Source organism: Grampus griseus (assembly GCF_964374135.1).
Source record: "Grampus griseus genome assembly, chromosome: 17".
NCBI classification, from domain to species: Eukaryota; Metazoa; Chordata; class Mammalia; order Artiodactyla; family Delphinidae; genus Grampus; species Grampus griseus.
In genome coordinates this window covers 56,093,404-56,165,492 of record NC_139011.1, presented here as the reverse complement: position 1 = coordinate 56,165,492, position 72,089 = coordinate 56,093,404, and positions in this window count along the sequence as shown.

Below are 72,089 nucleotides of genomic sequence, written 5' to 3'. Positions count from 1 at the left end.
GGGTAGTATGAACTCAAGATTTAGATTAGGGGCATGGATGGGGCTAAGCCATAAAATATAACACATTTTTTCAGAGATCTAATTTGACAGTTGCAAGAATATTAGATTTTAACAAAGATTCTATGAAATGGTATTGATATTTGCTTCTGAGTAAGTGAATATATCTTGTGTTTACTATCTGAAGAAATGTCATAGTGGAAAGGAGGCGGTTGATGTGGCAGGATTCAGGCATATGTAGATTCCTCAGGCAAACCCCATAAAAGTGCTAGAAAAACGCTATCCTTAACATTTGGATCTGCCCTTGCACCCGGCAGTAGCTTGTGAAAAGGAAACTGAGACTTTCCCTAGGTCTCTGAATGTCGGTGGTAACTGAATAACCGGATATAGCTGATGTCTTTGAAGCCTTAGTCTTTTTACATGACTGTATGTTTCTGTTTGGGTACTATGATGGACAGTATAGGTGGGCATAATTCAAGATGGGAAATGGAATCAAGAGTGAAACTTGGAAAGAATAAAATAATTTTTGTAAATTTATTTGTTTCACACAAACCAGTTTCACATATTTCTAGGATCAATATTATATCAACAAGTGTAAGGGTGTCTTTCAATTGTCTACCTTAAAACTTTTTTAAAAGATGGATTGACCTAAAAATGATTTTCTCATCTCCAACAGAAATGAACCCAAACCCAATCTAATGGCTAGCCATAGCTTAACTACATGCAAGCCATATTAACAATTTAATCATAAAATCTTTTTTTGGCATATGTTTATTTTATTAATTCATGTGTACACTACTTTGAAACCACTTTCTTAGCCCTACTTGGTAAGAAGAGATACTAGAAGTATTTAATTTATAACTCTTTCTACTATATGCATGGAATGAATACAGGCATAACTGAGATATTGTGGGTTTAGTTCCAGAACACTTCAATAAAGGACATATCAAACAATATTTTGCATTTCCCAATGCATATGAAAGTTATGTTTGCAGTATACTGTAGCCTACTACGTGTGCAATAACATTATGCCTAAAACACAATGTACATACCTTAATTAAAAAAATACTTCATTGCTAAAAAACATTAACTTTCATCTGAGTCTTAAGCAAGTTTTAGTATCACACACTACTGTAAAAAATATGGTTAATGAAAAAGTTGAAATATTGCAAGAATTACCAAAATGTGGTATAGAAACAGAAAGTGAGCAAATGCTGTTCGAAAAATGGCACCCATAGATTTGGTCCATGCAAGGTTACCACCAAACCTTCAATTTGTAAAAAGCTCAGTATCAGTGAAGAGCAATAAAGTGAAGCTCAATGAAGCAAGGTATGCCAATACTTTTTTGTAAAATCATAGGGAAAATAGAAAAACATAATGCTGAAAATTAAAGCCCACATATGTTTTGTATATTCAGTTTAAATAAGTATAGTTGTTTTCCTTATTTTAACAAAATTATTATGGTATGCAGAATATCTTGCTTTGTTGTTTGAGTGTCATATTGTTGCCATAATGTCTCATATTATTATAGTATTGGAACACATGATTTTAATGATTACATAAATGTTTATAACATAAAATATTGTAATATATTTTATCATTTCTCTGATGTGGGATATTTGTTAGTCTTTAAATTTTTCATATTATAAATAATTCCCTGAAGAACAGCTTTGTATATGAATTTTGCTGTTTTTTTCTGTAATTTCCTTCATTTATTATCTTTTCCTTAATATAAGCATATGATCTAGTGCTTCTAAATTTCAACTGATCTTGGTTTAGTTTTATTTATGACTATGAGAATGTACAGTTGAATCTTGTTTTTTATACAGTCTGAAAATTTTTTCTTTCAATCAAATTGTATAATTTATTTACATTTAATGTAATGAATGGTATGGTTGGAAGTCTACCATCTTGGCATTTGTTTTCTTTTTTTTTCCATTTCTTTTTTTTTTTTAACATCTGTATTAGAGTATAATTGCTTTACAATGGTGTGTTAGTTCTTTTCTGTATAACAAAGTGAATCAGCTATACATATACATATATCCCCATATCTCCTCCCTGTTTTGTCTTCCTCCCAGCCTCCCTATCCCACCTCTCTAGGTGTACACAAAGCACCAAGTTGATCTCCCTGTGCTATGCGGCTGCTTCCCACTACCTGTCTATTTTACATTTGGTATTATATATATGTCCATGCCACTCTCTCAATTTGTCGCAGCTTACCCTTCCCCATCCCTGTGTCCTCATTGGCATTTGTTTTCTATTTGTATATTATCTGCTTTTTTTAGTTGTTTTGTTGTTGCTGTCTTATATCCTCCCCTTTTCACTTTCTTTTGGTGCATCAATTTTTTAAATATTTGATTTTAACTATTTCATCGAAATTTTAGATATATCCCTTTGTACAATTTTTAGAGGTTTCTCAAAAGTTTAAAATATGAATCCTTTAACATATCACATTATAATTTGATAATACTATACTACTTCAGACACAAAAAATATAAGAATCTTATAATAGTGAAACTTTATTTAGTCTCCATGACAGCTCAAATTAATAAATTTGCATGTCCACATATCAACCACCCCTCGGGACCCTTGCACCGAAGAATATATAAATTGTATATTTACCTTAATACTAGTTGAGATATAGTGTCACTCCTTTCTCAGTGTAACATATGTTTACCAACATCTAAAATGTTATATAATGATGACTGTGTTAAAGATGGCAATAGTTATAATTCTAGAGAGGGAAGAAGAGGGCCAGAAAAACATTAGATGTTATATTACATTCATGTAATGTAGCTTGATGTAGTTTGGTTCACCTTTTCGTCTCTGAACCAAATGTCATGACCAGAGAGATTCAGAAATATGATTCCTGAGGCCTGTGTCATTGGCCCACCTTCACTAAAGACATAGATAGATTTGGTCCTGCCTGAATTCCATGGAATGATTTTCCCTTGAGAGAGCAGCTTTCTGTTGCTGAAAGAACATAGCAGAGAGGCAATGAGCAGGTGAATTTCACAGATAAGTTTCATCACTGATAAGCATAAAATTGGCAAAGGGAAGTAATAATTTTGAGGGCTATTTCTACCTTTATAGAGGCAGATTGAGGAACTTAATCTTTTTTCTCTACTCTTCTCACTCTGTTGAAGTCATTTAATCCATCTTTTTAGTTTTAAATGAACACTAATATTTTACCCACAATTGTGTACCACCACCACATACCTCTTTTCAGATCTCTAGATACATAGGTCCACTGAAATTTTCCACTTGTTACATTCTATAGGCACCTCAAACCCAGATCTTTTAAAACAAAACTCATTATAAACCTCTACTCTATCCTCTCATCTTGGAATGTTGTCACAACACTTAATAAGTTTCTATATCCAGCAGCTTCCAAAGTCATGATGATTATTAAAACCATCTACTTCACATCCATATCATGTATCAGTTCATACCTGTATTAATATAATAGGCATCTAAGTTATTTCCCTTTTCCTAATATAGCTCACCTTTAATATACTGCTCTTAAAATACTTTTTGTAAAACATAAATAAGAGTAAATATTTCTTGTTGTTTTGGAATAAAGTACAAAGATATAAGAATCTTTTAGGTTCTTTTCTATCCCCTCAGACTTACCTGTGCCTCTTCTTAATCACGTGTTATCACCATGTCCATCTCCTCGCAGTTTTCCCACCAAAACATCCTTTGACACATTCACTCTTCTCTTAATCTTGCTCTTGCTTCTTTGCTTAAAATCCCTTTCTCCAAACTTGTCAGTGAATCATCCCTGTTTTCCCATTTGCAATATAATTCTGAATATCCTTTTCACCTGGATGACTTTATTTGCCTTCAAATCCAAAATCTAGAATATCATACAATTATGAATGTTACATGAATAAAACAAGTGAAAGTTGTGTGTTTATATCTACCTGTATTAGAAAAAAAAGTTTAAACACATCTAATCTGGCAACAGGGTTATTATCTTTCTAGGCATGGATTCTTTCATTTGATTTGAAGTCAGATTTAAAAAATTATATTAGTAAGTATACAGATATACTCAAATATGGCAAAAATATAAAGTATGGACTTATTAATAATTGATATCAGGAATCACACTCTGGCTCTGGTGTATGTGATCAGGTGATACACTGTGTATCTGGTGTATGTATCTGGTGATACACTACCAAATGAGTATTACTCTAATGTAATTATTCTCCAATAAGCTGTAGATTCCTTAAAGTACATACAGAACCTTGTTCATTGTTTGTATTCACAATTCCTACCATAACAGAGGCTCATAATAGTGTTCATTGAATAACTGAATGAATATGGATACATTAATGAAGAAACTCAGACCAAAGGTTAACTCAGTGCAATTGCCACTTTATATCTTTCTGTAGATTATATTATTTAAGATGAACTTTCACAGCTTCTTGTTGTTGATGTTGCTGTTGTTTTTAATCACTGTAAATTCAGCCATGCTTTTGATTGCCAGAGGGTTTTCAATATTGGCTGGTATAGTATGAGAACAGCTGTATAACTGCCTTCAAATATGAAAAAAGAGAGTGTTTCTTGGGCAGAAATGATAGAATATGTCAAAACAATCTCTTACACTAATACTTATTCATTAGAAATCCTGGTTGTTTTCTCCACTAAACTAATGCTTGGATAAGTTTATAGTTTTGGTAATAAGGTCAGTACTTTTGTTTTCAACTTTGTCAACTTCTGTATCTATCATTTCATACAGGTTATGTTTGTTCAACTAATCCAACTGCTGTCAGATTACTTTAACACACCAGAGCGTTTTTCTTACTGGAATTAAGTATCTCATATAATTATTCTCCCTGTATTCGAAAAGTGGTGTTATATTTTACGTATGTATAATAATATATGATAGGTTTCCAAACTCCTGCAGGAAACCTGCCTTCATACACTCTCATTAAAAAGATGTTGTCTAAGAAACAGACTCACAGACATGGAAAACAGACTTGTGGTTGCTGGGGGGGTGGGGGGTAGGGGAGGGATGAATTGGGAGTTTGGAACTAGCAGATGTAAGATATTATATATAAAATAGACAGACAATAATGTCCTATTGTATAGCACAGGGAACTATATTCAATATCTTGTAATAATCCATAAAGGAAAAGAATATGAAAAATAATATATTCATATATGTATATATTCAGTTATATAATGATATATAACTGAATCATTTTTTTGTACACCAGAAACTAACATAAAATTGTAAATCAACTATGCTTCAATTTAAAACAATTTAAAAAATAATACCCATAAAAATAAACAACAACAAAACAAAGAAATTTACCTTGTCTATATTAGTACATGAATTTGCTCCTCAACACTGTATTCATCAATATAAAAAAACATATTTTCCTTACTAAGGTAACTGCCACCCTCTCCACTATACACTACATAATCTTTATTCCATTGTATATTAGGTAATTGCAACCCTGAAGTTTTACCCAAGCAGATATGTGCAAAGCAATCTACACTCCAACCGTGTTACAACCTTCTCACTCTTCTTCCTATAGTGAAGATTTGACATAAATATAAAATGCAGATTTAAAATGTTTTTTCTTTTAGTTTATCTGAATCAAATTGTACCAAGAAAAGTCCATTCTATGAGGAAAATATTTAACTAAATAACTTCAGTGGTTTAGCAGTTCAATTAACTGTTGGTTATTTTCCATTTTTTTAATAAAAGAAAATGAAATTACTTATATGTAACTTTATTATCTCTTTCAACCCATTAAATATTCATTATTTTAAGTATTACTAATATGAGCCAAAATCTAATAGATTTCTTATGGTAATTAGTGGATATATAATTAATAAATAAGAAAATTATGTTATTTAACTTATAAAATTATTAATATTATTTTATATGAAATATATAAATGTGTATTTTAAATATATACATATATAGTATTTTATATTAATTTTTATATGAACTGTATAAGGTCATAACACATTTAGCTAGTAATTATTATACATCTATTTAGAAGAGAAGAAAAGTAAAATTTAAGTATCTGTTTGGTTATTCATATAAAAAATCCTATATACTCACAGCCTTAATGGGTTTGTCTTTTTCATTGTTTTGGTTTTGCAGTACTTAACACCCTTCCTATACTGGGGACATTTCCTATCCTTGTTGGGGAGGGGAGTTCACCTACTAAATATAGCTGATGAAATTGCCATTTATTTGATTTCCCATCTCCTCTTGCATCCAGAGTGAAGACAATTAACCTGGTTCCAGCCTACAGAACACATCCACAATATTAGCAGTTGGTAATACAAAGAAGAATATAGGAATATCCACTCTGAGAAAAGACAGTAACAGTTACACAACAACATCTGGAGTGCAGACACCAGAAAAAGTAGAAGCAGTTTACAGCACCTTCTATTTGTTGTGTTGGCAGCCATAATGGTAAATAGAGTTCTGCAAAGACAGCAGAAATGATTCCAAGAGACAAATTTTGGGGTGCCATTTTGGTTGAGACTCTAGCAGTCCTGCACCTGACATTAGTTCTTTAATTCGGACACACCTAAATTCCTTTTCCATTTCATTAGCCAGAATTTCCTTCTTTTAGTTGCAGACTAAGAACCAGAGTCTATAGTCAACAGGACTACATTTTTTCAATGGACAAAGTCTTTGATTTCATATGAATATGGAGATTCTACTTTATGTTGGTTTACAGTTGAGACAGAGTGTACTTCAACTATTTTCACATACTTTTGTTTTTTTCCTAAAGTTCTTTCTTTATGGCAAAGTTGCATCAAATGCTTTCTTTCATATTACATTGTAAAAATGTACATACACATAAAAATGTATACATATGTATCGTGTGTATCTCTTTTAACTTTTGAACTGTCTATAATCTAAATTCAAGTAAATAATGAACTAAAAAGAAATCAATTATACATTTTTATATTATAGTTTCTCCTCAAAATACTTCATACAATTCACTTTGTAATAATTCATTTTCTTTTGTAGTAATTTTATTATTTTTTTTAACTGAAGAGATATTGTATCCTGCCACTGGCAAGTTGAAATGGAAAAGACAATTACCAAACCAAATAGTGTTGATTCAAAGAAGTAGAATGTAGCTTTTAAAGTAATGTACAACATGATAAATATAATTAGCACTGCTGTATGTTATCTATGAAAGTTGTTAAGAGAGTAAGTCTTAGGAGTTCTCATAACAAGGAAAGAATATTTTTCTCTATTTCCTTAATTTTGTGTCTATATGAGATGATGGATTTCACTAAACTTATTGTGATAATCATTTCATGATGTATGTAAGTCAAATCATTATGCTGTACACCTTAAACTTATACAGTCCTTTATCTCAAATATATCTCAATAAAACTGGAAGAAAAAATTTAAAGCAATTAATAAAGTAAGCATACTTTAAAAATATTTTGTTTTATTTAGCTGTTAAATCAATATCCTTGTTTTCATTTTAAAAGGTAGTAACCTTTTAAAGACCTAATATTAGACATTTATATGAAGCTAAAGTGTTAAAAAAATATAGAATCAACAAAAAAATTGAAGCGGTTTTGATAAATTAAAATTATTTTAAAATTATAGTTTTATTCAAATAGAAAACAGAATGTTAGTTAAAAAATTCATTTGAAATAAGTATATATTTGGTAAAATATGGGGAAGAGGAAGTAGTTTAAATGGATTAAGGGAAAGAAATATGTTTCCTAATTCAACATAAAAATTTACCTTGGAAACATGAAACTACCTTGTCAAGATTTCTATCAGTGTATACGCTGTAGTCATTCTCATCTTCCTCTGTGTTCACTTAACAGTTAGCTGCTTGTTTTAGAAATGTTATATTTTCCTTTCTAGTCACCTGCCTACCTTCTTCACCCTGCTCTTCATCTGGAGAGGCTGACTTTTAAGGATTACATAAACAGAGTCCTTTGCCCTTTTTCTTCTGATTGGTTTGGCCAAGGGGAAAACGCCAGCAATAGATGAACTGAGCAAGAAGAGAATGAGGTTGTGGTATTTCTTTCTTTTTTTTTTTAATTTAAATAATAGATTTTATTTAACCCAGTTATCTACAATCTTGCCATTTCAATATGTAATCACTCTAAAAGTTATCAATGAGATATTTACATCCTTATTTTCATGCTAAATCATCAAAGTCTGGTGTGCACTTTATGCTTACAGCACACCTCAGTTTGGATGCACCACATTCCCAGTGCCCAACAGCCACTTGTGGCTGTTGGCTACTATATTGGATCACGATGATAGAGCAATCACTGGAAAGCAGCTGTGTTCTCAGGGACTTTATTCCCTGGCTACTTGGCATCTAGGAAGGGCCAGGTGACTAGGTATTGCCAACAGTTTGGGATTAGAAGTTATGTATGTCACTTCTAAACCAAGGTGGTTAAGAAGCAGGTGTGGCTTCTTCACTCTCTGTCCCCTTTCACCAGCTTGATGCAAATGGACGTGCAGCCTGTTAAAGATAGCACAAAAAGGAAGGAGTATGGGTCTTTGAATCATCACTTTGAGGAAAGCCTGCCATCAATCAAAAATATTTGCTTTGGATATTACATAAATAAGAAATACACTACTTTTTTTGTTTGAACAGCTGTAAATATTGGGGTTTATTTGTTTAGCCATTAGCTTACCCTATCTAATATGCCCATATTTTCCTGTACTGGTGTTAATTGCATTTTCTATTTCTTTTTTAATTTTTATTGGAGTATAGTTGATTTACAATATTGTGTTAGTTTCTGCTGTACAGCAAAGTGAATCAGTTATACATATGCATATATCCATTTTTTAAAAATTATTTTCCCATATAGGTCATTACAGAGTATTGAGAAGACTTCCCTGTGCTATACAGTAGGTCCTTGGTATTGATTTCTGAGCTCCCTCCTTGGGCATTCATGTTGGGTGGCTACATCCTTTTAACAAAGGCCACAGCTCTTACCAGGTTGTTGACTCAATACGTTACCCTGTTGGGCTATGCTGACTTCTCTCTCTTCTTGCTTTTTGAGATCTACAGTGAAAACAGTTTCTAGCTACTGCTAGCTCTGAGGTCCTACACTTTCATTTGCTGGTTGCCCTGAACTCTGCTTACAACTTTGTAAATAGTCCCTCAAATTACCAGTTTGAATGTGCTTTATACTTTATTATCAAGACCCTGACTGATGTAACACTGTTGTTTCCAAGGGAAATGTATCATCATTAATGTATATTGAGAAAGAAGAACAGTTGAGGTTCATTACTATAAAGGCTCAGGTAATTGAATCCAATGCACTTTATATGGCATTATTATTTTCATCATTGTCTTACCATTATTGAGAAATTAGCAAACTTTTACTTTTTATTGAGGTATAGTTGTACGATATTACATAAGTTTCAAGTGTACAACATAGTGATTCACAAATTTTAAAGGTTACACTTCATTTATAGCTATTATAAAATATTGGCTATATTCTCTGCATTGTACAATATATCCTTGTAGCTTTTGTTCTTTTTAATCCCCTTCCCCTATCTTGCCTCTCCCTCCTTCTCTCTCCTCACTGGTAACCACTAGTTTCTTCTCTATAACTGTGAGTCTGTTTCTTTTTTTGTTATATTTACTAGCTTGTTGTATTTTTTAGATTCCACATGTAAGTGATATAATACAGTATGTGTCTTTCTTTGTCTGACTTATTTCACAAAGTATAATACGCTTCAAGTCCATCCATGCTGTTGCAAATGGCAAAATTTCATTTTTTATGGCTGAATAGCATTCCATTGTTCATATACACCATATCTTCATCCATTCACATGTTGATGGATGCTTAAGTTACTTCTATATCTTGGCTATTGTAAATAATGCTGCTATGAACATTGGGATGCATGTATCTTTTCAAATTAGTATTTTTGTTTTCTTTGGATATATACCTAGGAGTGGAATTGCTGGATCATATGGTAGTTTTATATTTAGTTTTTTGAGGAATCTCCATACTGTTTTCCACAGTGGTTGCACCAATTTACATTCCCACCAAAAGTGTACAAAAATAAACTATAACTCTTTAATTGCACTAAGAATTATAATACCAAATTTGTTGATTCCCATACAGTGCACACTGTCTCTGTGTATAAAGATCTACATGAAAACTCAAATTATCATCCTGTCAAATTACTCAACAGGGAATAAGAATGGAAGGCATTAATAACAATAATGTGTGACTAGTAATAATAAACACACTTCAGAATTGATAGTCTGAAGTGAACTTAAATTTATGAATATTTCCAAATGATTAAATAAACATAATGAAGTTCATAGGTAGGATAATAGAGGATTTTGTAAAGAAAAGAGAGAAATATTTCTCTCTTATTTTCTAATCCTGCCACACTCTTCTCCCTCATTCTCTCTCCTTATTTGATGATTTATAACCTTCCTAGTTTTAGAAATAATTAATAAGAAAAATCTAGCAGTGCTAACTATGAATATATCAGCTCTATGTTTCAGCAATGTAGCTTGAGTTTCTGAGGCAAAATATTTTCTTTTAGGAGGGGAAAATTGTTTTACCCTTATATATACTCTTATCTACATTAGATTATATTCTTAAAAATTGTGTCTTTGGCCAAGAAATCATAAAAGGTTGGGCAAAGTTTCTATAAATGAATCTTTTGGATATCTTTTGTAACTGACACTGATTAATTGAAGCAGGTAAATTAATTTACAGGAATGGTCCTGAAGAGCTCACCAGTCACAGTGGGAAATGAAAAATAGGGCCTCCAGAACAACAGGAATAAGGAAATCTCCAGAGATCTAAGAAATGGCAACTTGAAGACATTTTCTCAAGGACACTGGCATCAAAAAATCCCCTGATAGAGCTGATGCAAACTCCAACCACCTCCATGCTAAAGTGATTTAACTCATGAAAATAATTCCAGTAGAGATTACATGCTCACCATCATCCTGCTTATGGTGGAAAGAGACTATGCTTTTCCAGGGGTGGTAATTTTACCATAATTATAAGGATGAGTAAGGGACAGTTTTTGAAGAGAGGGCAAAAATAACAGGTTTTCAGGAAAATAAATATTAATGCCAGAGGAAAATGCCTCTTTTTTCGAGCAGTAATCATTTCACAAGAAAATTCTTACATTTTCTGTGTTAATTTCCCTACACATAACAATTGACTTTTTTAAAAAAGTACTTCACATAATTATAAAGGTCATATTTTTATTACTACTATGTTTGATTTTTATCATATTGGCAGCTAATGCTAATACTAAATTTTATAGTGGGTTAAAGTAGATGAAAGATAAGTAATAAAATCTTTCTTGATAGAGTTTTCAAAATGATCTTTTAATAAATTTTGGATGCTGAGTAATTTTATCAAATTTATTGAAGACACCATAAAATAAAAGATACATTAGTGGAGACCACATGTAAATTTCCTAAAGCTTATAATGATAATAATTTGGTTAATTACCTGCACTAGTCACTTTCTCAAGAACTTTACATATGTTGAGGAATGAAAATTAATTGTAAAAATAATCTTATGAAGAAAGTGCTACTATTATCTTCTTCACTATATGAGGAAACTCAGGCATGGAGATAGTATACACATTCCCCAGGATCCTACAGATTCCTAAGCCTGCATTCTTAGATACCATCACCTGTACATCCTTTCTCTTGGATAAAATATTTCCAATATAAATGTCTAAATACTAAATGCAAAAAAAAAAATTTAGGCTGAAACTTAGAAAAATGGAGAAAAATATTACTATTTTACTCAAATATATAAAAATATAAATATATATTATTTGATGCTCATATTTTATATAATTATATTTATTAGTGATATTGGTAGTAGTAGTGTGGTCGTAGTGGGACTATTAAGAGTAATCATGAGAGGAGTAGTAGTAGCAATAGAAATAATGGTACTGGTAGTATTAAGAGTAGTAGCAGTGATAATTCATAGACGGAATCCAGTTGATGTTGTACTGAGTACTTACATATGTTAAGCTGTAAGAATTCAACCTTCTTTGATTAGCAGACTCCTATGACAGTTTTGCCTGGGCTCTCTCACATATCTGGGACTGGTATTGTACTACCATGCTAACTCTGTCCCTGATTTTCTCTCATCACTGCACAAACCAGTAATTTTTTGTTCACTTGATAGATGGGCAGATTCCAAGAGAGGGAGGCTAGATATGGCACTGGAAAGTACTGCTGCCACATTTGGCAAAGGATGGTCACAAGTCCATTCCAAATATAAAAGGAGAAGAGGATTTCAATTATTGATGGTAATTAGTCAAAAGTCAGGCATATACAGTGGGTCCTTGGCATCTGCATATTCACCCAGCCATGTTGAATCCGCAAGTGCTGAGCTCAGATACAGAGGGACAACTGTACTATGCCATTTTGTATAAAGGGCTTGCATGGATTTTTGAGCATGAGCAGATTTTGGTGTGGTGGGGAGCCCTAGAATCAATCCCCTCATTGGATACTGAAGGATGACTGTAATAGAGCTAAGCTGCGACCAGAATTGCCCAGCTAAACCCAACCCAAATGCAAACTGTAGTGAAATTTAAAGGTGGTTGTTATTTTAAGCCACAAAGTTTTAAGGTTGTTTATTATGCAGCAAAAACTGTTCTCATGCCTGAACTTAATTTCAGTAGAGGTTGGGAAGTACAATCCAGCTGTGTGATCCAAGAAGGAAAATAAATTAATTTTGGATGAACAGTTTTCAGTCTACTGTCTTAGGATAGGCACTAAAGTAGTCAGTTGTGTTATTCATGAAGTTTTTATCCTAATCCTTACAAATATGCTATAATTTAGACACAATTATCTTCTTTTTATGACTGGAAAAGTATGATTCAGAAGTTTAAACTCAGACTTCCCTGGTGGCGCAGTGGTTGAGGGTACGCCCGCTGATGCAGGGGACATGGGTTCGTGCCCCGGTCTGGGAAGATCCCACATGACGTGGAGCGGCTGGGCCCGTGAGCCATGGCCGCTGAGCCTGCGCGTCCGGTTTAAACTCACTGAAAAATGTTAATTTGGGGGGCAAATTTTCACAATAGGCCATGGGCAGACCCAGCTTCAAATTCTGGCTGTGTTACCTGTTTTCCCAGCATCCTGCCTTCACCCTTCACAGTTTACTTATATTTTATTGCTCTGTTTTCCATATAAAAGTAATTTCGGAAAATAAAACCCCTAAAATAAGCTCATACCCACATCATGCAGAGAAAATTGTGGTTAACGTTTTGACATGCTCCCTTATAGTAATTTCTCTAGATATGTGTATTTATCTCACATAGTTTGATCGTACAATGAGTAAAGTTTTGTGCTCTGTTGTTGTTTTTTCCAGTTAAGTCTGGCTAATAGTATTTTTATTACATCACTAAAATACTTATTTAAAAAAGAATGCTGTTAATTCCTTTCATCATTGCCTTAATTTTGACCTAACATAATGTTTTACATTTTATTATTATATATATTTTTACCATATTAATCTGAATTTATTTTTCATGTGTATATCAATTCCTTTTATTTTTTTAAATTAACTAATTATTTAATTTTATTTTTGGCTGCATTGGGTTTTCATTGTTGCATGCGAGCTTTCTCTAGTTGCAGTGAGGGGGGGCTCCTCTTCCCTGCGGTGTGCCGGCTTCTCATGGCGGTGGCTTCTCTTTGTTGCGGAACACGGGCTCTAGGCACGAGGGCTTCCGTAATTGTGGCTCGTGGGCTCTAGAGCGTAGGCTCAGTAGTGGTGGCGCATGGACTTAGTTGCTCTGCGGCATGTGGGTTCTCCTGGACCAGGGCTCGAACCCATGTCGCCTGCCTTGGCAGGCAGATTCCTAAGCACTGCACCACCAAGGAAACCCTCAACCTGAATTTAGAGTTGTTATTGCATATTGATTACTTCCTGTATGACAAACCTATATGATAAATATTCCCTATACATTATTTCAATTAATCTTGAACAAAATCTTGAAAAAAATCTTGAAAAAATCTTGAAAAAAAATCTTGAAAAAAACCACCCTGTGCAGTAGGAATTATAATTCTTACTCATAAAAGAGATAAAATCTCTGTGGAGCATCCAAGTCCCTTTATTCTAAAACTCAAGTGATTCTTGTTTCTTTCTTGGAGCAGACATTTCTAAATAATGTATTTAATATTTATTCTCAGATATGACATTTCTGGATCAGATTTCTATAAAATTTTAAGGCTTAGATAATATTATTTAAATATTTATGAGAAGTTACTATAAAATTTCTGGCCTCCCATGGATCCAAAACATTTATTATAAAATTTACTTTAAAATTTCTGAATAAAATATGGCCTGACCATGTTAAGTAGCTGATAAGTTAGGCTTCCCATAATGACCTAGGACTATGTGAAATTTTTAGTAATCACAAATGTCCTGGGAATTTACCATATATTGAAGAAAGTAACCAATATACTATAGCTTGTTGGTTCAACACTTTTATTTCCTATTTCTTTAGGTCTATTGTGTATTTAATATTATTGAACTCTTTTTTTTTTAACTTCAGAATATTTAACTTTAGTTCATGGAAATATATGCATTTGAATAACCTTTTAATTTTAATTTATTTCCTAGGTTCACCACAGATCATTTAATACTTTATTGATTTATTTTTTTTACATTTTTATTACAGTATAATTGTTTTACAATGATGTGTCAGTTTCTGCTTTATAACAAAGTGAATCAGTTATACATATATCTATGTCCCCATATCTCTTCCCTCTTGCGTCTCCCTCCCTCCCACCCTCCCTAACCCACCCCTCAAGGTGGTCACAAAGCACTGAGCTGATCTCCCTGTGCTATGTGGCTGCTTCCCACTAGCTATCCATTTTATATTTGGTAGTGTATACATGTCCATGCCAGTCTCTCACTTTGTCCCAGCTTACTGCTCCCCCTCCCCGTATCCCCAAGTCCATTCTTCAGTAGGTCTGCGTCTTTATTCCCATCTCGCCCCTAGGTTCTTCTGACCATTTTCTTTTTTTTTTTCTTTTTTTTTAGATTCTATATATATGTGTTAGCATACAGTATTTGTTTTTCTCTTTCTGACTTACTTCACTCTGTACGACATACTCTAGATCGATCCACCTCACTACAAATAACTCAATTTCGTTCCATTTTATGGCTGAGTAATATTCCATTGTATATATGGGCCACATCTTCTTTATCTATTCATCTGTTGATGGACACTTAGTTTGCTTCCATGTCCTGGCTATTGTAAATAGAGATGCAATGAACATTTTGGTACATGACTCTTTTTGAATTATGGTTTTTCTCAGGATATATGCCCAGTAGTGGGATTGCTGGGTCATATGGTAGTTCTATGTTTAGTTTTTTAAGGAACCTCCATAATGGCTGTATCTCCATAGTGGCTGTATCAATCTACACTATCACTAACAGTGCAAGAGGGTTCCCTTTTCTCCACACACTCTCCAGCATTTATTGTTTGTAGATTTTTTGATGATGGCTATTCTGACTGGTGTGAGATGATATCTCATTGTAGTTTTGATTTGCATTTCTCAAATTACTAATGATGTTGAGCATTCTTTCATGTGTTTGTTGGCAATCTGTGTATCTTCTATGGAGAAATGTCTATTTAGGCCTTCTGCCCATTTTTGGATTAGGTTTTTTGTTTTTTTGATATTGAGCTGCATGAGCTGACTGAATGTTTTGGAGATTAATCCTTTGTCAGTTGCTTCATTTGCAAATATTTTCTCCCATTCTGAGGGTTGTGTTTTCGTCTTGTTTAGGGTTTCCTTTGCTCTGCAAAAGATTTTAAGTTTCATTAGATCTCATTTGTTTATTTTTGTTTTTAGTTCCATTTCCCTAGGAGGTGGGTCAAAAAGGATCTTGCTGTGTTTTATGTCATAGAGGGTTCTGCCTATGTTTTCCTCTAAGAGTTTGATGGTGTCTGGTCTTACATTTAGGTCTTTAATCCATTTTGAGTTTATTTTTGTGTATGGTGTTAGGGAGTGTTCTAATTTCATTCTTTTACATATAGCTGTCCAGTTTTCCCAGAACCACATATTGAAAACACTGTCTTTTCTCCATTGTATATTCTTGCCTCCTTTATCAAAGAAGAGGTGACCATATGTGTGTGGGTTTATCTCTGGGCTTTCTATCCTGTTCCATTGATCTTTAGTTCTGTTTTTGTGCCAGTACCATACTGTCTTGATTACTGTAGCTGTGTACTATAGTCTGAAGTCAGGGAGCCTGATTCCTCCAGCTCCATTTTTCTTTCTCAAGATTGCTTTGGCTATTCGGAGTCTTTGTGTTTCCATGCAAATTGTGAAATTTTTTGTTATAGTTCTGTGAAAAAGGCCAGTGATAGTTTGAGAGGGATTGCATTGAATCTATAGACTGCTTTAGGTAGTAGTGTCATTTTCACAGTGGTGCTTCTTCCAATCCAAGAACATGGTATATCTCTCCATCTATTTGTATCATCTTTAAGGTCTTTCATCAGTGTCTTATAATCTTCTGCATACACGTCTTTTGTCTCCTTAGGTAGGTTTATTCCTAGGTATTTTGAACTTTTTCTTGCAATGGTAAATGGGAGTGTTTTCTTAATTTCACTTTCAGATTTTTCATCATTAGTGTATAGGAATGCAAGAGATTTCTGTACATTAATTTTGTATCCTGCTACTTTACCAAATTCGTTGATTAGCTCTAGTAGTTTTCTGGTAGCATCTTTAGGATTCTCTATGTATAGTAACATGTCATCTGCAAACAATGACAGCTTTACTTCTTTTCTGATTTGGATTCCTTTATTTCTTTTTATTCTCTGATTGCTGTGTCTAAAACTTCCAAAACTATGTTGAATAATAGTGGTGAGAGTAGGCACCCTTGTCTTGTTCCTGATCGTAGTGGAAATGGTTTCAATTTTCACCATTGAGGATGATGTTGGCTGTGGGTTTCTCATAAATGGCCTTATGTTGAGGAAAGTCCCCTCTATGCCACTTTCTGCAGGGTTTTTATCATAAAATGGTGTTGAATTTTGTCAAAAGCTTTCTCTGCATCTATTGAGATGATCATATGTTTTTTCTAGTTCAATTTGTTAATATGGTGTATCATGTTGATTGATTTGCGTATATTGAAGAATCCTTGCATTCCTGGGATAAACCCCACTTGATCATAGTGTATGATCCTTTAATTGTGCTGTTGGATTCTGTTTGCTAGTATTTTGTTGAGGATTTTTGCATCTATGTTCATCAGTGATGTTGACCTGTAGTTTTTTTTCTTTGTGACACCTTTGTCTGGTTTTGGTATCAGAGTGATGGAGACCTTGTAGAATGAGTTTGGGAGTGTTCCTCCCTCTATTATATTTTGGAAGAGTTTGAGAAAGATAGGTGTTAGCTCTTCTCTAAATATTTGATGGAATTCGCCTGTGAAGCCATCTGGCCCTGGGCTTTTGTTTGTTGGAAGATTTTTTTTTTTTTCTTGTACGTGGGCCTCTCACTGTTGTGGCCAATCCCATTGCAGAGCAAAGGCTCCAGATGTGCAGGCTCAGCAGACATGGCTCACGGGCCCAGCTGCCCTGTGGCACGTGGGATCTTCCCAGACTGGGGCACGAACCCACATCCCCTGCATCGGCAGGTGAACTCTCAACCACTGCACCACCAGGGAAGATCTGCTGGAAAATTTTTAATCACAGTTTCAATTTCAGTACTTGTGATTGGTCTGTTCATATTTTCTATTTCTTCCTGGTTCAGTTTTGGCAGGTTGTACATTTTGAAGAATTTGTCCATTTCTTCCAGGTTGTCCATTTTATTGGCATAGAGTTGCTTGTAGTAATCTCTCATGATCCTTTGTATTTTTGCAGCATCAGTTGTTACTTCTCTTTCATTTCTAATTCTATTGATTTGAGTCTTCCCCCTTTTGTTCTTGATGAGTCTGGCTAATGGTTTATCAATTTTGTTTATCTTCTCAAAAAAAACAGATTTTAGTTTTATTGAACTTTGTTATAATTTCCTTCATTTCTTTTTCCTTTAATTTGCACATGATCTTTATGATTTCTTTCCTTCTGCGAATTTGGGTTTTTTTGTTCTTCTTTCTCTAATTGCTTTAGGTGTAAGGTAAGGTTGTTTATTTGAGAATTTTCTTGTTTCTTAAGGTAGGCTTGTATAGCTATAAACTTCCCTCTTAGAACTGTCTTTGCTGTATCCCATAGGTTTTGAGTCATTGTGTTTTAATTGCCATTGTTTCTAGGTATTTTTTGATTTCCTCTTTGATTTCTTCAGCGATCTCTTGGTTATTAAGTAGTGTGTACTTTAGCCTCCATGTGTTTGTATTTCTTTCTGATTTTTTCCTGTAATTGATATCTAGTCTCATAGCGTTGTGGTTGGAAAAGATACTTGATACAATTTCAATTTTCTTAAATATACCAAGGCTTGATTCTTGACCCAAGATATGACCTATCCTGGAGAATGTTCCATGAGCACTGGAGAAGAAAGTGTATTCTGTTGTTTTTTGATGGAATGTTCTATAAATATCAATTAAGTCCATCTTGTTTAAAGTATCATTTAAAGCTTGTGTTTGCTTAATTATTTTCATTTTGGATGACCTGTCCATTGGTGAAGGTGGGGTGTTAAAGTCCCCTATATGATTGTGTTAGTGTCGATTTCCCCTTTTGTGGCTGTTAGTATTTGTCTTATGTGTTGATGTGCTCCTATGTTGGGTCCATAAATATTTACAATTCTTATATCAGCTTCTTGGATTGATCCCTTGACCATTATATAGTGTCCATCTTTGCTTCTTGTAATAGTTTCTGTTTTAAAGTCTATTTTGTCTGATATGAGAGCTGCTACTCCAGCTTTCTTTTGATTTCCATTTTCATGGAATATCTTTTTCCATCCCCTCACTTTCAGTCTGTATGTGTCCCTAGGTCTGAAGTGGGTCTCTTGTAGACAGCATATATATGGGTCTTGTTTTTGTATCCATTCAACCAGTTTATGTCTTTTGGTTGGAGAATTTAATCCATTTACATTTAAGGTAATTATCGATATGTATGTTCCTATTAGCATTTTCTTAATTGTTTTTGGCTTATTTTTGTTGGTCTTTTCCTTCTCTTGTGTTTCCTGCCTAGAGAAGTTCCTTGAGCATTTGATTTAAAGCTGGTTTGGTGGTGCTGAATTCTCTTAACTTTTGCTTGTCTGTAAAGCTTTTAATTTCTCCATCAAATCTGAATGAGACCCTTACTGTTTAGAGTAATCTTGGCTGTAGGGTTTTCTTTTTCGTCACTTTAAATATGTCCTGCCACTCTCTTTTGGCTTTCAGAGTTTCTGCTGAAAAATCAGCTGTTAACCTTATGGGGATTCCCTTATGTGTTACTTGTTGTTTTTCCCTTGCCACTTTTAATATTTGTTCTTTGTATTTAATTTTTGATAGTTTGATTAATATGTGACTTGGTATGTTTCTCCTTAGATTTATCCTGTATGGGACTCTCTGTGCTTCCTGGACTTGATTAACTATTTCCTTTCTTATAGTAGGGAAGTTTTCATCTATAATCTCTTCAAATATTTTCTCAGTCCCTTTCTTTTTCTTTTCTTCTTCTGGGACCCCTATAATTCAAATGTTGTTGGGCTTAATTTTGTCCCTGAAGTCTCTAAGACTGTCCTCAATTCTTTTCACTCTTGTTTCTTTATTCTGCTCTGCAGCAATTATTTCCACTATTTTATCTTCCAGGTCACTTATCTGTTCTGCCTCAGTTTTTCTGCTATTGATCCCTAATAGGGAATTTTTGATTTCAGTTATTGTGTTCATCTCTGTTGGTTTGCTCTTTAGTTCTTCTAGGTCCTTGTTTAACGTTCTTGTATTTTCTCCATTCTATTTCCAAGATTTTGGATTATCTTTACTATCATTATTCTGAAATCTTTTTCAAGTAGACTGCCTATTTCCTCCTCATTTGTTATGTCTGGTGGGTTTTTACCTTGCTCCTTCATCTGCTGTGTGTTTCTCTGTCTTCTCATTTTGCTTAACTTACTGTGTTTGGGGTCTCCTTTTCGTAGGCTGCACATTTGTAGTTTCTGTTGTTTTTGATGTCTGTCCCCAGTGGCTAAGTTTGGTTCAGTGGGTTGTGTAGGCTTGCTGGTGGAGGGGTCTAGTGCCTGTGTTCTGGTGGATGAGGCTGGATCTTGTCTTTCTGGTGGGCAGTTCCATGTCTGTTGGTGGGATTTTCATGCTTGTGGCCTTATTGTGATTTTGGGCAGCCTCTGTGCAAATGGATGGGTTTGTGTTCCTGTCTTGCTAGTTGTTTGGCGTAGGGTATCCTGCACTGTAACTTGCTGGTCGTTGAGTGGAACTGGGTCTTGAAGTTGAGATGCAGATCTCTGGGAGACTTTCACTGTTTGATATTACATAGAGCTGGGAGGTCTCTTGTGGACCAGTATCCTGAACTTGGCTCTCCCACCTCAGTGGCACAGCCGTGATGCCTGTCTGGACCACCAAGAGCCTGTCCTCTACATGGCTCAGAATAAATGGGAGAAAAAAAGAAGAAGATAAAATAAAATAAGTTTATTAAAATAAAAAATAAGTATTAAGAAAAAAATTATGTAATAAAAAATAAAGAACAGACAGAACTCTAGGACAAATGGTAAAAGCAAAGCTATATAGACAAAATCACACACAGAAGCATACAAATACACACTCACAAAAAGAGAAAAAGGTAAAATAACATATATATATCATTGCTCCCAAAGCCCACCTCCTCAATTTGGGATGATTCATGGTCTATTCAGATATTCCACAGAGGTAAGGTTCAAGTTGATTGTGAAGATTTAATCTGCTGCTCCTGAGACTGCCTGGAGAAGTTTCCATTTCTCTTCTTTGTTCGCACAGCTCCCAGGGTTCAGATTTGGATTTGGACCCTCCTCTGCGTGTAGGTCGCCTGAGGGTGTCTGTTCTTCACTCAGACAGGACAGGATTAAAGGAGCAGCTGATTTGGGGGCTCCGCCTCACTGAGGCCGGGGGGATGGAAAGGTACGGATGTGGGTCGAGCAGCAGAGGCCAGCGTGACGTTGCAGCAGCCTGAGGCGTGCTGTGCGTTCTCCTGGGGAAGTTGTCCCTGTATCATGGGACCCTTGCAGTGGCAGGTTGCACAGGCTCCTGGGAGGGGAGGTGTGGACAGGCCCATCTCTGGGGTCCGCACTGATAGCTGCGGCTCACGCCCGTCTCTGGAGCTCCTTTGAGTGGCACTCTTAATCTCCTCTCCTTGCACACCAGGAAACAAAGAGGCAAGAAAACGTCTCTTGTCTCTTTGGCAGCTCCAGACATTTTTCCAGACTCCCTCCCGGGAAGCTGTGGTGCACTAGCCCCCTTCAGGCTGTGTTCACGCAGCCAACTCCAGTCCTCTCTCTGAGATACGACCTTTGAAGCCCGAGCCTCAGCTCCCAGCCCCGCCCGCCCCGGTGGGTGAGCAGACAAGCCTCTTGGGCTGGTGAGTGCTGGTCGGCACCACTCCTAAGTGCGGGAATCTCTCCGCTCTGCCCTCCGCACCCTTGTTGCTGGGTTCTCCTCCATGGTTCTGAAGCTTTCCCCGCCTCCGTTACCGGCAGTCTCCGCCCGCGAAGGGGCTCCCTAGTGTGTGGGAACCGTTCCTCCTTCACAGCTCCCTCCCACTGGGGCAGGTCCCGTCCCTATCCTTTTGTCTCTGTTTATTCTTTTTTTTTTTTGCCCTACCCAGGTACGTGGGGGAGTTTATTGCCTTTTGGGAGGTCTGAGGTGTTCTGCCAGCATTCAGTAGGTGTTCTGCAGGAGTTGTTCCACGTGTAGATGTACTTCTGATGTATTTGTGGGGAGGGAGTTGATCTCCGCGTCTTACTCTCTGCCATCTTGAAGCTCTGCCTATTGAACTCTTTAACTTTTAAAAATCTAAGGATTTTTTTCCAGAATTCTTGTCACTTCCAATTACTCTAAATTGATATAAATAGATTGGTTTGTCTCTCAGATGAGCAATTTATTAGATATAATGCTATTGCAGGATAAGAATTCCAGAAGAATATGTATATGTATGTATATTTGCTTTTTCAATATTTCAGTATTTTGTGTTCCTGTATTAGGTTTTTTATCTGTTTCTGGGCTGAATTATATGCATTCTCCTTTTTTCAGCCAATGTGTAATGTTATCATACAACTATATTGCTTCTTTCCCTCTCATCTTTCTTCACCAGTATGTCTCTTACAGAGATTTCATCCCTAGGATAATAGAATTCCAGACAGGTTTATTATATCTTCTTAATGTAAAATGAAACTCCACTTTACCTAAAAGCTTGTTAGTGATTTTGAACAGGATTTCTTTTTCCACATAGTAAACAGAGGCATGAGAACGATATTGCCACATCTATGGATTCTTATCCTGTTAAAATAGCAAGGTGACTTTATTTTCCATTTTCATGTTTGCTGCTGAATCATTAAATAACCTTTATCATCTTTCTCTTTTTTGAATTAATACAAAACTTATGTATTAATCTAATTTCTATAGTAGAGGAAATGGCTTCTATAATATTAATTTGTACATTTTTACATGGATCTTTTTTCCTTTGGAATCAGTTTTACATGGGTTCTTCCAATTTCAGTTTCAGTTCTCTTTGATCAGGTCAGCAAACCTTCGACAAAAATTGTCCTTTCTTCTTTTTGTATGATGAATTCCATCCACACGTAGCATTTAATACATAAATATAAAATATGCTATTGATCATATCAGTATAATCAGTTACACATATATGCCTATCTTTTCCAAAGTAAAGTCTCGCAAATTGAAAAAAATAAAACTCTAATTTAACTTCAACTTCTGTGGTTTTAACTGTTTGTTTTGTTCATCCATGTATTCATTCCTGCATGTATGAATGAATGCATTTCAAATTCACTAATGCACTAGTTTAGTAACTCAATATTTTTCAACATGTTAAGTATCAATGTCTTGCTATGTGAAAAATTTCATCATGTTCTTTCTAACTTTTTTTTGCAGAATATTTCATTCACATATTAATTAGCATATTTATACATTATTTGTGGTATAATTTTTTAATTACAAATATTTTTAATTAAAAAAAACTAATTTTCTGTAATTGATTTTGACTCTCCATTCATAAATCGTCAGTTATTTTTTCCAATACTATAATTTTAAAAGAGTTGATGATGTTTAGAGAACAAGAGTCTGGGAATAGTTTAGCAGAATATGGGATCATGAGATTGAATTTTCTGGCTAAGAATTGTATGAATAATGGTAAAAGTTCACAACTTAAAGATTCTCTTTAGTATATATATATATATATATATATATATATATATATATATATATATATATATATATATATACACACACACACACATTCCCCATAAGCAGAGTTATATAGAAATACATGTCAAAAAGATAAAAAAAAGGAAGTGGGTTCTTGGGAAATATGCAATGAGCAGCATTCATTAGTAAAAGCACATGAAGAAAAATACTTAATAGTTCATTAAGGTTATTTATAGAATATGAAGTAATTACAAGTGATATTTTGAACATTTTTATAAAAATACCAAATATAAAATAAAACACATAGACATGTTAATGTTAACATTTTGCTTTATAGTAGTATGGGAATTAGATATCGACATCAATAATACAACCATATGGTTGATGAACTTTATATTATGGTAATTATGAAATGACAAAGATAAAATGAGAACCAAAATTTGTAGCAATATGTGTTGTCAAAAGAAAAGTATGATCTGTTTTGAAGCACTAAATCATAATAAATTTTGTTTTCTTTCACATTACCTTGTTGAACCTGATAGCAACAATTGTTTTCTTATGTCATTTTTTCAATTTTATTTGTTATAGCTATGAGTTTCAGCAGTCCTCCAATATGTGTATTGATTCTGAAGCTTTGCCAGTGCTTTTGGCTTTTGTTACTATGCAAAGAAGTACATGTTAACATTTCAGATTATTGATCATTTGAAGAAAGCAAGAGAGAAACATGTTTTTATTTAGTGTTAATGTAAGATTATCATAACATTTTTCTGACATTTGTTCACAGTTTAAAGTCAGTATACAAGCATCAGGCAAAATCATCAAAAATGTGGATATGTTAGGTTCCCATAAATGTATTTCCTCTATGTCTCTGTTACTCATGTGTTTACAAGACGTACTCATTTTTAGCAAATTCTATAGTAAATGAACACTGAGTTCTTCAAATATTCATATTGTAAATGTCATTCAATTGAATCAAACCAATAATTTATTGAGCACAAATATTTACCAGGCATTATGCTTAGAGATGATAAGAAAATCCTACCTAAATGCACATAGTCCTTGACTTAACAGACCTTAATAGTAATCCATTACTATAGATCTGTATACTTGTGTTTTTATGCTTAAAATCCTTCACAAAAGCATTGTCCTGAGAGTGCAAATGCAAGATGATTTTAAACAGGCATACAATAAGAAAAGATTAGAAAAATATTAAGAAATTATGTCAATTAAAACTCTGGTTGCAAATAATAGAAAGCTGTTGCAAGTTTGCTTCTGGAAAAAAGAAAATCTGGGTTAATAGATAGAACACCAGAACAATAACAGTTGATTCTTACTGGGACCATAAAGTACAAGGTAGAAACCATTAATAATCATGTCAGATATAATTTTCATCACATGATCTCTTGTGGCTACATTATTTTTCTGCATGTCTGCTTCATTTTCTTTCTCTGTAGCATGTCTTTTCCCCTCCTTACAGTTGGTTGTTTCAGAGCACTAGTGTTGCAATCTGGGCTGAATTCTCCTCTCCCTAAACTACCCTGAAGCATTGGCTTTCCCCTTGGACTTGTCATCATCTGTTATGATTGTGAATACTTAGGGTTGGGGGAAAGGATGTAAAGTAGAGGCAGGGAGTATTTGGAGGATGACCAATCAGCTTGCATTAGTTATTTCCTATCTAGGTCTCCTTAATTGCATGATACAATCAAGAAAGTGTTCATTAATATTGTCTTTATTTTACAGAATAATAAATTGATGTTTCCATAGATTAAGTGATTTTCAAAAACTGTGCCATTAGGAAGTGGCAGAGCCTAGTTGATCTGACTCCATTATTAACCACTGTATTCTGCCAGCTCCCTAGAAATAGAGACATGAAGTAAGTGCTAGAGCTTAATTCTGGAGGTGAAACCCTGGACAGTGAGGATGAAGAGGGCGAGCAAAGTCAGAGAGTTTGAGGAAAATGCAAGATACCAAGTTAGAGAGCTGGTCACTTCTTCACAATGAGCCAGAGAGGGGATGACTCAGCAGGTGCAATTTTACAAGTCTCTGGACAAATGCCATAGAGAATCTCTTCCTTGGAACACTTCAAGGAAAAAATGTAACTTCCTTTTCGGCTCTTTTCCATTTTCTGTCTCCTATAGGACAATGTTCCTTAACTCCAAACTTTTGGAAGATCCTTAGGAAGGCAGATATAAGACACTATGATATGGATTCTCCATGGAGTTGGGAAGTGGAAGGAGAATGTAAGAGATAAAATATGTTTTTGTATCATTTAATGTTGAGGGAACATGTGGGCCTGTCCAGAGGAGATCTGCTGTGGTAGTGACTGAGGTAAAGAAACAGACTTTAGTCTAATAAAGATACTAAATCAGTGTTCCAATAAAGAAAACTCTAGAACTCGATGGATGCACTGGTGAATTCTACCAGACATTTAAAGAAGAGTTAATATATATCCTTCTCAAACTCCTCCAAAAGACAGAATAGGAGGAAACACTTCTAAACTCATTTTACAAGCCTAGCAGTACACTGATATCAAAAAGTCAGACAAAGTTAAGTACAAGAAAAGAAAATTATGGACTGGTATCATGAAAAAAAGTGATATAAATACCCTCAAAAATACTAGCAAACTACACACATTACAACACAATAATCAATAGCACATTAAAAAGATCATACACCATGATTAAGTGGTATTCATTCCAGTTATGCAAGAATGACTGAAGATCCAGTAATCAAAATGGGACATATCACATATGTTAACATATCAATTAACATATCACATTAACAAAATGGGACATATCATCATAACAAAATCATATGATCACCTCAATAGATACAGGAAAATAATTTGCATATCCAGTCATGATAAAAATTCTCAACTAAGTAAGTGTAGAGAGATGTACCTCAACAAAATAAAAGCCACGTATGACAAGCCCATAGCTAACATCATACTCAATGGTAAAAAGCTGAAAGCTTTTCCTCTAAGATCAGAAAAAAGACAAGGGTGCCCATTCTCATCACTTTTATTCAATAGTGCTGAAAGTCCTAGCCAGAACATTTAGGCAAGAAAAATAAATAAAATTCATCCAAACTAGAAAGGAAGAAGTAAAATTAGTTCTATTTGCAGATAACACAAAAGCATAAATAAAAAATAAAATCTAATTATTCCACAAAAATACTGGTTAGAACTAAAAAACAAGATCAGTAAAGTTTCAGGATACAAATCAATATAGCAAAAATCAGTCATGTTTTTATGCACTAATAACTATCAGAAAAAGAAATTGAAGTGGAGAATGACAAATTGAGAATTTGGGAGTAACAGATATATACTATTATATATAAAATGGACAAGCAACAAGAGCCTACTGCATAGCACAGGGAACTATATTTAATATCTAGTAATAACCTATAATGGAAAAGAATCTGAAAAGAATATATATATATATATATATATCGATATAAATATCCATATCTATATATAACTGAATCACTTTGCTGTACACCTAAAACATTGTAAATCAACTATATTTCAATTTAAAAATAAATAAAATTTTAAAAAAGAGAAATTTAGAAAACATTCCCATTTACAATAGCAACAATAAGAATAAAATACTTAGGAATAAATTTAACTGAGGTGGTCAGAGATTTATACATTGAACACTATAAAACACTGATGCAAAATTGAAAACATGTAAAAAATGGAAAGATATTCTATGTTCACAGATTGGAAAAAATAATACTGCTGAAATGTCCATACTACCCAAAGTGATCTACGGGTTAAATGTAATCCCTATCAAAATCCCAGTGACATTTTTCACAGAAATGGAAAAATAATTCTAAAATTTATATGTATCCACAAAAGAATCTGAATTGCCAAAGCAATCTTGAGGAAGAAGAATAAAGCTGGAGGCATCACACTTCCTGTTTTCAAACTGTATCACAAAGCTAAAGCAATCAAAGCAATATGGTATTGGCATAAAAATAGACAAGTTATTCAATTAAAGAAAATAGGGAACCTAGAAATAAGCCCAGATATATAGGGTCAATTAATTTTCAACAAAGCAGCCAAGAATACACAACAGGGAAAGGATAGTCTCTTCAGTACATGGTGTTAGGAAAAGTGAATAGTCATATTTAAAAAATAAAACTGGACCCCTCTCTTTCACCATAACAAAGATCAACTCAAAATGTATTAGAATGAACATAAGATCTGAAACCATAAAAGTCCTAGAAGAAAATATAAAAGGGAAACTCCTTGACATTAGTCTTGGCAATGATTTTTTTTCAACTCAACACTAAAAGCAAAGGCAACAAAAGCAAAAATAAACAAGCGGAGATACATCAAACTAAAAATATACTGCTCATCAAATAAAACCATCAACAAAATGCAAGGACAAGCTCTGTAATGTGAGACGGTATTGGTAAACCACATATCTATAACAGGGTTAGTGTCCACAATATATAAGGTACTCATACACCATAAGAGCAAAAATAAAACAAACAAATAAGACAATTAAAAAACAAATGACCTGAATTGACATTTTCCACGAGAAGACACACACACATGACCAATAGGTATATGAAAAGTTGCTCAACATCAGTAATTATCAGGGAAATGCAAATCAAAACCACAATGAGATATCACCTGTTAGTATGGCTATTCTCAAAAAGACAAGAGATAACAAATCCTGGTGGGGATGTGGAAAAGGGAGCCCTTGTGCACTGTTTTGTGAGAATGTAAATTGGTATAAAACTATGGAAAACAGTATGGAAGTTCCTCAAGAAATTAAAAAAAAATAGAAATACTATATGATCCAGCAATCCCAATTTTGGTTATATATCCAAAAAAAATTAAACCATTATTTCAAAGAGATAGCCATGCTCCCATGTTCATTGACATATTAATCACAAATGCACAGATATGGAAACAACCTATATTTCTGTCAGCAGATGAATGGATCAAGAACTTGTGATATATAAATACAATGGCATATTATTCAGCCTTACAAAAAAGTAAAAAAGCAAACTCTGCCATTTGCTAATACATGGATGAATCTGGAAGGCATTATACTAAGTGAAATCAGCCAGAAGAGAAAGGCAAATACTGTATCACTTATATGTGGACCCTAAGACAAAACAAAACAAAAGAAATGTTGAACTCATAGAAACAGAGAATAGGAAAGTGGTTGCTTGGGGCTGGTGGTTGACAGAAATCGGGAGAGGTTGGTAAAGTGTATAAACTTTCAATCATAAGATGAATAAAATCTGAGAATCTAATGTATAACAGAGTGACTCTACATGATAACACTGTTTTATGTAATAGAAATTTGCTAAGAGTAGAACTTAAACAGTCTCACCAAAAAGAAAAAAGGTAAATATGTGAGGAGATGGCTTTGCTAATTAACTTTATGGAGGGAATCCTGTCACAATGAATACATATATCAAATAATCACATTGTACACTTTAAATATCTTACAATTTTATTTGACAAATAATACCTCAGCAAATAGGAAAGAAAGAAAGAAAGAAAAAGAAAGAAAGAAAGAAAGAAAGAAAGAAAGAAAGAAAGAAAGAAAGAAAGAAAGAAAGAAAGAAAGAAAGAAAGAAAGAAAGAAAGAAAGAAAGAAAGAAAGAAAGAAAGAAAGAAAGAAAAAGAAAAAGAAAGAAAGAAAGAGAGGAAGGAGGGAAGGGAGGAAGGAAGGGAGGGAGGAAGGAAGAAAGAAAATGTAAGGGAGGGCCAATTCATTTGAAGATTGAATGCTTGGCAAGGTTGAATGACTGAGAGTACATCTGATGTGTTCAAAACTAATTCAGAACATGGGAAAATACATTTTAAATTTAAAAAAGATGATTTTGATCTTTAAGATATTTGAGTGTGATATGTGTGCAGGGCATTTGCAGGAATATTTGAACTAACAATTTTTTAGAGATATGGAAATGGACTTTGGGGGAAATCCCAGATTCAAGAATTGGAATGAAAAGGAAAAAAAAACCCATAGAATAAATTTATGTAACAGACTCACTCCTTCCCTACTGACCAGGACATTAGAGAAGGGAATGAATCGCCTTGATCAGACCTCCTTGTGAATGTCCTAACTTTATTACTAATGGAAAATTAACTAAATGCCTTTCTAAAAAATACTTTTTATTAGTATATATTTAATCCACCTGGAATACCTGTTGTTATTAAAATTACGAATTTATGGGGCTTGGCTGGCTGAGGAAAAGGAATTTTCTCTATGAGTATTAAATTGGGGAGCTCAAAACCAAAACAATTTTCTTTGTGAAAAATGCAGTAGTCTCCCCTTATCTTCTGGATGGAGAGTGTATATCAATAAATTCTAAGAGCCTCAGTGGATGCCTGAAACCACAGAAAATAGCAAACCTTATACATACTATGTTTTTTCCTATACATACATACCTATGATGAAATATAATTTATAAATTAGACACAGTAAGGGGTTAACAATGATCTCTTGAATGCAATGCTTGAAGGCAAACACTGCAGTACTGCAAAAATTGACCTGATAACGAAGACAGCTACTAAGTGACTAAGAATGGGTAACACATATACAGCATGGATACACTGGACAAAGGGATGATTCATGTCCTAGAGAGGAAGGAACTTTATGGTGCAAGATTTCATCACACTACTTAGAATGGCTAGCAATTTAAAACTAATGAATTTTTTCTTTCAAACCATGGTTGACCACTGATAACTGAAATCATGAAAAGTAAAACCTTGGATAAAGGGGGCATCTACTGTAGTTTTGTACACATTGTTCAGAACTCTTCCATTGTTCTGAAACCAATCTGGAAGCTGTGCCTAATAGATATGAACCTCTACAGAAGGAAAATCTGCATTTGGAGTTTTACATTATTGATATAGTTTGATATTCAGTATTATCTATGATTTGCGTGATTCTGCCATGACAATCCAACACTTTTGGCAAAACTATAACATATTTAGGTCACTAGAGTTCCACTGAATATGAGGGAAGAGTGATAAAGATCTGAACATATTGATGAAGTGGAAGAAAGTTGGAGGATGGGCAGATCTTGGAGGAAAAAATTAAGGGTTAAAATGTCAATTGTCAAATTCTGGAGTGATTTCTGAGGAAGAAGACAGAGAAAAGTTTAAACATGGTAAAGATATTCTATATACTTATGCTAACTAACACAATTATTTGCCAGCCAATATATTTTATTTGGATTATCTCATTACATTGCTTTCACCAGCTTTATATAGTAACTACTGTAATTAATCCATTTTCAAAGTTCAAGAAATTGTTTCGAAAATCATATAACTGCCCAAGATTACAAACATTACATATTTTAGAGCTAGACTCAAAACCCAGACATTCTGTCTACAAAGTCTTCAGTCTCACACCTGATCCAATATAGGCAGAACACCACTGAAATTTTTTTTGTCATTTGGACTTACAAAGAAGGGAAGATAAATCAGAAGACTGCTTATCAACAGAGAAGATAGGTTGATAAAGTGCAAATAATCTGCTAGATGGGAGTTAGAAGTGAGAAAAATGAAAGTATACATGATTTTGATCAGAAAATAAATTTCACAACTCAAGTCACAGAATCTTTTGAAAAGTTTAAGCAATAACTAGGTTGGGTTGATTATTGAGGAGGAGTCAGTGCAAATTCATAAACCTTGCTTTAACCAGTTCAAATACTGCATACACTTGAGAAATATATCAACCAAGTGAGGCTAACTGTAGTAACAAGTGGTTGGGCATAGAAGTTTATATCCAATGGTTTTAAAGATTGTATAAAAAAGGAAAGGAAAATAATATTAAAATGGGTTTATCAGTTGGCTTCCTTATAAGTATGGATTTTGGAAATATTCTCTGGCACAACTGCACTGAAAGTCACTACTAAAGAAAGATTTGGATGCATTAGATTGGAGTTTGCCTTAGCTGTGAATTGCTATTAAAAAATACCACAGACTGGGTAGCTATTAAACTGGAGGAATTACTTCTCATGGTTTTGGAGGCTGGAAGTCCAGGATCATGGTACCAACATGGTTAGATGAGGACCCTCTTCCTGGTTCATTGCTGATACCTTGCTGTGCTCCACATGGTAGAAGTGGCTAGGGATCTATCTGGAACCTATTTTATATGGCACTAATCTCATTCATGAGAATCCAACCCTCATGGCTTAAGTACATTCCAAAGGCTCTACCTCCTACCATCTTTGGGAGTTAGAATTTCAACATAGGAATTTTGTAGGGACACAGTTAGACCCTCTCAGCAATTAAGAGTAATTCATACAGGCTGGGCTCTTTTGTCCCTGCATTTCCTGTAACTTGCCGTGATGTTGGTTATTAACCTCTTGTAGCATTATTTCCTTAAATATTAAACATTGGGATTAAAAAAAAAAACTATGACCAAAGACTTGTGAGTATTAAAAGAAAAATTATATACAACTTTATCTCACATTGCCTGATACATTCTATCTTTAGTACACTGTAGTATTAATATTATTATTGAAGATATTTTAAATAAAAATATTATATCTAACTTCTCATTCACTTTTTAAAAATCTTTGTTTTTAAAATAATTTTTATGCTATCATGCCTGAATTCAAAACACAGAAAAGCATTTGTTCACAATAATTTTATCCTATTATATTAGATTTCCCTATACTATCCATTCCTTTCTCCTTTACTTTTCTTAAGGGGCAATTACCATATCAGGAGCCATTAAGATGTCAATACACCTGCTTTAACCTTGTTTTGATTGTTTCATATAGGGTAGCTATTAGTACTAACTGCTCAGCAATTGAAATGACTTGTTATTTTTAAATGCAGTTGTTTGTTTAAAAAAATGTAACGCAAGTAAAAGAACTGAATTTGAAAAGCGGAGAACAGAATGTGAAAATATTACTTTCATATTGAGGCAAATTTAAAAAGAGAGTGCATCTACTTATTGTGCCTGGAATTCTCTATATAATTGCCTTGTATTTCCTGCCTCCTATTTGTGTATGAATAAAGTCTCACGCTCACTCCACAGACCCTCCTCTCTCCTATTAGAACTAGGCTTTGAGTTATAATAGATTTAAGTTTTAACTGTAGACATAAAGCTGCCTCCCTATCTGAAAGTGTAGCTTTATGCGTCCACAGTTTCACCCTGCAGCCTTCAGTACCTCTTTATGTTTCAATTTTCCTTTTTTCTAGAGGTGCTTGAATGTGATTGTATGAGGTATATTTGGTCAGTGAGGCATGTAATGCTTTTATAAATTACATAGTCAAGATTTTGCATAGAAAAACTCTAGGCTTTATTCACAGTACTTCAAAAAACCACACTGTTTGTCATAAAATAAGATCCGGATGAAATTACAAAATAGAAGAAATAGCATTGAAACTAGTTGAAAACCATGGATCTTTGTATTCTGTTCTCTTATTTATCTCTGATAGCAGTACCTAACCTTAAGCCTGATTATGTATGTTCTTTGTGCCATTGAGAAAAACATAAAAAGTCACTTAAGAAATTTTTGTGATGGGTGGATGGGTGGAGAATATAATAATAACAAACACAGTTAAGTGCTTTATGTTATTTCACTTGATTCTTACAACAACCTGTTAGGATAAATACTAGTATTATTACCCCTATTTTATAGATAAGAAAAGTGATGTTTAAGGAACTTGACAAAATATGTTTATTCAATAAGTAGCTATCTAGATACAAACTCAGGTAGTCAGGTCTGGAGCTCACACACTTAACCAACAAGTGTGGTGCTACATTTCCAGTAGAAGTAATGATAATATGCATTTCAGAGTCTACGGTGTACAAATCAGTTATATTATTTTACTTAATCTTTACAATTATCTTAGAGTTGATATATCATCTACAAATAAAATCTTCAGAGGGCTTAACTAGTCACATCATTACAAACAGACAGAACTCCCATTTAAGTCTCATTATTTTCCACTTCAAAGAGAGTAGCCTATTTATGCCTTTTGTAATGAATGGAAAACCCCTGGATATGTATGTGCTTGACCAGTAAAGGAGATCTCTTTGGGACATGTGGTCTAAAGAAGGTAAGAATACAGATATGAGAAAATCAACAAGAAAGTACTTTTAGTTATGCCCAGCTGTTCCAATTCTCTTTATTTTTTTTTAATCCAGAAATGGATTTTTTTGTACATTACACTTCAGTGTACAGAAATACCTTTCCTTGTCTGCCAAGCATGGCTGGGTCAGGGAAAAGTTCTTGAGAATGGATTGATTTTATGTTAAGCCATCTCAGATAAATTGACAGTGAGTTTGAGAAAGGATTTTCTTTGCTGCAGAGTTCCAGAAAGCTAGTTATTTTATCTTGGAGAGTGTATATGGTGATTAAAGAGTAAAACTTGCAATAAAGGAACAAAATTATATTTAATATAAACAAACATAGCAATGTGAATTCAAGGTCTGTATTACAGTCCTTCTGTATCTCTGAGTAATCCTGTGAATGAAAGGAGAACTTAACCTCTCTGAACCTCCATTTTCTCATCCATAACATGGGATAATGAAATGCTGGTCTCTAAGAAAACTATCAGCTCTATAATCTATAAAATCATGGTAGCAGATGAAACTAAGCATACTATTTTTAGAAGAAAATATTGAATATGAAATTAGACATAAGAAACAAGCTAATGAATATATTTATTAAATCAAGTCAGCAAAATTCCTTCAGTTGACACTCATACTTGCTGAGGAGCAAAGATGTCAAGTGTTCAGAAAATATAACAAAAAAGAAGACAAAAATCCTAGTCTTTAATTTGGGAGTGTTTTTCTGGAAAATAAATTCTCTGTCATCCAGTCAGAAAACTTCAGCATGAAAAACACATTAAAATAAGTGTCACTGTCCAAGGTAAGTTTTCAATATTTATCACGCTAAGAGGTGTCATTTCTATGATTTTATATTTTATAAGCATATACAGTCATCAGCATATACAGTCACTACTGCTATAAAGCTTGTTTTGAAAAAAATAAAACTTTCCATTTCATGCAATTGATATAATAGTGAGCAATTTGAATATAATGGAAGTTTTATGTCTGCTTATACATAATTTTGTTCCTGAGAAACATGAGGTGAACACAGATAACCACATCCAGCTGAATTGTGCTTTGTAGGAATACACAAAACACACACATGCATAGACCTCAAACATCTACCAGCAGCCTTGGTCTGCTTCACTGTGTGTTATTCAACTAGGTTGTATTTTGCTATTTTCTCACATTTTTGAGAATATATATATATATATATATATATATATATATATATATATATATCACACCATTAAACATTCCAAACATGAATAATCCTTCTCACCTCAAAACACCAAAAAGGAAATCTTTAGGTATTGAGAAGATAGAAATAATAAAATGTTTTGGAAGAAACTATAGAATATTTGATATCTCTTCAGCTATAAAGACATCTATATTGTAGAACATCATAAACAATGACAAAAACTAAAAGAAAAACTTCAAGTTCTTCAAAGTCATAAAACATGGTCTTAAGAAAAAATGAGAAGAATTATTGAGCATTTAGATTGAAGAATAAATGGCAAAAGTTCAAAAAACAACCTGTTGTATAATCAAAAAGAAAGCATTATTTGTATGTGAAGATGTTATTTCCATATCTTGTAGAAGTGGCTCATTTTAATGCTTCAGTGGCTGGTTTAGTGATTTCAAATGTTGCAATTTCTAGTCTTCAGCTATTGGGCGAAGCCACTAGTGCATATTAGAAATTTGAGGGGAAATTTTTTCCCAGCCAGGACATAGAAACTATTTGAAATAGAATATTATACATTAGATGGATTTTTCAATTTTGATTAAAGAGGTATCTATTGGAAACACATCCTTCAAAGCATTTACACTTCAAAGGATGAAAAAATATCTCAGGATTAAGTATGAGATTGATTTGTAACTCTTATGTTTGGTGCCGACGTGGTGAGGAAGACACTGAGCCACACCCATTCACATCTGGCATTATAGCTTTACATCCAACTTCAGATATTGCTCCTTCTAACACTTGACAAGCTGCCTGATGCTGACACTCATCCTAGAAGTTAATGTCAAGTCTTTTTCAGGACAAGCTGACATTTATTATAATATTTATGTATTTCTTAACCATTTGCTATATGTAAAAGTGTGCTACCATTTTTATTAGGTTTCTATCTGTTTTAGAAGTGTGTCAGTATGGAAATTTTTGAGGGTTGTTTCCCCATATTTTCATAACCCCCGTGGTTTTTATTGTGAAATTTTGCATAGTGAGGCAATTTAAAACATGCATATATCACATTATGGCAGAACTGACTGTATATTCAATCAAGGGTAAGATGGCCCATCTGCTCTTTTGTTTTTTTCTTTCTACTTTTTCTCTTCATTTATCTTCTTCCTCAATTATAAAATTAATTTGCTCGTTAAAATTTTTTTTAAATAATAGAAAATTGTGTAAAGTTAAAGAATAAAGAAAAATTTAAAAGAAAGAAATTCACCACAACATTTTCACCCCTTAGTCAGGCCTTTGGACTGTTATCACAAAACTGGATTAAATTATAAAAATCAAAGTACATTAATTGTTAGTTCAGGTTTAACCCCATTGTACATGCAAGCAAAATCAGCTGTAATGTCATAAGTAGCTAAAGAAATAAGCTACTCAACACCACCTGAAAATTTGATAGACATACTAATTCTCTGGCCAAATTGACTGATTGAAAATCTCTGGGAGTGGGCCCAACAATCTGAGTTTTAATAAGCTTTCCATACAAATCCAATACATGTTTATGCTCATATGTGATAACCACTGGATTAAACACTGTCAATGGTAATTTAGGAATAGAAACTCTGAGACCAGATTACCTGGATTCAGAATCTAGTTCTGGTACTTTCTGATAATCATATAACCTGTTCAAGTTACTTTAAATGCCATATGTCTCTTTGCTCAACTCTTTGAGGACTATATGGAATAATTAGTACCAACAGAATACTTAGAACAAAGCCTAGACCATAATAAGGACTAAACAAATGTAACATAACATTTTAATCTCATTCTAAGCATCTTGTGAGCATTTAATAGGCTAAATAAAGAAATGCTCATTTTATATGATTATGATCTTAATTATATTAATAGTATTTGAGTCATAAGTGGTCTTGAATAATAAAATAGAATTCAGTGATTGAGAATGCAAAAGGAACAAAAAAATCTTACCAAGTATCACAAGTTGGGTTTGCTGGAAAAAATACTGAGATACACTCTGTGATTTATCAACACTTGTGGAAGGGAGAGGCAGGAAGTAGCATCTGACAATAGGAGTAGTTATATCCTGATATTGACCTGAAGACAACCTCAACCAACTTCATGCGAAAGTTCAAGCTAAAACAACCTGTTACGATTGTCCTCCCTGTGCCAAAATGATCTGACATTTACACACCTTCCTCCATCAGTTGTTTGATATGAGCTCCCTGAAAGGCATGACCTCTCAGTTCTCTGATTAAACTTATTCTTTGGCTAAAGTTTTTCTACAGACAAAAAGCAGGCTGAGGACATGGGTGAAGAAGGACCATGGGATCCTGCTCCATTCACTACCATAAATGGAATTTTTCCCAATAAGTCAAACACTATAGTAAAGATTTACACTATCTCTTTCTATTTCAAGAAAATGAGCTATTTCTCAGAAGTGACATTTTGATTACATGAAGAGAGGGAAATCAGGTAATATTTTACTAGATATTAAACTAAATACAGAAAAAGATAAAATTTCTTCCAAAATACAGTTCTTTAATTAAAAAAAGTTTAAATGTCTATGGCTTAGTAAGTTTAGGTTTATGTAATAAAATTTAAAGTTAGGGAAAATCATATTTATGTATTCTAGGCACTTAGCTGTCAGCTGTCTTATAGACTATGGTCTTTATCAACATCTTGACCCAGAGCTTAAAGGTCAGAGGGTTACATATTACGTTTGTATTCCCAATACCCAGAGAACAATTCTCTGACCATTATGATCTAACCCATATAGAACCTAGACATGAATTTCTGAATAATTCCACTATAAGTTAATCTTGGTGCTTTTGATTAGATGTTGCTGTGAAAAGGTTATCTTATCAAACTAATAAGTGAACTGCTGAACAAGCTGACAGATTGTGGCTGGAAATGGCTTTTGTCCCATGGCTCAATTACAAACCAGCCAACAGGAAGGCAGAAAAGAGCACTAAAGGTGGTTAGTTGATTGCAATGTCACAGTGAACAAGTTAACTCTCACTACCTTAAATGTAAGTTGACACTATAAATGAGAATAGGGGAGAAACAAAACAGGATGAAAGCTATCAGAGTACAACAGAGAACCATTGAGAAACAAGTAGGGGCTCAATTAAAGAGAATAAGGACATGCTTCCAAAGGAATACATTTCCCTGTATTGATCCCTCCATTTCTCTGTGTTTTCTATTTATAGAATTTCTAGCATACTAAGAAATAGATTTCCCAAAGAAAATTATTTGAAAAATAAATCCAGAAACGTTTGAGTTATTGAATGAATTTTTATGGGTCTAAAAAAATCTTATGGGCAAAATTATAACTGTCAGGTTATGAAGAGATAGCTCTTTCTCATCAAGTCCAAAAAGGAAGAAGGATCTGGAAGCAGTAGTCCAAAAAGGAAGAAGGATCTGGAAGCAGCAGCCTTTTGTTCTATAAAAGGTGTCCTTCTTCAGACATTCCTATTTCTCTACTTAAAATGAAATCTGCTTTCCAAACAGTAGCCAGATCAATGCAATGTGAACTGCTTACTGAGTAATCTGGTGTCAGTGTAAGGAGACATTTGGAATGAAAACCTAAAGTGAAAAAATAAAAGGGAGAGAAATGAGAAGAAAGGGGAAGAAAAGGGATCAAAGCAAGGTTAGAATGCTGTGAAAAGCAAATTGGAGAGGGGATGTGTTAAAAGCCGTTTATAATAGGAAGATTTTTTTTACAACCTGAACAGAATGGGAAGGAAGCTGCCAAAGAAACTACAAAAGCTGGTGACAATGACAAAAAAGAAAAAGAGAAAGATTTAAAGCCTCTTCAAAATACAAAGACAAGGAGGACAACCTGAGTACAAAAATTCAAGCTCGTATTATATGAATTGCATGGAACTCATGTTGTTCCTTCTTCTGATATCCATATATCAGCTCAGGTTACGACAATGGGAAGTAGAACAAAAAAAGGAAATAAACTATCCACATTGTGATAAATATATACAGATCTAAGTTCCCGAGAGCATAAGACTCTCTGCAAACATTTATCAGGCACCAGCTTTGTTAGAAAGTGAAAAAGAATCAAACCACTTCTTTAATCCAGAGCCAGTGAAAAATTAAGGAGACTCTTGGGTAGGAAGACTAAGGAAGAAAGCAATTTGGTTTGGATGTAACTTCGTTTAAAGGTTCAGTGGAAAAGTAACCTTATCCATAATTAATACCAGACATACTTTAAACCCTTTTGTGAACCCACAGCTGGTTATCTATTTTAAAACCAATATAATTTAAACTAGCCATATTATTCATATTAATCTAAACTATGTAAAATATTGGGGAACAATAAGACGCTGATGTAATGTGTTTCTTCCCTAATGCTGAGGATTACCATTTATTGTGCATAGTCTGAACAATCAGGATTTTATTTTGTCCATCTTCCATTCAGTTAGTACATAAACATGCTTTTGTCAAAAGGCATTTTTCAAGCAAATTTTCATTTTATTGCAATGTGGTTATTAATTTAGTAAGATGTGATGTTTAGAATAATATACAATGATGAAAATTATTCTAAAGATTGAGGAATATTAACAAATGCTTGTACCATATGTTATTATATTAATATGTTGAACACATTATAATTTTTAAGTGAATATTTTCATATTATTTATATGTAATCTGCCCTAAACTATTGCAGAAAAAGAAGATGGAGTTTTAAATTAAGCAAAGAAACTAACCATTTTATCTCAGAAACCTTTTATTGTAGTAAATAAGGACAATGAACTGTGTGGAATTCATGTACAATGTAGTTTTATGAATAACCATTTTTCAAGATAATTTATCTATTCATTACATAATGCAAGAAGAAGAAACCACATATAGACTCATTAGTGACTTTTTTGATAATATGTTGCATATATAAGATTTTTATTTACCAAAGAAAATTTAAATTTGCCATATGTAGTGCTACATTTATAAATGTTTTAACAAAACAGAAAGGCAACAACTACTAGATTATTTTAAGATTACTGTTTAAGGTCAATTCATAATATAGTTATTCAATCAAAGATAGTGTATATAAAAGTGGAAAAGTCAACGTGTCTTCCTTTGCTTCTCCATCTTAATAATTTGTTAAGGTGTCGGTGAATAATCGCAAATAAAGAATTATCCTGAAGTAAAAAAAAAATGAAAGCATTCAAATGCCCTAGTCAATAGATAGATATAGATATAGATATAGATATATCGCAAAACATATATCTGATAAGGAGTTAATATCTAAATTATATAAGGAACTCAATAACAAAAATACAAGTAAATCAATTAAAAAATTGGCAAAGGACCTAAATAAGCATTTTTTCAAAGAAGACATACAACTGGCCAACAGGTATGTGAAAAGGTGCTCAACATCACTAACAACCAGGGAAATGCAAATCAAAACTACAATGAACTATCACCTCATAAGTGTGAGGATGACCATTATCAAAAGACAAGAGATGACAAGTGTTGGTGAAGATGAGGAGAAAAGGGAACTTTGTGCACTGTTGGTGGCAATGTAAATTGGTGTAGCAGCTATGGAAAACAGTATTGAGGTTCCTCAAAAATTTAAAAATTGAACTACTGTATGATCCAGCAGTCCCACATCTGGGTATAGAGCAAAGGAAACAAAATAAGTATCTCAAATAGATAACTGCCCTTCTATGTTCATTTTAACATTCATTTTACAACAGCCAAGATATGGAAAGCAGCTAAGAGTCCATTAAATGGATGAATGGATAAAGAAAATGTGGTGTATAAATATTATATATATAGTATAATATTATATATATGTTGTATAAATATATATAATGGAATATTATTCAGTCATAAAAAGAAGGAAACCCTGCCACTGTGACAACATGGAAACGTGGATGAACACAGATGACGTTATGCTAAGTTTAATTAAGTCTCCAGACAGAGAAAGACAAATAGTGTATGATCTAACTTATATGAGGAATTTCAAAAAGTCGAAGTCAAAGAAACAGGGTAGAATGATACTTGCCAGTAGCTGGAAGGTGGGGTAAATGGAGAAATGTTGGTCAAAGAGCACAAATTTTCACTAGTAAAATGAGTAAGTTCCAGAATCCAATGTACAGCATACTTAATAACACTGTATTGTATACTTGATATCTGCTAAGAGATCTTAAATGTTCTCACCACACACACACACACACACACACACACACACACACACACACACACACACACACACAAGGTAACTGTGTGAAGTGATATATGTGTTAATTAACTTGACTGGCATAATCATTTTGCAAGTATATATATATATATCACATCATCACATTGAACAACCTAAATCAATACAATTTTATTTGACAGTTATCCCTGAATAAAGTTGGATAATTTTTTTAATAGTATCATTTGATAGCATAACAACAAGAAAATTGGATCTTTAAAAATTCAGTAGCAGCTAAAGAGAAACTAAAGAAACTTGCCATGATCATATAGGCATAAGTTATAAAATTAGAAACTTTAAGATATGTTTTTACCTCAGTCCATTCAATTTCTTATTTTAAAGAAAATTTATATGTATTACATGTAATCACAACAGAAACGATTTTACTAATTATGTTCTAATAGAATAATACAATATTTTTATCAATGTAAGCCTCCATATTCTCAATGAATGTTTGACTTATTTATTTAACATGACCCAATAATATCAAAATAAAGTCAGAAATAGAAAGAATAGATAATTCTTTAAATTAATGTTAGAAATAGGTCTGATAGGATTTTTAAACTAAATACTCTGTTTTTGCCTCATTCAGAAATAGTTAACCCTTACTCTTATTCTAGTGTAGAATAAACAAAAGAATATATTTACTTAATAATAACAATGTTTGTCCAGCCTCAAACTTAAAAAGTGACAAGCACTTTTTTAGGCCCTGAGATAGAGACCAAAATAAATATAAATGTTATTAAGATAGTCAATTCAACTTCAATAAAATGTAATTAGCACTCCAATACAGTAAGCATCAGATATTCTCAGGATATATAATTGTGCACACGAAACTCAGTTTTATATGATTAGAAAAACTTTTCTAGAAGTAATATTGGGGATTTTGGGAAATGAATAGGAGTTAGCAAAGTAATTTGTATGAAAACAAAAGAAACTCTGGTTCAAAGACCAGCAACATAGGAGAGTATGATACATTCCAAATGAAAATACCTTTCCACCAGACACTCAGCTCTCCACTAGGATCTAAGTTCCATGGGCAGAGATATTTTTTTCTGTATTGCCATCTACCAGGCATTTATTTAATACTCAGTAATTTGCTGAATACAATTTGAAGTCAGATATCATTTAAAGTAGATATACTGTTGAGAAACAAGAAATATCTTATATTTAAACTTTGTATTCATCTAAATATGACCAACTTCCCTTTTAGTACCTCCAGAAGAGTAAATATAATAATCAGATTTTTTTATTCCCCCTTCTCCACATACTGCTAGGTCTATAGGCAATATTGTCTTTAGAGCCATTGGAAAAAAATACATAACACAAAGCCGAGTTATTGGGAAAGTTTTCCTCTATTCTTATTTTGCAGACTTATTTTTCAACTCAGCCTATTCAACTGTCACTTTGAGACTAAAATGATTGTCAGCTTCTGTTAACAGTACAAGGAACAAGGTAGTATCACATTGGCTGTCTATCTTTCTCTGGGTACTATCTCATGTCAGTCACTGGGCTTTCCATTTGCTCTTTCACAGCTGGAATTCTGTACCTAAGCTTATCTATTTCATCCCTGAGTCATCCTTTGTTGTCTTAATGTAGCATTATGGCATGTCTTTATTCCTTTTTCCTGTTTTAATGTTATCTAGACAGCCTGCCTATAGAATGCAATGGTGAAAATATTAGTTAACATACATACTAAACTTATTATATTTGTATTTTAAATATGTTATTATGAGCATGCTGCTACAGAGATAAAAATATTAAACAATATTTATTGGTAGCATAAGGGCAGTTATACTAGCTCAAAAGGGACCTAACAATATCATTTATCACCATCAAAGTCACTTGTCCATCCAATAAAAAGCAAATCTCTAAGGCACTTTTTACCTGATAAAACTCCCTCTTGAGAATAGAGCTGAATTGCCAGTGCTTCATTATAGTTTCTAATTCCAGAACTGATTTTAGTAGGCAGAGGACGGTATAGGGAATGGATCAGTTTTTCATTGCATCATTGCTTTGATGTGAGATTGACCAGAACACTGAGGATGGTGTAGGTGTGAGCTCAAATTATGTTATGGGACAGAGTGTGAGATTTAATTTCTTTATGAAAACTTATATAAATATACATATATAAGTATTTTAAAATATAAATATTTAAAATATAAATGTATAATACACACACACATATACATATATACTTAGCCTTATAGAAATGTTGATGGTGGTCACCCTTTCAATTTCTCTATATTGCCAATATGGTAATGTTCAGCCTCACTTGGAATTTATTATCTGCTTTAATTTGTTCTCCCTAATTCTCAGACTCTTAGAAGAACTAGGCCTGTATCTGAATATATATTACTGATTTCACAATCTATAGGCCATAACTGGATAAAGGCTTAGGGACCTCACTAGTGATATGAAGTAAAAGTTTGGCCAATTAGCTATAGTTTGCAAAACTTGACTGCCTTTTGTTGGCATTTTAATGTTTGTGTTACACAAATGTAGATGAATATTTAAGAAAACACTGTCACAGTAAGGCTTATGCTTATTAGTCCTTCATCATTGTATTCCAAGGATTTTTTTTGAATTTTTATCAACTACGGCTCATAAAACAAAGGCAATAAGTTATCAATAATTAACTGATTGTCGAAGTCTTTGTTGAATTTCAAGAAAAGTAATTACTAAGTCTCAAGTGGACTCCTAGATGGAGACAACATCGCTTGCCTATTAATTCGATTCACATTAGAATCTGATATCAATTGCATAGATTCTACAAGAAATATTATCCCTATTATTGGAATCTGGGGAAAATGTACTTCCCTACAGCCCTTTCATTGCTTTATTAAAAGCTTATAATTCATTGACTTAAATTGAGTCACATTGCTCTTTTTTAGTTAATCTCTGAAAACAGACAAGTTGGGACCATTCCTAAAACGGAAGGTGGAACAAATTCCCCTGAGATCTAGGGATGACACCAGGAAAGAGGGTCTATTAGGAAGGAGGAGAATGAATGTTAGGTGAGCAATCAGTAAGGTTTATTAATGTTTGATGTGGCTCATACAATATTATATACTATGTTTTTTTAGTTCTGCATTGGAAATGGTTCCAATTATTTATATATTGACTACAACTATTTTAAGCAGGTAGTTTAGAAAATTAAAATACCTGCTGGTCATAGAATGCTGAAGTGTAAAATATATTTACTGATAGATTGTTTAATGACAATTATAAGGAAAATTGCTCCATATTATATACATTAAAATAATGCATAAATATGAACCATTAAAATATAAACTATTTTATATTTTAAATAGTAGATACATTTTATGTTCAAATGCAATATTATATATTTTTATATAAACAAAAATATTTTTTAAAACTCTTATTAACAGCTTCATATGCAGATTACTTATTACAGCTGAATGTAGACAAAAGAATTATATTGTCACATTTATGAGAAGACACAGCAAGCAGAGGGATATTTTATTAAAATATTAGAAAATAAGCCATTTTGAGGATAGTGCATTTTAAATAAATTTGGAATGAAAGCTATTATAATGTTATTAGTTTTCCTAAAAAGCTAGATTTATAAAAACTTTGTATCCAAAACATTACAGGTTCTGGCATTAAGAAATAATGGTTGGGCTTCCCTGGTGGCACAGTGGTTGAGAGTCCACCTGCTGATGCAGGGGATAGGGGTTCGTGCCCTGGTCTGGGAAGATCCCACATGCCGTGGAGCGGCTGGGCCCATGAGCCACGGCCGCTGAGCCTGCGCATCCGGAGCCTGTGCTCCACAACGGGAGAGGCCACAACAGTGAGAGGCCCGTGTACCACAAAAAAAAAAAAGAAAAAAAAAAAGAAATAATGGTTGATATGCTGAAGCTATGCTAAATCTAAAGTGTTGTTTAGCTCTCTACAAACAGGATGCATTTATATTGACACATAGATAATTGACATATTTAATAGATTGTTTCACTTCATTGTACAGCAGAAACCAGAACAACGTTGTAAAGCAATTACACTCCAATAAAAAACAATAAAAAATCAACAAAAGGGAGGGGATATGGGGATATATGTATACATATAGCTGTTTCACTTTGTTGTACAGCAGAAACTAACACAACATTGTAAAGCAATTATGCTCCAATAAAGGTATTTTAAGAAAAAGTAAGAAGTAGGAAGAATGCAATATAAGCAAAAAATTGCTTTTATCAAAGTTTAGGAAGTAGTTAAAACTGACACACTTTAAATAAGTACAAAAACACAAGAGAAGTTTTGGAAAGCAGCTACATCAATACCATTTATACATACAAATTGGAGAAGATTATTTCTTTAGCACCAAGGTGGTAGGCATTTATTAATGGACACCCAAGCAACTATTTAGTGTTTTGTTTTCAAAATTCATACCTATATTATTATGCTAGAGTCTGAACATGCACAGTTGTCATAGTTGAACATACTTATTGATACTTAACATTCCTATGTACCTACATCTAATTGCTTCCAACTGCAAGCACCTATGTCTTTGACTGAGGCCTTTCCTTAATTGCCTGACTCCACTCTGCCCTCCCATCAACTAAGTGGGAAGTACTAAGGTGTTACCCCTCTTTTGAAGTATCCATCAGCCAGCAATTAATAGGTCTTGTCTATAATTTGGGTCACCTGGTCTTCCAAAATATCACACTGAGATTAAGCACCAGTTGTCTATGTGGAAAACATCTTCAAACTTCACCTTTTATAGACTTATTTCTTCATCCCTGTAGCTGAGGTTAACAACCAGATACCAACTTGTATTCACATTGTTGTCTTAAAGTCCACTTCTGGGGGAACTCAACCAAAGATATCTACTGTTACTTTTATTTGGATAATATCCCTTTGCATTCTCTGCCTGTGATTTGGGTGGGAATAACCTTACTATCAAGTCCCAGGGTAGGTCTTCATTCAAGCAAATAGAAGTAGCACATTTTCCTGTTCACAGTAAATGGTGCAGGAATGGTCAAGGATTTTGGATATTAGGAAAAAGTGAGCATGGGCGTTAGCATAAAGATATCGTAAGCAACTATCACTGATTTCTTCTCTAGTATGATCAATATGGAGATGTTTGCAGCTGCCAAAACAGTTTTATAACAAGAGAACACCCTGGAGATATCGGTAGAAATGGAGAGGAACATATGTAGCATCTGACGATAAGACTGAAAGAGTAGAAGGCAGAGTAGTGGGATGGCATTTTGATGACATTGATCCACTGGATCAAACTTCTCCTGAAAATTGCATCTTCTGGTATTTAACATTAATTTTTAAAATTTTATTAGTCAATGATTACCCTATACTTCATGAAATTTGGAACTGGATTTCCTGTCTCTTGCAACTAAAGCAGTCAAGTCCAACATAGTTTATGAGAACCCTAAATAGAGTAACATAAATACTTAAACCAATAATATGAAACTAATAAATGAATTAGGTTTCCTCTAAGAGATGGTTTAATTTAGTGCTTGAAACTGAAGTTTCAAGTCTTGAAGTTGAAGTCTATGTTTCAAACTTCTCCCTCTTATTATGTTCACAAACCATTATTTGGGTCTTTACTATGGGTGAGACATAAATTAGACATGATTCTCTATAATATAGAAAAGAAAAGAAACATATAATGAGTTAAATTATGTGCCAAACATTGAAAATCACTATCTTACTAAATTTCTGAGCAAATTCCATGAGGTTTCAGTTCGAACATCACCAATATATAAATAAGTTAAATGAGACTCAGAAAATCAAAAATGGCTTGTTTAAATTTTACCATTGTGAGAGCCCTCAGACCCTGGTAACCACCATTCTACACCCTTTTTGTTTATATATTTGGCTTTTTTAGATTTCACATATAAGTTAGGTCATACAGTAGTTTTTTTCTCTTTCTGATTTATCTCACTTAGCATAATGCCCTTAAGGTTCTTCCATGTTGTTACAAATGGCAGGACTTCCTTTCTTCTCACAGCTGAATAATATTCCCTTATATATTTACATATACTTTACCCATTCATCCCCTGATGGACACTTATGGTTGTTTCCATATCTTGGTTATTGTAAATAATGCTGCAATAAACATGGGAGTCAGACATCTTTTCAATATTCTGTTTTCACTTCCTTTGTATATGTATACCCAGCAGGAGGACTGCTGGATCATATAGATCATAGTTTTAATTTTAACTTAATGAGAAACCAACATATTGTTTCCCATCATGACTGAACAAATTTACTTTCCACCAAAATGCACAATCGTTCCCTTCTCTTCACATCTTCACCAGCACTTGCTGTGTCTTGTCTTCTTGATGATAGCCAATCTAACAGGTGTGAGGTGATATCCCATTGTGGTTTTGATTTGCATTTCTCTGATTATTAGTGATGTTGCACATCTTTTCATGTACTTATTGGCCAGTTGTATGTCTTCTTTATAAAAATGTCTATTCAGCTCCTATTTCCATTTTCTAACCAGATTGTTTGTTTCTTTGTTATTGAGTTTATGAGTTTTCTTAATATATTTGGATATTGATCTCTTATCTGATGGATGGTTTGCAAATATTTTCTCTCATCCTGTAGGTTGCCTTTTTATTTTGTTTATGGTTTCTTTTCCTGTGCAGAAGCTTTCTAGTTTGATGCTTTCTCACTTGTAAATTTGTGGGATTTTTGCTTATGTCATTTTGTCTATATCCAAAAAAATCATTGCCAAGAAAAATGTCAAGAAGATTTTTCTCTATATTTTCTTATAAGATTTTTAGAGTGTCATGTCCAGTGTATATATCTTTAATCCATTCCAAGTTAATTTTTGTGAGTGATGTAAGATAGGGATCCAATATCTTTTTTCTGCATGTGGTATCCACGTTTTTCCAACACCATTTATTGAAGAGATTATTTTATCCCTAATAAGTGTTCTTGGCTCTTGCCCAGTATTAGTTGACTATATATGCTGGGGTTTATTTCTGGACTCTCTATTCTGTTCTATTGTTCTATGTGCCTATTTTAATGGTAGTGCCATAATGCTTTAATTACTATACCTTTCTAGTATTGTTTGGAATAAAAAATTCTGATGTCACCTGTGTTGTTTCTCATGACTTTGGCTATTCAGGATCTTTTGTAGTTTCCTACAAATTTGGGTATTTTTTTTCTATTTCTGTGAAAAATATCCTATTAGAATCTTGATAGGCATTTCACTGAATTTATCAATAGCTTTGGGTAATATGGACATCTTAATAATACTGACCCTTCTGATCTATAAACAGGGGATAGCTTTCCATTTGTTTGTGTCTTCTTCAATTTCTCTCATTAGACTTGTAGTTTTTATTGTATAGATCCTTCATTTATTTGGTTAAATTTATTTCTAAGTACTTCATTGTTTTTGATGCTGTTGTCAATGGAATAATTTCCTTTATTTTTCAGAGATTTAACTGTTAGTGTATAGAAATATTACTGATTTTTGAATATTAATTTTATATTTTGAAACTGTACTGAATTCATTGATTAGTTCCAACAGATTTTTGGTTAAGCCTTTAGTATATTTATATATATATAATATCATATCATCTGCAAATAATTAAAAATTTACTTTTTCCTTTCCAATTTGGGTAACTTATTTCTTTGTCTTGCCTAATTGCTCTAGCTAGGACTTCCAATACTATACTATGAATGAGAGTGGTGAGAGTGGGCACACTTGCCTTTTTCTTGATCATAGAGGAAAAACTATCAGTATTTCATCATTAAGTATGATGTTTGCTGTGGTTTCGCCTCATATGACTTTTATTATGTTAAGGTATTTTCCTCCTATACCCAGTTTGTCAAGGGTTTTTATCATGAAAAAAAAGTGATATTTTGTAAGATGTTTTTGACATCTACTGTGATGATCTTAAGATTTTAATCTTTCATTTTATGAATGTGGTTATCACACTTACTGAATTGTGTATGTTGAACTATCTTTGCATTCCAGGAATAAATCCCACTTGGTGATGGTTATGATCCTTTTAATATGCTGTTGAATTTGATTTGATAGTATGTTGTTGTATTTTTGTATCTATATTCATCATGGATATTGTTCTATAGTTATTTTTTTCTTGTAGTGTCCTTATCTGACTTTGGTATCAGGGTAATACTGGCTTTGTAAAATGAGTTTGGAAGTGATCTTTCCTCTGAAGTTTTTTGGGAGAGCTTGAGAAGGACCAGTACTAATTAGTCTTTAAATATTTGGCAGAATTTACCAATGAAGCCATCTGGTCCTGGGATTTTATCTGTTGAGGGGTTTTTGATTACTGATTCAATCTCCTTACTAGTGTTTGAGCTATTCAGATTTTCTATTTCTTACTAATTCAGTCTTTGTATGTTCTTAGGAATTTATTTATTTCTTCTGGACTATCTAAATGTTGGCATACAATTGTTCACAGTACTCTTATGATCCTATGTATTTCTGTAGTAGCAGTTTTAATGTCTCTTCTTTCATTTCTGATTTTATTTGAGTCTAGCTAAAGCTTTATCAATTTTGTTTACATTTTCAAAATGTCAGCTCTTGTTATCATTTTCATTTTTTCCAAGACAGTTTTTGATTTCCCTTTTGATTTCTTCTTTGACCCATTGGTTGTTTGAAGTGTGTAGTTAAGTTTCCCTATGCTTGTAAAATTCCCAGCTTATCTCTTGTTAATTTCTAGTTTCATACCATTGTGTTTGGGAAAGATATTTGGTATGATTTCATTTTTCTTAAATGTGTTAAGACTTGTTTTGTTCTCTATAATAAGATCTATCCTGAAGAGTGTTTCATGTGCACTTGAGAGGAATGTCTATCCTGCTGCTACTAAATGGAATGTTCTATAAATGTCACTTAAGTCCATTTGGTCTAAAGTACGGTTCAAGTCCAACATTTTCTTGTTGATTTTCTGTCTGCATGATCTATCCATTGCAGAGAGTGGGCTATTGAAATTCCTTACTATTGTTGTGTTTCTATTTATCTCTTTAGATATACTAGTATATGCTTGATAGATTTATGTGTTCCAATGTTGTGTGCATATAAATAATGATTGTTATATATTCTTGATAAATCTATCTTTTTATCATCATATTTGTCTTTTGTTACCATTTTTGCCTTAAGTTTATTTTGTCTGATATAAGCATAGCTACCACCTTTTTCTTTTGGTTTCTACTTGCATAGGATATATTTGTCCACTTCATCACTTTAAGCCTCTATTTGTCTTAAAATTGAAGGGAATCTCTAATAGGCAGCTATAGTTAGGTCTTTTTCTTTTGTTTTAATCCACCCAGCCATACTGTGCTATTTGATAGGTGAATTCAATTTATTTATATTTATAGTAATTATTAATATTTAAGAACTTACCAGTGGCATTTTGTCAATTACTTTCTGCCTCTTTTGTGGTTCCATTGTTTCCTTTTTTCTTATTTCTCTCTACCTTTGTAAATTGACAATTTTCTATGGCTGTTTACTCTGATTCACCTTTCTTTATCTTTTTTGAATCCTTGTTTGGCTTTTGCATTGTAGTTACCATGAGGCTGACAAAAATATCTTACAGATAAAGCAGTCCATTTTAAATTGATAGCAACTTAACTTCAATTATACACAAAAACTCCACCTGTTTAACTTCCCTGTTTTTCATATTTTTGATGTGACTTTTTTATATTGTATATTTATTAAAAAATATATTATCTATAGTTATTTTTAATATTCTTTTCCTTTAACCTTTATACTATAATTTAGTGGTTAACCAGTGTCTTATTATAGAGTTAAAGTTTTCTAAATTTGACTGTATATTCACCTTTACCAGTAAAATTTATAGGTATATATAAACCTCTTAGGTAAATATTAAAGTTGTATTATTGTATTTTTCATTTATAACTCTTCTTTTGTTTCCCATATGATTCAGAATATAATGCATACATCAATAATTATGTATACATCTGATTAATAGACACACAATAAATAAAGATATAATTTGTAGCAATTACACAGTGGAGGTGAAGGGATGGAGCTGGATTTAGGAGCAGATTTAAGGTGTGCTATTGAAGTTAAGTTGGTATCAATTCTAACTAGATTGTTATAAATTTAGGATGCCTTTAAGATCTATGGTAACTAAGAAAATGACTAAAACATATACAGAAAAGGAACAAAGAAGGAATCAAATGGTACACTAGAAAAAGTCAATCAAACACAAAAGAAGGCAATATTAGAGAAACTGAGGAGTCAAAAATTTACTAGACATACAAAAAATAAATAGCAAACTGGAAGAAATAATTCTTTCCTTATCAGTAATTACATTACTGTAAATTTATTAAACTCACCAATTAAAAGATTGGCAGAAGTATAATGAAAAAAACTCCATCCAACCCATTTTAGGTCCTAAGATAAAAACAGATTAGAAGTAAAAGGATGAAAAAGATATTCCACCCAATTAATAACCAAAATAGAGCCATGGTGGCCAAACTGACATCATACAAAATAGATTTTAAGTAAAAAATTATTACAGGAGGCAAAGAAGGGCATTATATATTGATAAAATGTTAAATCTATCAATAAGATACAGCAATTATAAATACATATGCAGAGCCCAGAAAAAGCAATGATAGAGTTGAATGAGAAATAGATAGTTCTATAATAGTAGTTGGAGACTTAAATACACCACTTTGAGCAATGAATAGAACATATAGACAGAAGATCAAAAAGAAATAGAGATCTTGAACAACACTATAAATCAACTAGACCTAGCTGACATATATAGAACTTTCTATCCAACAATAGCAGAATATGATTTTCTCTCAAGTAATCAGGTACAGTTCTCCAAGATAGACTATATGTTAAGCATAAAATAAATTCTCAAAAAAATTTAAAAAGATCAAAATTATACAAAGTGTCTTCTCCAACTACAATGGAGTAACTAGAAATCTATAATAGAAGGAAAACTGAAATATTTAAGCATCAGACTAAAATGATCATATGTACATTTAAAAATGGGTGTTTTGCTATGAAGCGTGTGGAAAGAATTAGAAAATATTTAAAGTAGACATTTTAAAGAGAAGATGGAAAAAGAAGATGGCTTGGGGAGAAATTTATGTAATTAAACAACTCTATTCTCAATCAGCTGTGGACAGCAAAAGAGTGGGATGATTAAAGATTAAATTTCTCACTTCAGAAACTAAGTAGATCGTGTCAACAATTGCTGGAGTTAATATGGAAAGAAGGATTTAATGAAAAATTTGAAAAGTATTTTTCTAAATGTTGCATTTTAGGTATTTTTAGAGCATGTATGAAAATATCTACAATTATATATATTTGAACTAAAGTATGGCCAAGGCTGGATGGCTGCATCACTGACTGGCAGGGGAGGAAACAAAAATTATAGCACCTTTCTTTGTCAATGTTATCAATACCTTACTTTCCACTGCTAGATCTAGCACCTTTCATCCTAGTGTTAATGAATATCAAGTCCAAATATCACCTTATATTTACTGAAAAGTTGATGTTCTTGAAGATTCCTACTTCATAATCTCTTCTAGGTAAATTTCTGGATTGATTCATCCTAGCTATGGAGGATTTGGAGGATTAAAAATGTGGAAAAAGGTAAAAGTCTAGGGAACACAGACATTAAAAAAACAATCCAAGAAAGCAAATTTGGTGATGGAGATTTCAAAATGATTGTCTGGGAAATAAGAAAAAACACAGAAGAGTGATTCATGTGTGGCAAAATAGTGAGAGATAGTTAGAACAATGACAGTACTCAAAATATATCAGCTGTAGCAATTGGCATAAGTAAATTAAGGTCTGGAACATGTCCTTTGGGTTGATAACTATGAGATCATTGCTCATGAGAGTTAATGGGGCTAAATAGGTAGAAAAACCAAGCAGGAGCACAGGTTTGGTTGCAGAGATTTGACAGGTTAAGGTGAACAGCTTCCCAGACTATATTTGATGTAGAGTTTCCTATTGTCCACTCATTTTCCCATAGATTAGAGCTACTTAGAGTTGTCCTGCTACATCTTGAGGCTCCTGCATCTGGCAACACTTCCAAAGGCAACAAAGTTAAAGAATGTTGTTGGATATCCTGTTTCCTTTTCTTACTCAATCTCACAGTATATAGCTTGTATTGCCAAAAAAGGATATAAGAAATTATGGATAAACATAGTTTGGAGACATTTTAAGTCTTAGATCTTACTTCATCGCTAACTAGTTTTAAGTTAAAGCCCTTTATATTAGAGAAAGTTTAGGAGTCCTGGTTAGGTTTTCAAAATTCCAACTCAATACAGCACTTCAGGAAATAAGCTTGGATTTGGGGGAAGGTAACAGGCCTTCAACTAGTCTGGTGTGTTAAACAGCTAAATCTATTCTCATAAACTGGAATGGTAATAGTTGTGGAAGAAAGAGGATAGATAATGATGTAACATGAAATTTGCAATCACTTGGATACCAGGTTTACTGTTTTATGTAGTGACACCTCCAACATTTTTATATGAGTTAATTATTTTATGTGTTCTGATTGTCAGTTGAGTAATGTCTAGAATTTTATAGTATGCCCAGTGTTTTCACAAAGAATAAACAATTTTTTTGAAAAGATGCTAAAAGAAATAATATACATAAGCAATCTAATACACTTAAAATTATATCCAGGTTATCTTGTTTATTTTTATTCTGTTCTTCAGAATGTAAAATCTGAAAAGATTTCTCAAACCTGGACTTGTGACAAATTAGTTGGGATGCAATTTATTTTTTGTTAAATTCTGAATGCCAAGAGGAAAAAATTGGCAAAATCTGATGATGATTTGGAAAAAAAAGTTGATAAAATTTATTGTGAAATAAAACTTGTAGGGAAAATTAAAAAGTATGAAATTATTTAACCTGAAGAATTAATATATGTATATGTAAAGGGTTATTATTAGAAATAATTCACCAGCTCATGTAATGAGTGAGTGTACACTACAGATTAAACTGCAAGGGAAGTTGGAAACCCTATTACTCTAGTACCTTAAAAATACAAAACTCCAAATATCTGTATTTTGTTGTTAAATGTGGTCTTGCCTGAGTGACATATCAGGTAGATAGGTTATCAGTTTCACTTAGAACTCTTAGGATACAGTTGACAGGCCACACAGTATTACAGAAATTTGAAGGAGATAAAGACTGCTAACTGAGAGATAGATATATGTGCCTTTATGAATGAGGTTTTAGAAAAGAAAGTGGTTCTTAAATGCTGAAAAACCACTAAAATAAATTTTACAACATCACTGTCATTAAACTTGTCCAACTTATGTAAATATGGGACAACAGCAGGGTTCAGAACATGTTATAAAGAAAATAAAAGAAGAAACAGTTTAATAAGCAAACTGATTTTCTTTTTAATTATTAAACCAAATAGGAGTTCATTAAAATTAAAAAGAAAGGAAGAGAGAAGAAATGAAAACACAGTTTGGGAAACTTTGCCTACTCATGGTTATCTTTTTAAATAGATACAATTAATTGGAATTAATTAAAATTCTCTTCTTGTTTCTTAATAATATAATATGAAGCATATTCCAAGTTTCCTGTGGGGAGCTGATTAAGATCATTCCATGTTTGTTAATATACAGAGTAAATGTTCAGACAAATTTTAGACTTTATTCATACTGAGAGAGGAAAAGAAATTGAAGGGGCTAAAGAAAATGGGAAGTGAGAGTGGAAAAGTAATTTCGTATATGTAAAAGTTTAATACAGATTATTAAAGAAAAAAGTTATGTTTTAGTAGTAACTTATAGTAAAAGAAAATTCCATCACTAGTCTCATTTTCTGTCTTTAGAAAATTGAAACTTGAGAAGAGAGTCACATGAAAGAGAAGAATAGAGAAATTTTTGATGTTTTCTTTATAAGAAAAAAATTTCTGCATTTTAAAATATTTAACTCTTTTTACCTAGCAAATCTTCTAAACTATGGTAAAAGTTTGGATCATTAGTTCAAGCTGGAAGGAAGGAAAGTGACTTACAACCCAGCTAGGGCTACAGACCATGACTTTAAAGTGATACCAGTTTACTTAAGTGTGTTGTTTTCTGTATGAAGAAACAGAGAAGGCAAATTATAGTGGTCCTGAAGAAATGTGAGGCTATTGCTTGTATGTTGCAAAAGCATAGTGTATTGGAAATGCTTTGGAAAGTTTGGTAGAGACAATTCATTTTGGGTTGAGCCAAAGTAGAGAAAAATAAATGGAGACAATAAGAGGAGATAGAGTATGAAAAAGGAGAAAAAACAAAGGACTGGGTATCTCAGTTATGTTTATCCACCCCTGGGAGTTGGTATTTTCGTTTAAAATTGGGTGGGTCAGTTATTCCAAATGATGACAAGATCCAGCATATTTTCATGGAAATAAATTATGAGTTGTAAAGACAGATAATCAAAGTGAGGATGTATATATAACTATAATGCTATGGTGTTGGGTAGATTACCCGAATAGATGTCTGAAATCACTCAGAACGGTGGCAGAACTCTAGTCTGCAACAACATCAGTAAGAAGCCAACATCTTTCAGAGTGTGGAGATGAAAAAATGGCAGTCAGAAGCTTACTTGTTTGAGCATCACTGAATCTTTAAATAAGTTTTTCCCCTTATTTAAGGTGGAAGCATAATATTCTTGAATAGGCAACAGAAACTGAGGAGAATGCTGACCAACTCTCAGTCAAAAGATGCATGTGAAATGGAAAAAATAGTCTTAACTGACTTCAGAATGTGTAGTTCTAGAGAGGAGAGAAATAAGTCACATTTAATTAATCCTAGGGAAGTACACAGAAAATTAATAAATTAAGAGAGGAGGCGGAGAGGTTGTGGTTAACATATACCTTAAAAATGTGTTTCCAGAGAATGGCGAACAAATCTGGTAAGATGTCCGTAGCAGTTGGGTGGGCAGGAAATATGACTTGACTCTGCAAATAGAATTTCTACTCAGAAAAGTCAGTTTTTCACTTCTAAGAACATCTTCTCCCCAAAAAGGAATAGCAATAAGACAATTTTAAAACTTCAAAAACTGACTCATGTATATAACTAATTTAGAAGTTGGAAAGAAAATCCCTACAAGGGTAGTTAGTTAGACTAACCTGGAGCCTTGTCCTTTGAGTGATGCAGGCTTTGCTTGTATGGTCCAGAACTGAAGGAGAAAGTTAAATCACAGATTATCTTTGTCTAAGATTCCATTTGGATGCATGTCCATGAAATAATGTCATTCTAAGATACTGTGTTTCAACTACTTGAATTAATACCCCAATGGACTGACTGGATGGAGTCATTTTCAGTGTGAGGATAAGAATACGATGAGAAGATGTGCCACATCTTCAAAATTTTGTTAATTTGCTTATCTAAAATTTAAATTAAAATGACCCCAAATAACAATTATCCAAAGAAATACTATTGCTGTAGACAACAAAAATGAACTATGTCCTAGTTTTCATATACAGCTCAAGGAGAAAATTCTCAAGGGTCAAATTTAAGCAATTTAATATAAACATGTAGTCTTTGGAAACTATATTCTAATAGACATCTTTATTTTAGAATTAGAAAGCAGTGACTAGAAATATCCAGTATTAACCTTGAATGAGATTTATTCAATAAAAGATCTTTCCATTTTCCACAATGTATTCAATATTTTTTGTAGACAAATCGGTATGGATAAAACTGAAAGGTTTAATTCTTTATCACACAAAAAAGCAGCTGGATTAAAAAGAGAATAGCAATCTAAACAAGTCACTGTACAGCGTAAGTACAAGGAAAGCTTATGTTCTGACATTCATCTTTGGAATCTGAAGCTGCATAGACATTGCATTTAATTGAATCAAATATGAAACAGCATATTCCTCAGGCTCAGATTTTAAGATAGAATGGTGCAATTTGAGGTGACTTGCTCTTTTCTCCACCCAAAAGAGTAAAACTTTTTTCAAAAGGTGTATTTCTTTAAAAGAAAGAGAGAATATTACTTTTATGATTAAATAGAAAAACATTCAGAACTTGCCAGAGACATTCAACTGAAAAGAAAGACACTAAAGAAACCTACCAACTTTCATATTTCATAATTGCAGAGGCAAACAATAAGCAATGAATCTGACTAAATTCCAGTACTCCTTTTAGATATACAACATGGCTGACAGTTTAAGAAAATTGATTTAAGCTTCTCATGGACTATATGCCAGATATGTGAATTCCTTGAATAATTTCATTTATTTACCATACCATTTTTAGGCTCCCAATTATTAAAATTCCACAGATAAGAGGAAAAGAGAAATAACAAGACACCACACCAGCTGCACTGAGGTATTTAGGCTTACACTGCTTGAATATTAAATCATCCAGAAGGTGAAACTGTGCAGTAAACATGAAAAGTATGTTCTCTCAGAGACCCAAACCGTTCTCAGAACAAATAATGATATTTCTGCACATCTCTGTGATTAATGGACAAATCCTTTCCTAGTGTAAACAACACATAGGGAGATCCATCTTTCATTGAACATGTATCACAAAAATGTTAGCTGAAGAACCAGATTCTCACAGAGCTTTAACTAGACACTGCTGTAAATTAAGAAGCTTTTGGAAGTTGTTTTTGAATCATAATGATCATCAGGGTATCAGCTTATTTAATATAAGGAAGTGATAAATTGTATTATGCTCTGATTAAAGAATTGTTTTTGAAGATAGTGTGATGACCGCCAGTGTGCTAAATAGGAATCTGGAGAATAGAATGAGTAAAAACATCTTCCAAAAATGTCTAATTTACAGCAAGGTAGTAGTTTAGGCACAGGAAGGATAACTGCAATTGTAAAAAGGCAGTAGTGAAATTTCATTATGCAACTCCTTAATGGAGTGGCAGGGGTAGAATAAATAGCTCAATTAAGAACAAAATCTTTTAATAACCATGTTTGCTCGCTTTAGGATGAGTCTTATTTTACATGTCACTTTACCCTTCTATTCATATTTGTGTTCTTGTAGTTTGTAGTGCTTTGTATTCATCCTCATACTCAGCGAGAGGAAAGACTGAGGCTGGTTTAGTAGGAGACCAGTGCAGGTCAAAATGCTTCTCTCTAACCCAGTTGAAGGTGCTGACAAAAATAACAATTGGTGAAATTCTGGGTTTTCCTCAGGTGGGTCCTAAGAACAAAGAATATTAAGAAACAGAAGAATGAAGAAAAAAGGAGGAGGCTGGGGAGAATAAAGAGAAGATGAGGAAGAATCTGAATAGAACAGAGAAGGAAACAAAGAAAAGATGAGAAAGACAAGGAAGACAAATTCAGAAAGAGGAGGAGGGAAGAGATGAAGATTGCTAGGTAGCCTGAGTTACTTTTAGATCCAGAAACAGAAAACTTCAATGAAATGGAAGGGGACAGTAAGTAGAATGTTCATAAGTGTGTTATGTCCTTAGTTTGGACAGTCCTCCCACTGAGGTCCCTGGATCACAACTATTTCACCCTTTTACCTTGGTTAACTCTTGCATACTAGGTAAATATCAGCACATAAGTTTCTTCCTCTGGAAATATTTCCTCACCCTTCAAAGATAGGATAGACGATCTTATATTCTTATTTTTTGTGCCCCAACTATATTTTATTTCCCTAAGGAAAGGGATTATGTGATTTTTAATGTTACATCCCCAGAAATTGTATACATTTCCTGGATCATACTATTTATTCATAAATGCCATTAGAATAAACGATTAAATAGAGTCAGAAAATCCAAGTATTCTTGTAGGTCATTTGTTTTCCTGTGGATTTTGTAGAAAAATAGTCTTCTCTAGATTTTTTTTTCATCGGAAATTGCTTAATAAACTTTTAATTTTAGAATTGTTTTAGATGTACAGAAAAGTTGGTAAGATATTATGGAAAAATCCATTATACTTCAATCTTAATTGTGCCAAATGTTAGAATCTTACATTAGTATGGTACATTTGTCACAAATATTGAACCAATATTGATACATTATTAACTAAACTACACACTTTATTCAGACTCCCTTAGATTTTATGTTGTCATTTATCTATTTCAATATTTCATTCAAGATACCACATTATAGTCATCATGCCTTCTTAGGCTCCTATAGACTGTGACAATTTCTGAGACTTTTCTTGTTTCTGATGACTTTGACAGTTTTAAAGAGAATTGGTCAGGTGCTTTCGACAATATAATGCCCATGGTTTGTGGTTTGTCTGATGTTTTTCTCAGATTAAACTAAGGTTATATGTTTAGGGGAGGAAGATCATAGAGATAAAATGTCATTTTCCTTATATATTATTAAAGGTGCATGTTATCAGCATGACTTATCACTGTTGATGTTGACCTTGAGCTCCTGGCTAAGGTAGAGTTTGTCATGTTTCTCCACTCTAAAGTTACCCTTCTCATTTCAATACTGTACTATTTGGAAGGAATTCACTATGCACAGCCCACACTTAAGGAGATTCTTTTTGCTTTAGATTTTCAGGGTATATCAATATAGTTAGTTCTGTGATAATGAATAAAGCCAATTTTATTTCTTTAATTTCCAATTTGTATAACTTTTATATATTTTCCTTGTCTTTATGCACTAGCTTGGATTTCCAGTGTGATGTTGAATAGGATAGATGAGAGAGGACATACTTGCATTGTTCCTGATGTTCCAGAAAATGAATTCAATCTCTCACCAGTAAGTATAATGTTAGGCACAGGTTTTCATAAGCTCACTTTATTAGATTAAGGGAATTCTCTTCTAATTCTAATTTTGCAAGGTTTTGTCATGCAGTGGTATTGAGTTTTGTCAACTGCTTTTCTGCAGCTATTGATATGATCATATTTTTCTGTATTTATGCTCCTGAAATGATGAATTACATTAACCGTTGTTGAGCCAACATTGTTTCATTTTTTTTTTAATTTTTATTGGAGTATAACTGCTTTACAGTGTTGTGTTAGTTTCTGCTTTATAAAAAAGTGAATCAGTTATACATATACATATGTCCCCATATCTCCTCCCTCTTGCGTCTCTCTCCCACCCTCCCTATTCCACCCCTCTAGGTGGTCACAAAGCACCAAGCTGATCTCCCTGTGCTATGCAGCTGCTTCCCACTAGCTATCTATTTTATATTTGGTAGTGTATATATGTCTATGCTACTCTCAAACTTTGTCCCAGCTTACTCTTCCCCCTCTGAGTTTCCTCAAGCTCATTCTCTAGTAGGTCTGCATCTTTATTCCCCTCTTGTCCCTGGTTCTTCTGACCATTTTCTTTTTTTTTTCTTTTTTTTCTTTCTTCTTAAGATTCTATATATATGTGTTAGCATACGGTATTTGTTTTTCTCTTTCTGACTTACTTTACTCAGTATGACAATCTCTAGGTCCATCCATGTTGCTGCAATGGCATTATTTTGTTCTTTTTTTATGGCTGAGTAATAATCCATTGTATTTATGGACCACATCTTCTTTATTCATTCCTCTGTTAATGGACATTTAGGTGGCTTCCATGTCCTGGCTATTGTAAATAGAGATGCAATGATTATTTTGGTACATGAGTCTGTTTGAATTATGGTTTTCTCAGGCTATATGCCCAGTAGTGGGATTGCTGCATCATAGGGGAGTTCTATTTTTAGTTTATTAAGGAACCTCCATACTGTTCTCCATAGTGGCTGTATCAATTTACATTCCCACCAACAGTGCAGGAGGGTTCCCTTTTCTCCGCACCCTCTCCAGCCTTTATTGTTTGTTGATATTTTGATGATGGCCATTCTGACTGGTGTGAGATGATATCTCACTGCAGTTTTGATTTGCATTTCTTTAATGGTTAAAGATGTTGAGCATTCTTTCATGTGTCTTTTGGCAATCTGTATATCTTCTTTGGAGAAATGTCTATTTAGGTCTTCAGCCGATTTTTGGATTGGGTTGTTTATTATTTTGATATTGAGCTGCATGTGTTGCTTGTATGCTTTGGAGATTATGCTTTTGTTAGTTCCTTCTTTGGAAATATTTTTTCCCATTCTGAGGGTTGTCTTTTGGTCTTGTTCATGGTTTCCTTTGCTGTGCAAAAGCTTTTAAGTTTCATTAGGACCCATTTGTTTATTTTTGTTTTTATTTCCATTTCTCTAGGATGAGGATCAAAAAGGGTCTTGCTGTGATTTATGTCATAAAGTGTTCTGCCTATGCTTTCCACTAAGAGTTTTATAGTGTCCAGTCTTACATTTAGGTCTCTAATCAATTTTGAGTTTATTTTGTGTATGGTGTTAGTGAGTATTCTAATTTTATTCTTTTACATGTAGCTGTCCAGTTTTCTTAGCACCATTATTGAAGAGGCTGTTTTTTCTCCACTGTATATTCTTGCCTCCTTTAGCAAAGATAAGGTGACCATATAGTCATCAGTTTATCTCTTGGCTTTCTATCCTGTTCCATTGATTTATATTTCTCTTTCTGGGCCAATACCATACTGTCTGGATTACTGTAGCTTTGTAGTATAGTCTGCAGTAAGGGAGCCTGATTCCTCCAGCTCTGTTTTTCTTTCTAAAGATTGCTTTGGCTATTTGCAGTCTTTTGTGTTTCCATACAAATTGTGAAATTTTTTGTTCTAGTTCTGTGAAAACTGCCATTGGTAGTTTGTTAGGGATTGTATTGAAAATGTAGATTCCTATGGGTAGTACAGTTATTTTCACAATGTTCATTCTTCCAATCCAAGAACATGGTATATCTCTCCATCTATTTGTATCATTTTTAATTTCTTTCATCAGTGTCTTATAACTTTCTGCATACAGATCTTTTGTCTCTTTATGTAGGTTTATTCCTAGATATTTTATTCTTTTTGTTGCAACAATAAATGTGAGTGTTTTCTTAATTTAACTTTCTGGTTTTTCATCATTAGTGAATAGGAACACAAGAGATTTCTGTGCATTAATTTTGTATCCTGCTACTTTACCAAATTCATTGATTAGCTCTAGTAGTTTTCTGGTAGCATCTTTAGGATTCTCTATGTAGAGTATCATGTTATTTACAAACAGTGACAGCTTTACTTCTTCTTTTCCAATATGGATTCATTTTATTTCTTTTTCTTCTCTGATTGCTGAGGCTAAAACTTCCAAAACTATGTGGAATAATAGTGGTGAGACTGGGCAACCTTGTCTTGTTCCTGATCTTAGTGGAAATCTTTTCAGTCTTTTACGATTGAGGAAGATGTGGGATGTGGTTTGTCATATATGGCCTTATTATGTTGAGGAAAGTTCCCTCTATGCCTACTTTCTGGAGGGTTTTATCATAAAAGGGTATTGAGTTTTTTCAAAAGCTTTCTCTGTATCTATTGAGACGATCATGTGTTTTTTCTTCTTCAATTTGTTAATATGGTATATCATGTTGATTGATTTGCGTATATTGAAGAATCCTTGCATTCCTGGGATAAACCCCACTTGATCATAGTGTATGACCGTTTAATGTGCTGTTGGATTCTGTTTGCTAGTATTTTGTTGAGGATTTTTACATCTATGTTCATCAGTGATATTGGCTGTAGTTTTCTTTCTTTGTGGCATCTTTGTCTGGTTTTGGTATCAGAGTGATGGAGGCCTTGTAGAATGAGTTTGGTAGTATTTCTCCCTCTCTTATATTTTGGAAGAGTTTGAGAAGGATAAGTTTTTGGTCTTCCCTAAATGTTTGATAGAATTTGCCTGTGAAGCCATCTGGCCCTGGGCTTTTGTTTGTTGGAAAATTTTTAATCACCATCTCAATATCAGAGCTTGGGATTGGTCTGTTCATATTTTCAATTTTTCCTAGTTCAGTCTTGGAGGTTGTGCATTTCTAAGAATTTGTCCATTTCTTCCAGGTTGTCTATTTTATTGGCATAGAGTTGCTTGTAGTAATCTCTCATGATCCTTTGTATTTATGCAGCATCAGTTATTACTTCTCCTTTTTCATTTCTAATTCTATTCATTTGAGTCCTCTCTCTCTTTTTCTTGATGAGTCTGGATAATGGTTTATCAATTTTATTTAGCTTCTCAAATAATCAGCTTTTAGTTTTAGTGATCTTTGCTATTGTTTCCTTCATTTCTTTTTCCTTTATTCCTTATCTGATCTTTATGATTTCTTTCCTTATGCTAACTTTGTGGGATTTTTGTTCTTCTTTCTCTAATTGCTTTAGGTGTAAGGTAAGGTTGTTTATTTGAGATGTTTCTTGTTTCTTGAGGTAGGATTGCATTGCTATAAACTTCCCTAATTAGAACTTCTTTTGCTGTGTCCCATAGGTTTTAGGTTGTCGTGTTTTCATTTTCAATTGTTTCTACATATTTTTTGATTTCCTCTTTGATTTCTTTGGTGATCTCTTGGTTATTAAGTAGTGTATAGTTTAGCCTCCATGTGTTTGTATCTTTTACAGATTTTTTTCCTGTAATTGATACCTAGTCTCATAGTGTTGTGGTCAGAAAAGATACTTGATATGATTTCAATTTTCTTCAATTTACCAAGCCTTGATTTGTGACCCAAGATATGATCTATCCTGGAGAATGTTCCATGATCACTTGAGAAGAATGTGTATTCTATTGTTTTGGGATGGAATGTCCTATAAATATCAATTAAGTCCATCTTGTTTAATGTATCATTTAAAGCTTGTGTTTCCTTATTTATTTTCATTTTGGATGATCTGTCCATTGGTAAATGTGGTGTGTTAAAGTCCCCTACTATGATTGCGTTAGTGTCGATTTCTCCTTTTGTGGCTGTTAGTATTTGTCTTATGTGTTGAGGTGCTCCTATGTTGGTGCATAAATATTTGCAATTGTTATATCTTCTTCTTGGATTGATCCCTTGATCATTATGTAGTATCCTTCTTTGTTTCTTGTAATAGGCTTTGTGTTAAAGTCTATTTTTTCTGATATGAGAGTTACTACTTGAGCCTTCTTTTGATTTCCATGTGCATGGAATATCTTTTTTCATACCCTCACTTTCAGTCTGTATGTGTCCCTAGGTCTGAAGTGGGTCTCTTGTAGACAGCATATATACGGGTCTTGTTTTTTTATCCATTCAGCCAGTCTGTGTCTTTTCATTGGAGCATTTAATCCATTTACATTTAAGGTAGTTATTGTTACGTATGTTCCTATTACCATTTTTTAATTGTTTTTCATTTGTTTTTGTATGTCTTTTCCTTCTCTTGCGTTTCCTGCCTAGAGAAGTTCCTTTAGCATTTGTTGTAAAGCTGGATTGGTGGTGCTGAATTCTCTTAGCTTTTGCTTCTCTGTAAAGCTTTTAATTTCTCCATCAAATCTGAATGAGATCCATGCTGGTTAGAGTAATGTTGGTTGTAGGTTTTTCTCCTTCATCACCTTAAATATGTCCTGCCACTCCCTTATGGCTTGCAGAGTTTCTGCTGAAAGATCAGCTGTTAACCTTATGGGGAATCCCTTATGTATTATTTGTTGTTTTTCCCTTGTCTCTTTTAATATTTGTTCTTTCCATTTAATTTTTGACAGTTTGATTAATATGTGACTTGGCATGTTTCTCCTTAGATTTTCCTGTATTGGACTATCTGTGTTTCCTGGACTTGATTAACTATTTCCTTCCCCATATTAGGGAAGTTTTCAATTATAATCTCTTCAAATATTTTCTCAGTCCCTTTCTTTTTCTCTTCTTCTGGGACCCCTATAATTCGAATGTTGTTGCATTTAATGTTGTCCCAGAAGTCTCTGAGACTGTCCTGAATTTTTTTCATTCTTTTTTCTTTATTCTGCTCTGCAGTAGTTATTTCCACTATTTTATCTTCCACGTCACTTATACGTTTTCTGCCTCAGTTGTTTTGCTATTGATCCTTTCTAGGGAATTTTTAATTTCATTTATTCTGTTTTTCATCACTGTTTGTTTGCTCTTTTGTTCTTCTAGGTCCTTTTTAAACTTTTCTTGTATTTTCTACATTCTAGTTCCAAGATTTTGGATCATCTTTACTATCATTATTCTGAATTGTTTTTCAGGTAGACTGCCTATTTTCTCTTCATTTGTTAGGTCTGGTGGGTTTTTGTCTTGCTCCTTCATCTGCTGTGTATTTCTCTGTCTTCTCATTTTGCTTAACTTACTGTATTTGAGGTCTCCTTTTCACAGGCTGCAGGTTCGTAGTTTCCATTGTTTTTGGTATGTGTTCCCAGTGCCTAATGTTTGTTCAGTGTGTTGTGTAGTTTTCCTGGTGGAGGGGTCTAGTGCCTGTGTTCTGGTGGATGAGGCTTGATCTTGTCTTTCTGGTGGGCAGGTCTGGTGGGCTGTCTGTGGCCTTATTATAATTTTAGGCAGCCTCTGTGCTAATGGATGGGGTTGTGTTCCTGTTTTGCTAGTTGTTTGGCACAGGGTGTCCTGCACTGTAGCTTGCTGTCCATTGAGTGGAGCTGGGTCTTTGTGTTGAGATGGCGATCTCTTGGAGATTTTCGCCGTTTGATATTATGTGGAGCTGGGAGGTGTCTTGTGAACAACCAGTGTCCTGAATTTGGCTCTCCCACCTCAGTGGCACTGTCCTGATGCTTGGCTGGAGAACCAAGAGCCTCTCCTCCACACGGCTCAGAATAAAAGGGAGAGCAAAAGAAAGAAAGAAAGAAAGAAAGAAAGAAAGAAAGAAAGAAAGAAAGAAAGAAAGAAAGAAAGAAAGAAAGAAAGGAAGAAAGAAAGAAAAAATAAAATAAAGTAAAATAAAATAAAAGTTATTAAAATAAAAATTAAGAAATATTTGTTAAGAAAAAAAATTTTGTATGTAATAAGAAAGAAAAAGGAACAGACAGAACCCTAGGACAAATGGTAAAAACAAACCTATACAGACAAAATCACACACAGAAGCATACACATACAGATTCACAAAAAGAGAGAGAGAGAGAAAAAAAAAATATATATATATATATATCATTGCTCCAAAAGTCTATCTCCTCAATTTAGGATGATTCATTGTCTATTCAGGTATTCCACAGATGCAGGGTACATCAAGTTGATTATGGAGATTTAATCTGCAGTTCCTGAGGCTGCTGGGAGAAATTTCCCTTTCTCTTCTTTGTTCTCACAGTTCCTGGAATTCAGCTTTACATTGGGACCTCCCTCTGAGTGTAGGTCGCCTGAGGGCTTCTGTTCTTCACTCAGACAGGACGGGGTTAAAAGATCAGCTGAATCAGGGGCTCCGGCTCAGTCAGGCCAGAGGGAGGGGTACGGATGCAGGGTGAGCCTGTGATGGCAGAGACCAGCGTGATGTTGCACCAGCCTGAGGCACACCATGCGTTCTCCCAGGGAAGTTGTCCCTGGATCATGGGACCCTGGCAATGGCGGACCACAGGCTCCCTGGAGGGGTGGTGTGGATAGTGACCTGTGTTTGCTCACAGGCTTCTCAGTGGCTGCAGCAGCAGCCTTAGCATCTCATGCCTGTCTCTGGGGTCTGTGCTGATAGCCACGGCTCATGCCTGTCTCTGGAGCTCCTTTAAGCAGTGCTCTTTATCCCCTCTCCTGGCACACCAGGAAACAAAGAGGCAAGAAAAATTCTCTTGTCTCTTCAGCAGCTCCATATTTTTTCCCGTATTCCTTCTGGCTAGCTGTGGAACACTAGCACCCTTCAGGCTGTGTTCATGCAGCCAACCCCAGTCCTCTCCCTGGGATATGACCTCAGAAGCCTGAGCCTCAGCTCCCAGCCCCCTTCCGCCCTGGCGGGTGAGCAGACAAGCTTCTCGGGCTGGTTAGTGCTGGTTGGCACCCATCCTCCATGCGGGGATCTCTCCACTTTGCCTTCCACACCCCTGTGGCTGTGCTCTCCTCCGCGGCTCCGAAGCTTCCCCCCTCCACCACTCACAGTCTCCGCCCGCGAAGGGGCTTCCTAGTGTTTGGAAACCTTTCCTCCTTCACAGCTCCCTCCCACTGGTGCAGGTCCCGTCCCTATTTTTTTGTCTCTGTTTATTCTTTTTTCTTTTACCTTACCCAGGTGCGTGGGGAGTTTCTTGCCTTTTAGGAGGTCTGAGGTCTTCTGCCATCATTCAGTACGTGTTCTGTAGGAGTTGTTCCACATGTAGATGTATTTATGATGTATTTCTGGGAAGGAAGATGATCTTTGTGTCTTACTCTTCCGCCATCTTGAAGCTCCTCCAACATTGTTTCTTGAAATGAAATCCACTTGGCTGTAACGTACTATTCTTTATATATACTGCTGGATTCAATTTGGTATGGATTTTGGTTTCTATGTTAATGAAAAATTATGAAGTGTAGCTTCCTTTCTTGTGATGTCCTTTTCATCTTTATATTATTTAAGTATTAGAGCAATGCTGTTCTCATACATTTTCACATTATATTGTTAGGCACTTACACATTTAGGATTGTTATGTCTTCTTGAAGAATTATATTACCTGTCCTTATCTCTGATTATCTTTCCTGTTCTGAAGTCTGTTTCTTTAGAAATTAAAAAGCTGAAACCCCTGCTTTCTTCTGAATAGTGTTAGCACGGTACATCACTCTCCATCTTTCTTTTAATCTATTTGAGCCCTTATAAAGTGCTTTTGTTATACACAATGTAAAATTGTCTCTTTTTATTTTAATCCATTCTGACAATCTCTATTGTTATTTGGTGTATTTTGACTATTCACATTGAAAATGATTATTGTCATAGCTGAATTAATATTTATGCCCTTTGTAACTGTTTTCTATTCATTGCATTTGTTGTTAATTTCTTTTTCCCACTCTTTTAATTTTTTTGGGGGGGGGCATCTCTGCTTTTAACTGCACATTTTATGTTTCCATTTTTTCCCCATCTACAGTGTTGAAAATTAGTGGCTATTTATTCTTATGTTCAAAGTATATATGGTAAATTATGTAATTTTACCTTTAAATAGTATGACATAGCTTCACATGCAGTATAGGTTCCTTATAGCAAAATATTCCCAGTCCTCTTTCTTGTGCCTGTGACATTCCTATCATTTGTTTCACTTACTTTTATATTATCACACTATACATAGCTATTAATCTGAAATTAGACAATTTTCTTTCAGATTAGGAATAAGACTAATAAAATATTTTATTTTACTTTAGTTTATTCCTTCACTAACATTCTTTCCTTATGTAGTCCCACATTTTTTATCTACTTCATTGTTCTTTTGCCTGAAGAAAATTTTTTAACATTTCTTGATTGTGTAAGAGAAACATTTTACTTCAGTTTTTGTCTGTGAAAATCTTTTTTACTTCTTAATTTACGAAGGATGATTTTAGTGAATTTAGAATTTTATGTTGGTATTTTCTTTCTCTTTTTTTTTTTCCTCACAGTATTTTAAGGTTTAACTTCACTCTCTTTTTCTTTGTAGAGCTTTTGAAAAGAATAAGTCTACTATAATTTTTGTTTTTGTTCCTGGATAGGTATGCTTATTTTTTTTCCCTCTAAGGTGACTTTCTTTAAGATTTCATGTTTGTGCATTATTTTCTACAGTTTGAATATGATATGTTTTAATGTTTTGTTTTGGGGAATTTATGGTTCTTGGTGTTCTTTGGGCTTCTTGAATCTGTGGTTTGATGTCTGTTAATAAATGTGGGTAGTTCTCAGAAATTATTATTAAAATATTTCTTCCTTGTGGTTTTCTCTTTCTTTTGTATCTGACATTCAAATTAGGTGTTTGCTACACCTTTTGATGCTGTCCCCTTGGATATTTTTCTCTTAAATTTAGAAATACAAAAAAACTTTGCATTAGAGTTTGAGGCATTTCTATTGAACTATTTTGTTTTTATTGAACTATTTTTCATGAGCCTGTTGAAGCCATTCTTCATTTATGATATTATTCTTTTGATTTCTAGCATTTTCTTTTGACTCTTTCTTAGAGTTTCCATCTCTCAGTTTACTTTATCCATCTGTTATTGCATATTGTCTAATTTTCCCATTATAGCCTTTAATGTATATCATAGTTCATTTAAAATCCCTACCTATAATTACAACACTTCTGTCAAATCTCAGACTGAATCTGATGATTGTTTTCTCTCTTTGCATGCCTTGTAATTTTTTTTTTTTTGAAAGCTTGACATGTTGAATTGAGTAATAGAAACTCAGGTAAATAGGGCTTTAATGTGGAGATTTATGTTAATCTGGGTAAAAATTGTGCTGTGATTATGTTGTAGCTACAAGTACCAGAGTCTTTCAGTTCCTCTCTCTCTTTTTTTTTTTTTTTTGGTATCCTTCTAGAATCTGTGCCTTGAAGCCCCTTTAGTTGTAATCCATATCTGTTATCCTGTAAATCTTTTGATGTTGTAGTAAGATGTGTGAGAGAGAGAGCATTCTCTAATATTCCAATTAAATCTCCCCATTTTTGTGGACCAGTCTCAGGGCTGTGACCTTCTCAAATGTTTCCCTTTGGTTATACTTCCCCCTAACCCCCACTACTTCCTTACCTGGCTACAGCATCTGCAGTCTTTTTTTTTTTTTTTTTTTTTTGTGGTCCTGATTCCTCTTGACTATGTTTTTTGTTTTGTGTTGTTTTGCTTTTCCTCTTAGGTTTCACAAGAAGACTGGAGGAAACTAGAATGGGAGATATTCCCTTCTTCCAGTTGGGATATGATTTTAGAATTGCATTCTGTCAAAGTCCTTTCCTCTAGATAATAGACCTTTTGGTTTTAAATACTGAAGGTTCTAGTCTTATTTCACAAAGGTTAGATTTCCCCTCTCTTCCCCAGAGCAATGCAGGGATCTTTCTCAGATCCTTAAACGGGGAACCTGCTGGTGCTATTGGAGGAAAAGCCCATGAAAATGAAAATACCTGCCTAAGACTTTAGTCCTTAGGAGTTATCAATCTCATACTGCTCTATGCTCAGCAGTTACTCCCCCACATATGTAGATCTCTGATGTTGTATCTATCTGGATGTGCCTACATCTCCAGAATTCAGGGTGTCATCTGTCCTGTGAATTCAGTCTTCTGATGGGTGCAAGAAATCATTGCTTTTCAGTTTGTCCAGTTTTTTTGTTGTTGTTGTTGTTAGTTTTATTTTAAGGACAGCTTCCAAGATTTTTACATTTTGGAGCTGAAAATGGAAATATCCTAGATTTATTTTTAGAAGGAGAAAAACTCCCATTTTTCTTCATGAGTAATACCTCATTCATGTATGTTACTGTGGAATGAAACATTGTGTTCATGAACAATAACTGATTTTTCTACTAATAGACACAGGGCTGCTTACAGGTGATTCCATGTTACTCCCAGATAGAGAGTGGCTGAATCTGGGGCAAAGATTTAACACCTTTTGTATTTCAAATGAAGCACAGAGCCCATTATATTTTTCTTATGGTATCATTAGTGTTCACAGGGTGAAGACATTTTCCCAACTCCATCAAAATCTTCTCATTTGATCTTTCCTTTTATCTCCCCTTTGATGTCTGAATGAACTGTCCTGCTACTCATGAGAGAATTTCATAGGAGGGCTGAGGAATAAGAAATTAACTGCTTTTCAGAAATTGTTCTTCATTGACAACTAATATAAAAAGTATGTTTAAAAAAAAGAATTCATCCTCTTCCCACATCCTACCACACTTATTAAATATTGTTTATTTAGTTAAGCTCAATTCAGGTACAACTGCATTCAAAGACCAGCAATGAATGCACTAATGTGTTTTTAATGGATTGCAGTGACTTTCTCTTACTAATAAAGATATAATAGATAGCAAGTCTGCTAAGGTTATAAAATGTTGAGTTAAGGGAAATGAGTAAAATTTAACTATATGAGAGGGTAAAGGGTAAAATAGTCTGTTTATAGATGAGTCAAAATTTGGCAAACATATGTAATATGCTCTCTATATCCTGAAAACCGGTATATTGTTGGTATATATATTTTAAATGCTAGATTATTATACTTTAGACCATAACGTTTTAGGATACATAAATTGTTTTACACTGATTATTATTATTTGTATATACACATACTAAACTAGATTAAATACATACACACCTATTATCAACTGTTGAGCATGTAAAGGTATGGATTCTGATCATGCTTAACACGTTGTCACCAATTATGTCTCCAAAGATCAATAATAACAAATATTGCACCTTTTAGTATTTTTAGCATGTGCTCTATTAATTTTTTATACATATAGTTTCATTTTCATCCCATACTAGCCCTGTGAGGGAAGTAATATGATTTTCACTATTTTACATATGGGATAATTGAAACTTGGATTTTCAACATGTGTTAAAATTTACCAGTCTAATAAGTAATAAAGTATAATCCGATTTAATAATAGACGTGACTGAAATCTGTATCCTCATCTTCTCAGAACTCAGAAATAAGGCCAAATGTCAGTCATGTCAGTAAAGTAAATGACTTAAATTCACCTACATAAAGAAAAACAGTGCTCTACATCATATGTTGTCAGGGAAATGCAAATGAAAACAATAATGAGAAACCACTACACAAGAATTAGAGTGACCAATATCTGGAATACTGACAACACCAAATGCTGTCACAGATATGGAGAAACAAGTTTTCTCATTAATTACCAGTGAGAATGCAAAATGGTACAGACACTTTGGAAGTCTGTTTGGTGGTTTCTTAAAAGCTAAATATATTCTTACTATATGATCCAAGATTCACACCTTTTGGTAAAAACCTGTACAAGAAAATTTATAGCAGCTCTATTCATAGTTAGCAAAACTGGAAAGCAACCAAAATGTCCTTCAAAAAGTGAATGGATATCCATCTAAGTCTTCTGCCCACTTTTTTGACTGTGTTGTTTGCTTTTTGATATGGAGCTGTATGAGCTGTTCATATGCTTTGGAAATTAATCCCTTGTTGGTCCCATCATTTGCAAATATTTTCTCCCACTCTGTAGGTTTTCATTTCATTTTGTTTATGGTTTCTTTTGTTGCGCAAAAGCTTTTAAGTTTGATTAGGTCCCATTTGTTAATTCTTACTTTTATTTCAATTACTCTAGGAGACAGATCCAAAAAGAAATATTGAAGTGATTTATGTCAGGGAGTTCTGCCTATATTTTCCTCTAGGAGTTTTATTCTATCCAGTGTTACAGTTAGGTCTTTAATTCATTTTGAGTTTTCTCTTTTCTTTTTTATTAATGTGATGTTATAGAGTGTTCTAATTTCATTCGTTTACAAGTAGCTGTCCAGTTTTCCCTGCACCACTTATTGAAGAGACTGTCTTTTCTTCATTGTATATTCTTGCCTCATTTGTCATAGATTAATTGACCATAAGTGTGTGCATTTATTTCTGAGCTTTCTATCTTATTCTATTGATCTACCTGTTTGTTTTTGTGCCAGTACCATACTCTCTGGATTATTGTAGCTTTGTAGTACAGTCTGAAGTCAAAGAGTGTGTTTCCTCCAAATCTGTTTTTCTTTCTCCAGATTGTTTCGGCTATTTGGGGTCTTTTGTGTTTGCATACAAATTAAAAAAAAACATTTGTTCTAGCTCTGTTAAAAATGCCATTGGTATTTAAATA